Genomic DNA, 72,089 nt, shown 5'->3' on the forward strand with positions numbered 1-72,089 from the left:
TTGTATGTATATTAAAATATAGGAATCTGGACTATTTAAAGCTACATTTATCAGTATTTGTGATGTTCCTTTGTCTCTTGGTCTCCTATATTGAAGCTTAGCTACTTACCGTGAGAGGAAGGCCCAGATAAATGCAAGTTTTTATATCTATAAAACTGCTGCTGCCATAAAGTACTCACACGTGATAGCCTACCTCAATATACTGTCATGTAAAGTAACTAAGTCTTAATAGAGGATGTGACACGTAGTACATTTGGTAATAGAAGTAAACTGGAAGTTTTTCAAAATGATAAACTTTGTATGAATGACAAATGTTTCATACTTGAGTTCCATGTTCCTAAGCATAAAAAACGTTCTCAAATGTTTGTTTTTTTTTCACCTGGTTATGTTGTACAGCTTTTTCATAGCAAATAATTAAAGGTTTAGTATAGGTTGGGATACAACAGGGAAAATAAGCTATTTTAAATGACAAAATAAAGCTAAATAAGTTATTTGTAATTAATTTAATATATACCAATAAAATAGGTAATTGGGAACAAAAAGAAAACATTTTGCAGTACACTGTCCCTTAAACATTTATGGTTTTAAAAATAAACATGTATGTCCCTTGAAAATTACGTAGTTGTAAAATATTTTAATATAAAACATTCTTTATGGTATGAACTATGTGGTTATTATTGATGACAACTTCATAAAATGCAACTAACGCCCACATTTATGAACATACAGACAGAACATGTTCACAAGCAGCGAATCTATTTAGCTATGCAACAATCCCACCTGGCTTCTTGTTCTCGCATATGAGTATGGATGGCGATCATCACAGAAGGATCAGTCCTCTGAGATGACAGATAAGTTAAAGGGCCATAAACCCCCAAAAAAATATTTCACTATTCAAATAGAGAATACAATTTTAAACAACATTCCAATTTACTTCTATTATCTAATTTGGTGCAATCTTTAGATATCCTGTGTTAAAGAAATAGCAATGTACATTGGTGAGCCAATCACATGAGGCATCTATGTGCAGCCACCAATCAGAATCAACTGAGCCTATCTAGATATGCTTTTCAGGAAAGAATATCAAGAGAATAAAGCAAATGAGATAATAGAAGTAATTAGAAAGTTGTTTAAAATGGTATTCTCAATCCGATTCACGAAAGAAAAAAATTGGGTTTAATGTCCCTTTAAAGGGACACTAAACCTGAAAAAAAGTTTGGTTTAATCGCTCTATCCATATATAATAATTATATTTGTAATTAGCATTGCGTGTCAGATTCTTACTGTTATATAGATATGCTGCTCCAAAAATTTATTGATTTCCAAACCCACTGTTCTCAGATTATTTTTCATGCACGAATCGTTTATGATAACCTGAGTTATCAAAATGTCTGATTTTGTGCGTAATGCGCATGCGCAATCTTATAAACTCGTCATCCAATATGTCACGCTCCATTGAAACAGCAGACCGTCTGAATCGATATGTGCAGACAGATGTTAAAGTGGAATAGGCCAGGTAAGAACATTGAACTGCACTGCGATAATGACCCTTACAATAACGAGCATTAAATGAACTAAACTCAAAGCTAAAATCTGTGCATGTGTGAATACCGTATCTTGCGCATGCGGCGGGTGACAAAACAGGATAATAATTATATGCACGAAAACGTAGTATGATTGGATATTCTTTTTGGTATTGAAGGCACTATAAACAGGGGGTTTGGCTTCGGTGACATCATTCTCTAGATCAAAAATATAATTTTATTATGTTTCTAACGCTCGTTTTCATGTCAAAGTAGGTAAGTTTTGATATATAAGGGTTGGTGATACGATTGTGATGATATTCTTAAACTTAAAAATGCTAAGTTTTGGAATCCTTTAAGATAAGTGGTCTTATGACTATTAACGTGTGGTTGCAGGGTCACATGAGCGAGTCAGCACAGCAAGAGCTACAAAGCTGCATCCATGACTTCGTACATGGAGTCACTTAAAAATGAAAATGTCATTGGCTGCTTTGTGTAATACATCTGTTCTGCACATTGTCCAGTCTTTCTATCACAGACTGATTTTTTTTGTTTACTTTTTGAAGCAGTGTGTGCTTTGTGATAAAAAGAACATTTATTCACTGCAGAGAAAAAACCTTGCTCAGCAAGTAAAAAAAAAACAAGTTGTGCCTGTAATAAGACACCTTTATTAGACACATTACTGATTGTGTGGTAATTTAAAGGATCAGTCTACTTGAAAATTGTTATTGTTTAAAAAGATAAATAATCCTTTCTTACCCATTTCCAAGTTTTGCATAACCAACCCTGTTATATTAAAGGGACAGTCTAGTCCAAAACAAACCTTCATGATTCAGATACAGAATGTCATTTTAAACAATTTTCCAAATTACTTTATCATCAATTTTGCTTTGTTCTCTTGGTATTCTTAGTTGAAAGCTAAACCTAGGAGGTTCATATGCAAATTTCTAAACACTTGAAGGCCGCCTCTTCTCTCAGGGCATTTTTACAGTTTTTCACCACTAGAGGGTGTTAGTTCATGTGTGTCATATAGATAAACACTGTGCTCACGCACGTGGAGTTCCAGTGAGCCAGCACTGATTGACTAAAATGCAAGTCTGTCAAAAGAACTGAAATAAGGGGGCAGTTTGCAGAGGCTTAGATACAACGGTAATCACAGAGGTAAAAAGTGTATTTATATAACTGTGTTGGTTATGCAGAGCTAGGGAATGGGTAATAAAAGGGATTATCTATCTTTTAAACAATAACATTTCTGGTGTAGACTGTCCTTTTAATATACTTTTTACCTCTGTTATTACCTGTATCTAAGCCCCTGCAGACTGCCCTTACCTCTGTGCTGTTTACAAACGCATTTTAGCCAATCAGTGCTGGTTCTTGTATAACCATTTCATTCTCAACAGGGGTGAGCACAATGTTATCTATATGGCACACATGAACTAGTGCTGTCTGGCTTTTGTGCAAGATTTCAAAAGCTAAAAAAAACACAGAGACAATGGTGGCCTGCAGGGGTGTAGAAACAGCCAAATGTAGACATCATAAAGTATATTGATATACCAATGTTGGTTATACAAAGCTGGGGAATGGGTAGCAAAGGCATTATCTACCTTTTTTATACAATAAAAAAAAAAAAGTAGACTGCCCCTTTAAACAAACACATTACTGAGATCTGTAAAAATAAATCTTTATAATTAAAATATTATATACATTTATGAAATATATACAGTATCTCACACAAGTGAGTACACCCCTCACATTTTTGTTAATATTTTATTCTATCTTTTATGTGACAACACTGAAGAAATGACACTTTGCCACAATGTAAAGTAGTGAGTGTACAGCCTATATACAGTGTAAATTTGTTGTCCCCTCAAAATAACTCAAACACAGCCATTAATGTATAAACCATTGGCAACAAAAGTGAGTACACCCCTAAGTGGAAATGTCCAAATTGGGCCCAAAGTGTCAATATTTTTTGTGGCCACCATTATTTTCCAGCACTGCCTTAACCCTCTTGGGCATGGAGTTCACCAGAGCTTCACAGGTTGCCACTGGAGTCCTCTTTCACTCCTCCATGACGACATCACAAAGCTGGTGGATGTTAGAGACCTTGCACTCCCCCACCTTCCGTTGAGGATGCCCCACAGATGCTCAATAGGGTTTAGGTCTGAAAGCATGCTTGGCCAGTCCATCACCTTTACCCTCAGCTTCTTTAGCAAGGCAGAGGTCATCTTGGAGGTGTGTTTGGGGTCATTATCATGTTGGAATACTGCCCTGCGGCCCAGTCTCCGAAGGTAGGGTATCATGCTCTGCTTCAGTATATCACAGTACATGTTGGCATTCATGGTTCCCTCAATGAACTGTAGCTCCCCAGTGCCAGCAGCACTCATGCAGGCCCAGACCATGACACTCCCACCACCATGCTTGACTGCAGGCAAGACACACTTGTCTTTGTAATCCTCACCTTGTTGCCACCACACACCTTGACACCATCTCAACCAAATACGTTTATATTGGTCTCATCGGACCACAGGATGTGGTTCCAGTAATCCATGTCCTTAGTCTGCTTGTCTTCAGCAAACTGTGGGCTTTCTTGTGCATCATCTTTAGAAGAGGCTTCCTTCTGGGATGACAGTCATGCAGACCAATTTGATGCAGTGTGCGGCTTATGGTCTGATCACTGACAGGCTGACCTCCTCCCCCCTTCAACCCCTGCAGCAATGCTGGCAGCACTCATACGTCTATTTCCCAAAGACAACCTCTGGATATGACGCTTAGCACGTGCACTCAACTTCTTTGGTCGACCATGATGAGGCGTGTTCTGAGTGGAACCTGTCGTGTGCAACTGCTGTATGGTCTTGCCCACCGTGCTGCAGATCAGTTTCAGGGTCTTGTAAATCTTTAAAGCTAGGTCATCTTTATGTAGAGCAACAATTCTTTTTTTCAAATCCTCAGAGAGTGCTTTGCCATGAGGTGCCATGAACTTCCAGTGACCAGTATATGAGTGTGAGAGCGATAACACCAAATTTAACACACCTGAGACCTTGTAACACTAATGATGCGTCACATGACACCGTGGAGGGAAAATGGCTAATTGGGCCCAATTTGGACATTTCCACTTAGGGGTGTTACTCAGTTTTGCTGCCAACGGTTTAGACATTAATGATTGTGTGTTGAGTCATTTGAGGGGACAGCAAATTTACACTGTTATACAGGCTGTACACTCACTACTTAACATTGTAGCAAAGTGTAATTTCTTCATTGTTGTCACATGAAAAGATATAAAATATTTACAAAAATGTGAGGGGGTGTACTCACTTTTGTGAGATACTATATATATATATAATATATATATATATTATATATATATATATATATAATCTTTTTTTTGCTTGGTTCTTGATTTCTTTTTTTTGTCCTTTCTTTTCCTTTCTGAGCTGTATAATCCACAGGCCATTACTGGTCTTAAATATGACTTTTCCTTTTTTTTTTTTTTATAAATGTTATTATACACACTAAGCTTTATAGTTTAATGATCATCAAGAGAATAAGTGTAAAACATACAAATATATTCACTTTATTGTCCTGCTAATGGGGAAATGTGTGAGTGTGTAAATGTTTCCCTTGTGATTCACATTTGTGTTGAAACCTGTGGGGAAAACAACACCCTTTTCTCAAAAGAGTAATGGTAATTAAATATGTATATTACATATACAGCATATATTCACTCATGTGTATTGTTTACTAGTAGACATAACTTTGTTATATATTTATTTTCCTAGTAGAAAACATAATTTATGCTTACCTGATAAATTTATTTCTCTTGTAGTGTATCCAGTCCACGGATCATCCATTACTTATGGAATATATTCTCCTTCCCAACAGGAAGCTGCAAGAGTCCACCCACAGCAAAGCTGCTATATAGCTCCTCCCCTAACTGCCATATTCAGTCATTCGACCGAAAACATGCAGAGAAAGGAAAAACCATAGGGTGCAGTGGTGACTGTAGTTCAAATGAAAAAATTACCTGCCTTAAAGTGACAGGGCGGGCCGTGGACTGGATACACTTAACAAGAGAAAACATAATTTATGCTTACCTGATAAATTTATTTCTCTTGTAGTGTATCCAGTCCACGGCCCGCCCTGTCACTTTAAGGCAGGTAATTTTTTCATTTGAACTACAGTCACCACTGCACCCTATGGTTTTTCCTTTCTCTGCATGTTTTCGGTCGAATGACTGAATATGGCAGTTAGGGGAGGAGCTATATAGCAGCTTTGCTGTGGGTGGACTCTTGCAGCTTCCTGTTGGGAAGGAGAATATATTCCATAAGAAATGGATGATCCGTGGACTGGATACACTACAAGAGAAATACATTTATCAGGTAAGCATAAATTATGTTTTCTACTAGGAAAATAAATATATAACAAAGTTATGTCTACTAGTAAACAATACACATGAGTGAATATATGCTGTATATGTAATATACATATTTAATTACCATTACTCTTTTGAGAAAAGGGTGTTGTTTTCCCCACAGGTTTCAACACAAATGTGAATCACAAGGGAAACATTTACACACTCACACATTTCCCCATTAGCAGGACAATAAAGTGAATATATTTGTATGTTTTACACTTATTCTCTTGATGATCATTAAACTATAAAGCTTAGTGTGTATAATAACATTTATAAAAAATAAAAAAAGGAAAAGTCATATTTAAGACCAGTAATGGCCTGTGGATTATACAGCTCAGAAAGGAAAAGAAAGGACAAAAAAAAGAAATCAAGAACCAAGCAAAAAAAAGATTATATATATATATATATATATATATATATATATATATATATATATATATATATATATATAGTATCTCACAAAAGTGAGTACACCCCTCACATTTTTGTAAATATTTTATATCTTTTCATGTGACAACAATGAAGAAATTACACTTTGCTACAATGTTAAGTAGTGAGTGTACAGCCTGTATAACAGTGTAAATTTGCTGTCCCCTCAAAATGACTCAACACACAATCATTAATGTCTAAACCGTTGGCAGCAAAACTGAGTACACCCCTAAGTGGAAATGTCCAAATTGGGCCCAATTAGCCATTTTCCCTCCACGGTGTCATGTGACGCATCATTAGTGTTACAAGGTCTCAGGTGTGTTAAATTTGGTGTTATCGCTCTCACACTCATATACTGGTCACTGGAAGTTCATGGCACCTCATGGCAAAGCACTCTCTGAGGATTTGAAAAAAAGAATTGTTGCTCTACATAAAGATGACCTAGGCTTTAAAGATTTACAAGACCCTGAAACTGATCTGCAGCACGGTGGGCAAGACCATACAGCAGTTGCACACGACAGGTTCCACTCAGAACACGCCTCATCATGGTCGACCAAAGAAGTTGAGTGCACGTGCTAAGCGTCATATCCAGAGGTTGTCTTTGGGAAATAGACGTATGAGTGCTGCCAGCATTGCTGCAGGGGTTGAAGGGGGGAGGAGGTCAGCCTGTCAGTGATCAGACCATAAGCCGCACACTGCATCAAATTGGTCTGCATGACTGTCATCCCAGAAGGAAGCCTCTTCTAAAGATGATGCACAAGAAAGCCCACAGTTTGCTGAAGACAAGCAGACTAAGGACATGGATTACTGGAACCACATCCTGTGGTCCGATGAGACCAATATAAACGTATTTGGTTGAGATGGTGTCAAGCGTGTGTGGTGGCAACAAGGTGAGGATTACAAAGACAAGTGTGTCTTGCCTGCAGTCAAGCATGGTGGTGGGAGTGTCATGGTCTGGGCCTGCATGAGTGCTGCTGGCACTGGGGAGCTACAGTTCATTGAGGGAACCATGAATGCCAACATGTACTGTGATATACTGAAGCAGAGCATGATACCCTACCTTCGGAGACTGGGCCGCAGGGCAGTATTCCAACATGATAATGACCCCAAACACACCTCCAAGATGACCTCTGCCTTGCTAAAGAAGCTGAGGGTAAAGGTGATGGACTGGCCAAGCATGCTTTCAGACCTAAACCCTATTGAGCATCTGTGGGGCATCCTCAAACGGAAGGTGGGGGAGTGCAAGGTCTCTAACATCCACCAGCTTTGTGATGTCGTCATGGAGGAGTGAAAGAGGACTCCAGTGGCAACCTGTGAAGCTCTGGTGAACTCCATGCCCAAGAGGGTTAAGGCAGTGCTGGAAAATAATGGTGGCCACAAAAAATATTGACACTTTGGGCCCAATTTGGACATTTCCACTTAGGGGTGTACTCACTTTTGTTGCCAATGGTTTATACATTAATGGCTGTGTGTTGAGTTATTTTGAGGGGACAACAAATTTACACTGTTATATAGGCTGTACACTCACTACTTTACATTGTGGCAAAGTGTCATTTCTTCAGTGTTGTCACATAAAAAGATAGAATAAAATATTAACAAAAATGTGAGGGGTGTACTCACTTGTGTGAGATACTGTATATATTTCATAAATGTATATAATATTTTAATTATAAAGATTTATTTTTACAGATCTCAGTAATGTGTTTGTTAAAGGGGCAGTCTACTTTTTTTTTTTTATTGTATAAAAAAGGTAGATAATGCCTTTGCTACCCATTCCCCAGCTTTGTATAACCAACATTGGTATATCAATATACTTTATGATGTCTACATTTGGCTGTTTCTACACCCCTGCAGGCCACCATTGTCTCTGTGTTTTTTTTAGCTTTTGAAATCTTGCACAAAAGCCAGACAGCACTAGTTCATGTGTGCCATATAGATAACATTGTGCTCACTCCTGTTGAGAATGATAATGGTTATACAAGAACCAGCACTGATTGGCTAAAATGCGTTTGTAAACAGCACAGAGGTAAGGGCAGTCTGCAGGGGCTTAGATACAGGTAATAACAGAGGTAAAAAGTATATTAAAAGGACAGTCTACACCAGAAATGTTATTGTTTAAAAGATAGATAATCCCTTTATTACCCATTCCCTAGCTCTGCATAACCAACACAGTTATATAAATACACTTTTTACCTCTGTGATTACCTTGTATCTAAGCCTCTGCAAACTGCCCCCTTATTTCAGTTCTTTTGACAGACTTGCATTTTAGTCAATCAGTGCTGGCTCACTGGAACTCCACGTGCGTGAGCACAGTGTTATCTATATGACACACATGAACTAACACCCTCTAGTGGTGAAAAACTGTAAAAATGCCCTGAGAGAAGAGGCGGCCTTCAAGTGTTTAGAAATTTGCATATGAACCTCCTAGGTTTAGCTTTCAACTAAGAATACCAAGAGAACAAAGCAAAATTGATGATAAAAGTAATTTGGAAAATTGTTTAAAATGACATTCTGTATCTGAATCATGAAGGTTTGTTTTGGACTAGACTGTCCCTTTAATATAACAGGGTTGGTTATGCAAAACTTGGAAATGGGTAAGAAAGGGATTATTTATCTTTTTAAACAATAACAATTTTCAAGTAGACTGATCCTTTAAATTACCACACAATCAGTAATGTGTCTAATAAAGGTGTCTTATTACAGGCACAACTTGTTTTTTTTTTACTTGCTGAGCAAGGTTTTTTTTCTCTGCAGTGAATAAATGTTCTTTTTATCACAAAGCACACACTGCTTCAAAAAGTAAACAAAAACAAATCAGTCTGTGATAGAAAGACTGGACAATGTGCAGAACAGATGTATTACACAAAAGCAGCCAATGACATTTTCATTTTAAGTGACTCCATGTACGAAGTCATGGATGCAGCTTTGTAGCTCTTGCTGTGCTGACTCGCTCATGTGACCCTGCAACCACACGTTAATAGTCATAAGACCACTTATTCTTAAAGGATTCCAAAACTTAGCATTTTTAAGTTTAAGAATATCATCACAATCGTATCACCAACCCTTATATATCAAAACTTACCTACTTTGACATGAAAACGAGCGTTAGAAACATAATAAAATTATATTTTTGATCTAGAGAATGATGTCACCGAAGCCAAACCCCCTGTTTATAGTGCCTTCAATACCAAAAAGAATATCCAATCATACTACGTTTTCGTGCATATAATTATTATCCTGTTTTGTCACCCGCCGCATGCGCAATACGATACGGTTATTCACACATGCACAGATTTTAGCTTTGAGTTTAGTTCATTTAATGCTCGTTATTGTAAGGGTCATTATCGCAGTGCAGTTCAATGTTCTTACCTGGCCTATTCCACTTTAACATCTGTCTGCACATATCGATTCAGACGGTCTGCTGTTTCAATGGAGCGTGACATATTGGATGACGAGTTTATAAGATTGCGCATGCGCATTACGCACAAAATCAGACATTTTGATAACTCAGGTTATCATAAACGATTCGTGCATGAAAAATAATCTGAGAACAGTGGGTTTGGAAATCAATAAATTTTTGGAGCAGCATATCTATATAACAGTAAGAATCTGACACGCAATGCTAATTACAAATATAATTATTATATATGGATAGAGCGATTAAACCAAACTTTTTTTCAAGGTTTAGTGTCCCTTTAAAGGGACATTAAACCCAATTTTTTTCTTTCGTGAATCGGATTGAGAATACCATTTTAAACAACTTTCTAATTACTTCTATTATCTCATTTGCTTTATTCTCTTGATATTCTTTCCTGAAAAGCATATCTAGATAGGCTCAGTTGCTTCTGATTGGTGGCTGCACATAGATGCCTCATGTGATTGGCTCACCAATGTGCATTGCTATTTCTTTAACAACAGGATATCTAAAGATTGCACCAAATTAGATAATAGAAGTAAATTGGAATGTTGTTTAAAATTGTATTCTCTATTTGAATAGTGAAATATTTTTTGGGGGTTTATGGCCCTTTAACTTATCTGTCATCTCAGAGGACTGATCCTTCTGTGATGATCGCCATCCATACTCATATGCGAGAACAAGAAGCCAGGTGGGATTGTTGCATAGCTAAATAGATTCGCTGCTTGTGAACATGTTCTGTCTGTATGTTCATAAATGTGGGCGTTAGTTGCATTTTATGAAGTTGTCATCAATAATAACCACATAGTTCATACCATAAAGAATGTTTTATATTAAAATATTTTACAACTACGTAATTTTCAAGGGACATACATGTTTATTTTTAAAACCATAAATGTTTAAAGGGACAGTGTACAGCAAAATGTTTTCTTTTTGTTCCCAATTACCTATTTTACCTATTGGTATATATTAAATTAATTACAAATAACTTATTTAGCTTTATTTTGTCATTTAAAATAGCTTATTTTCCCTGTTGTATCCCAACCTATACTAAACCTTTTAATTATTTGCTATGAAAAAGCTGTACAAACATAACCAGGTGAAAAAAAAGCAAACATTCTGAGAACGTTTTTTATGCTTAGGAACATGGAACTCAAGTATGAAACATTTGTCATTCATACAAAGTTTATCATTTTGAAAAACTTCCAGTTTACTTCTATTACCAAATGTACTACGTGTCACATCCTCTATTAAGACTTAGTTACTTTACATGACAGTATATTGAGGTAGGCTCCTATCACGTGTGAGTACTTTATGGCAGCAGCAGTTTTATAGATATAAAAACTTGCATTTATCTGGGCCTTCCTCTCACGGTAAGTAGCTAAGCTTCAATATAGGAGACCAAGAGACAAAGGAACATCACAAAATACTGATAAATGTAGCTTTAAATAGTCCAGATTCCTATATTTTAATATACATACAATACTCCTTGTGTGTACACTAAACACAGCACTGACTATATACAGAATACTACTTCTTGCTACCTGTCCCTTTAAATGTTATTGAACCTCAAGTTAGGACTTTGCCCTATGTGCAGAAAGACAAGGAAGAAAGCTCCCCTCCCCTGCTGCACTGTACAAGTGAAAACAACAACAGTAAAACAAAGTTTTGCTATGAGTGAGTGGAGATTTGAGCAGCCTGCACACACCCACATGCCGTCCCCTCTCTGGCTGGCAGTTCCGGGCTGGGGTGTGTCCTATATTTATAAGGGTTGCCAGTGCAGGGTGAGCTGACCTGGCCATCCTGCAACCACACTCACAGCTTCCCGTTTCTCATTACTGTACCTACACACAGATACGGATCATGTCGGACAGGGCCCCATTTGAAACCAATGTCATCACCCTGACCCGCTTCGTGATGGAAGAGGGCAGGAAAGCTAAAGGTACCGGTGAGATGACCCAACTCCTCAACTCCCTGTGTACCGCTGTGAAAGCCATCTCTTCTGCCGTGCGCAAGGCTGGACTTGCCAACCTGTGAGTACCTACAGCACTCACCTACCCTCAGGTGGCACATCCCTTCTGGGAACATACTTGCAGTGCCACTTATACTTGCAAACACAGATACACACGAGATGCCATTCAACACAACACCCAATACCAAATTATGCCACGCTCTTTTATAAAATGAAACAATGGTCCGAGCTATGGCAGTGCCACACAGGTGTTAAATCAATGATAATATGAGGTTCCAGTGAGCATGCACTGATAACATAACATGAGGCTACGCTAGCTAATGTCAAAGCAACCCATGGCTATTTTATTGCCTGCTCAATGTTACATTGTTTGGAACATAATGGTGGCATTTATGCAGTGTATTTAGGTGAAGGGTTATTTGCAGTGCTGGATTACACGTGCACTGTATGGTATTCTATGGTAATGATATACTAAGCTGTATGCATGAAGTATAGTTTGCTTTCCAAGAAGATGTTAATTGTATTTGGAATTAATTGACCACTTAATTATATCTGCCTACTAAATATATTCTATTTACTACTATACTTATATTTTCCTCTTGCTGATCCCTGTATAGTACCATATAACAGGGGTTACTGGCAGTACCAATTGTATGCTGTATGTCTTACAATCATTATCAGAAATGACACATAAAGTAACCAAATTCATAAGATTATAACCAAAGGGTCATGATGTACAGTGGGTATTTTAAAATGTGTTTTAATTTTTTTTTTTAACTAATGCCCCTTAATTATTAAAGGGATGGTAAATCCTAGTGTTTGTGAAACGCTAGGATTTACCATTGGAACACAAAAAGGGGACTTTCAGTCATGAAGTATAAAATACTTCATGCTGAAAGTTTCTTTGTTTGCATCGTTCGCCGCACTGAGCTGCTAAGGCAACCCACGGCAGAACGCTATTTGGTTGAGAAGGGATGTTTCCACTTCTTAGCCAATAGCCGTGCGGGAAATCCGGCGCGAGTCGGCGCCAAGCCAGATTTCCCACACGACTATTGGCTAAGAGGTGGAAATGTCACATTTCAGCTAAATAGCTGTCTGCCATGGGCTACCTTAGCTGCTCAGTTCGGCGAACGCTGCAAATAAATGAAGGAGCTTTCAGCATGAAGTATTTTATACTTCATGACTGAAAGTACCCCTTGTTTGTTCCAATGGTAATCCTAGTGTTTCAGAAACGCTAGGATTTACCATCACTTTAATACTACTTTTACTTGTTTGTGTAGGTGTTTCCCTTTCCATCAATAAAGTTGTTTGGACTGTCCTTATCCGCAGTAAAATTAAACTTTCACAATTCAGACAAATCATGCAATTTTAAACAACTTTCCAATTTGCTTCTATTATCTAATTTGCTTTCTTCTCGATATCCTTTGTTAAAAAGCATAAATGTAGGCTCAGCAGGAGCAGTGATGCACTACTGTGAGCTAGCTGCTGATTGGTGGCAGCCCATATAGGGCACCTGCTATTTGGTCACCTGATTTGTTCAGATAACCCTCCAGCAGTGCATTGTACGGATACCAAGTGAATGAAGCACGCTTGATAATAAGAGCAAAATGGAAAGGTGTTTAAAATTGTATGCTCTTTATCAGGGTTCTTCAAACTACAGGTAGGGATGAGAGTGTGTGTGGTGTGTGTTTGTTGTTGTGTGTGTGTGTGTGGTATATGTGTGTAGTATGTGTGTGTGGTGTGTGTTTGTTGTTGTGTGTGTATATGTGTGTAGTATAAGTGTGTGTGTATATGTGTAGTATAAGTGTGTATGTGTGTTATATATGTGTGTAGTATGAGTGTGTGTATGTGTGTAGTATTAGTGTGCGTGTGTTGTATGAGAGTGTGTGTGTGGTATGTGTGTGTAGTATGAGTGTGTGTGTATGTGTGTAGTATAAGTGTGTGTGTGTGTGTTGTATGAGAGTGTGTGTGTTTTGTTGTGTGTGTTGTATGAGAGTGTGCGTGTTGTACAAGAGTGGGTGTATGTGTGTGTTGTATGAGAGTGTGCGTGTTGTACAAGAGTGGGTGTATATGCTTGTATGAGAGTGTGCGTGTTGTACAAGAGTGGGTGTATATGCTTGTATGAGAGTGTGTGTTGTACAAGAGTGGGTGTATGTGTGTGTTGTATGAGAGTGTGTGTGTTGTATGACAGTTTGTGTATGTGCGTGTTGTATGAGAGAGTGTGGTGTGTGTGTTGTATGACAGTATTTGTATGTGCGTGTTGTATGAGAGAGTGTGTGGTGTGTGTGTTTTATGACAGTTTGTGTATGTGCGTGTTGTATGAGAGAGTGTGTGGTGTGTGTGTGTTGTATGACAGTTTGTGTATGTGCGTGTTGTATGAGAGAGTGTGTGGTGTGTGTGTTGTATGACAGTTTGTGTATGTGCGTGTTGTATGAGAGAGTGTGTGGTGTGTATTGTATCACAGTATGTGCGTGTTGTATGAGAGAGTGTGTGGTGTGTGTGTTATATGAGAATGTGTTAGACTACTATCAGGAATAAAGTTTGCATACATTTTAGTCACTTTGCCAAAAATTGCAGCTATTTTGTATATTACTTCAGAAATTTTCAGACCAAGCATAAAAATAGTGTCACAAAGGTATGTGGTATCACGGCACTGGGTCTTGGTAAAAAAAAAAAAGTTTAAGGACAGTCAAGTCCAAAAAAATATTCATGATTCATATAGGGCATGTAATTTTAAACAACTTTACAATTTACTTTTATCACCAATGTTGCATTGTTCTCTTGGTATTCTTAGTTGAAAGCTAAACCTAGGTGGTTTATATGCTAATTTTTTAGACCTTGAAGGCCGCCTCTAATCTGAAAGCATTTTGACAGTTTCACCACTAGAGGGCATTAGTTCATGTGTTTCCTATAGACGTCACAACATATTTGGACGTTCTGCGCATGCGTTTGCATTATTACCTTTAACTTGCTACCCGGGCTCGCTCCAGTTTAGCGCATGCGCAATTACGATAGAGACCACAAAATATTGAATTTCACTCACGCAGGCGCAAATAGAAGATAAACCGAGGTGTGCGCATGCACACTTTGTCCGGCAAGCAAGGACGCGCTTTTGAAGTACGTATAGAGCGGGTGGGACCGCTCTGTACGTAATAGACTGTAAAATCCGGAAATTCATGGAGGGAGGAGCGAAGACCAGCAAAGTAGGTAAAAAACATTAGTTATAAATACAATAATACATATTAAAATAATTTAAAAAAAATAGCGATCACACTATATAGCATGTCAGTAATATAGTAAAGGTGAGAAAACCGGCAAACTTTACCTTCACTTTAAAACTGGGGAATAGGTAATAAAGGGATTATTTATCTTTTTAAGCAACAAAAATTCTAGTGTTGACTGTCCCTTTAAAGAACCCTGCACTATATGAATTGTGAAAGAAAAATTTGAGGTTTCATGTTCCTTTAATATTGTTAGATTAGTTTTAATTTAATTGCAGCTCAATCCATTGAACTCTTTTTAGTACATTGACTAGATTGAGTTGCAAGCACATACATGAGCAGGATTTGTAGATAATGACATCTAGGGTTCGTTCCTTGTTCTTTTCTTGTTAGATGATTCTGTTTGCCATTGGAGGCTTCCCCCATGATGTCACTCATGAAGCAAAGTCTAGGCCACTTAGTTTATAGGTCAAAAGGGGCTGTTTATCCCCAGGCTAAAAGGTTTCTGTGGATGTGCATGTCTCAGTAATGGTGCCCTTCAGATAAACACACACAAACACAATTTAAGTTTTAGTGTAAGTTATTTAAGCCTTTTATTGCTAAGCCATTTCTCATAGCTGTGCTAAAGCCATTTTTAATCATCTGCACTCATTGCATTTAAACATCAGTTTAAGTGTTTTCTCTATCTAAAGATAGTCACACAAATCACAGCTTGTTTTTTTTCATCCAATTAAGGGCTTAATTGATCAAGCTACAGAGACAACTCTACACCCCTTGGGGTGCATGCGCACTCATGTGAGCCTACTGACTACGACTTCCTAACTTGGAGATAAATCATCCCAAACCCTTCTCTCATGCGAGTGCTTGCTCAAGAGTAGAGGGCTGAGCTGCACAGTGCATGTCTACTACCCACTCACTGTTACTATGGATGGACATGTTCCCTAGCTGGGTACATTGTCTGCCCGTCAAATTATTAATTGAGCCCTAAGACACTTTTTGAAAATAACTTCTGCTTGCAGAAATACCCAGCAATTGCAATTTCATTATAAACAAACACTTCATGGTTTTATATTTAGCATCAGTTCATCTTCTCAAAATAATCATCAAATGCATAATACAAATACCCAGCAAAAGCATTTTGTCTGAATTTCAAATGAGTACTAGATTTTTTTTTTCTGACAAATTTGAAAGTTCTGACAAATTTAAAAGTTAGTTCCATTTTCCGTCCCACTGCATCATGTGACAGCCATCAGCCAATCACAAAATGCACATATGTATATATACAGTGCATTTGCTCAATAGGTGCTGGTGCCTTAGAAAGTGTGCATATAAAAAGACTGCACAATTTGATAATGGAAGTTAATTGGAAAGTAATTTAAAATAGAATAATCTATCTGAATCATGAAAGTTTAACTTTGACTTTAGTGTCGCTTTAATGACAAACTAAATAATGCCTGTATAATTCAAAGCTGTGCTATTCTCTAAAATGTTATAAGCGATTACATATTGGGTTTAAATGTCCCTTTAGCAGAAGTCATTGCGCATGCTGGCAGCTGGAATTGAACTTGTATAGTAGATCTTAAAGTGTGCAGCGTCTAAAAGCAGTTATGCAAAAGTTTAGATGTTACTTGGAAAAGCTGTGTGCACAACTCATTAGTAGCTATCACAGCTGCCAGAAACCTCTGAATGGTTTGTACAGCGCTGTGAAGGAACTTGCCTCAGTGCAGGATCCTGTTCAGACACAAAACAGGAAGGGGTGCTGTTTGTTATATTCACACAAACTCTTGGAGGTGGGGCACTGAGAATTGTTAAATTATCTCTGATGATTACAATGACACCAACCAGCATATCTAACCTGGCTTGTCAGCAGTTTCCAGTTCTCTCAAAAGGGAAATTCTTCAGTATCTTTTATACAATTATGTAAACTCCAAAAATATTTATGAAAAACTTGTAACTCCAGAGGTTAGAATTATTTTGAGATGCTGTGCAAATAAAAAAATAACATATTCAAGTATAGAGACCAGAAGAAAATTATTGTTTTCTCACTTCCCATGAACTGATAAAACATTCTCTATTTCTCACCCTTTTTTTATTCCCCAAGATTGGAAAAAAATATATTTTTTCCATCTACTTCTCACCTTTGACCCCCATCTGTTCAGCATAACTGTATGCACAGATGAGACTTTTTACTGAGCTGTATTCAAACCACATGATCAGACATAACATGCAGAGGCGTGGAAAGGGGTGTTGTCACTCTCTAACCAATCATAGGCTATCTGTTTTATTTCATGGAATTTGTGGAACACAGGCTACATTACAAGACTAAATAATTAAAGTGATGGTAAATCCTAGCGATGTAAAACAACATGATTTACCAGTACTACAAATAAAGGGGACTTTCAGTCATGAAGTATAAAATAATTCATGTTGTTCCTTTATTTGCCTGCAGCTTATATCGGAAGTTTTGTGCATTTTACAAGTTGAAAGTAAACCCGTTTACTTAAGTGCAATTGAGTTTTAAAGCGCGTCAGGATTACGTGACTTCAGAGCTCTGGTTCACTGTTACGCGAGTCAAAAAAGTTGCACATGGAAAATACATTTTAAAAATACAGTTGCACTTCTAATAAAAATTTTTAAAAAAAAAAAAACATATTGCATCAAAAAGTTATAAAAGTGCCAAAGATTTTAGTAATTTTACATAAAGATACATACATACATACACATGTCTAAATATGTGTGTGTATATATATATATATATATATATATATATATATATATGTATATATGTGTGTGTACATATGCATTTATATGTGTGTATATATATATATATATATGTATACATTTTTAGACACACACATATATATATATATATATATATATATATATATATATATATATATATAGTGTGTGCGCACATTTGTGCCCTTTGCAGTCAAGTAGCTGAAAACATGTAAAATCATATTTATGCTATATTAATTTTTAAGAAAGTGTTTAACTATGTATTTACTGTAAATATTTTACATTCCAATGTTCTTCAAATAGTGGAATATGTTCTAAGTATTTTTAAATAGATACACACACATATATTTTACCAAAATAACATCAGATATATAGTACAGTGCAAAAGTCTTATATATATATATATATATATATATATATATATATATATATATATATATATATATTGTGTGTAATATATAGATAGATATATATATTACCAAAATAACATCAGATATACAGTACTGTGCAAAAGTCTTAGGCCACCATTAGATTTGTTGTTTTAGCAAAGTTTTAATGAATATCCATATTTATTTTTCGGTCTCTTTATTAAGATACAAACAGAAAATACAGGAAATATGTACACAAAATATACCCCCCCTCCAATTTTTAGAACAAAATGGCTTCTTCAAGCAAAAGTCAGTATTTAGTTTGACCTCACATGGCACTAAGCACATCTTGAATTCCTTTGGGGTGAATGTCCTGAAGTAAACTTCAGGTATATTATACCAGGCTTCTTTCAGCACTTCCCAGAGTTCTTTAAATTGAGGTTGTCTTTTATTTCTTTCTCTGTCCAGATGATCCCATTCTGCCTCTATAATAGTTAGGTCTAGACTCTGTTTTATCAGCTGTTTTTCTCTCCAAATATTATTTCACTATTTCACTTCTCACATATTGTCGACTATTGGACCCAAAAAATTAAAACTTGGATTCGTCACTTTATAATAATGTTTTCCACTGATCTTCACTCCAATCTTTGTGAGCTTTAGCATATCTTAGCCTTTTCACCCTGTTTCCCTTCTGAAAAAGTGGTTTCTTGGCTGCTACCCTTCCACAAAGACCATTCCTGATCAAGCTTTTTCAGACTGTAGAAGGGTCAACTTGGCATCCTGATGAAGCTGCCAGGTCGTTGCTGGACTTCTTCCGGTCTTTTTAAAGAAGAAACACTGAGTCTTATCAGATTTTGAAAGTTTTCTTGGCCTTCCAGTCATTTTTTGTCCTTGACCTCTACTGATTCTGCAAATGTCTTATAACAGCTTGGATAACACATCATGAGTATTCAGTTGTTTGCTGATTTCCCTTTGAGAGTGACCTTGCTGATGCAAAAGTATGATTTTATGTCTGTCAAATTATGTGATCTTTAGCATTTCTTTCTTTCTTTCTTTTTTTTTAAATAGTTTTTATTGATGTTCAAAAAAAGTATACAGAGCAAATGAGAATAGGTTACATCTGGATTACTGATAGTCATAGTATACAATAAACCAAGCCACGCTGATACAACCGTAATATATATAAAAAAAAAAAACAGAGTTAAAGACAAACCAAGTAAAGATTTACCTGTAAAGGGGAACATTGCTCTGATTCAAGGTATTATTATTACCAGATGCACGCTGAAGATAGAACCTCACATTTTTCCCTTTTATAATATGAGTACCCCTCAGTAACTATTCAAGGCCTCTCTTGGGCCTAACTAATTGCTTAATTATTCTAGGGGGAGATGTAAGTGTAGTAAATATTATTATTTTTTACTTTCAAGTGAACTTGTGTTTAAACAAACATATTACGTCAAACGTATTTCAGCATCAGGAAAGAAGATATTTACCCCATTTGTAAGGTACAAAACAGTGTATCTAGGGGTAACTAGATATATAAAGCACATGTTTTGTATAGGTTACACAAGAGTCTTTTGTAAGATAAGTACCCCTCTGTAAATATTCAAGGCCTTGCTTAAATATTCCAGAGGGAGATGTAAATATAATAGTTTTATAGTTCAAAAAGAAACAAATATTCAACATTTTTGCTTTCAAATAAACTTGTGCTTAAATAAACAAGTAACCTCAAAAGTATTTAAACATCAGGAGAAGAAATATTTACTCCAGTCGAAAAATACAAAACTAAGAATAAGTTATCTCAGGGTATCGAGATATATAGAGGACCACGCACAAGTTTTACACTGGTTACACACAAAAAAGAATTACAATAGCGGTATTTGAGTGACAAACCGCAAAATTAGTCTTTGAACACAATTAAAGGGACACAAACCGAAAGATTTTCTTTCATGATTCAGGTAGAGAATACAATTTTAAACAACATTCCAATTTACTACTATTATCTAATTTTCTTCAGTCTTTAGATATCCTTTATTGAAGAAATATTGATGCACATGGGTGAGCCAATCACACGAGGCATCTATGTGGAGCCAGTAATCAGTAACTACTGAGCCTATCTAGATATGTTATTCAGCAAAGGATACCAAGAGAATGAAGCAAATTAGATAATAGAAGTAAATTAGAATATTGTTTAAAATTGCATGCTCATTCTAAATCATGAAAGAAACAACTTGGGTTTAATGTCCCTTTAAGGAATGTCAGAGTACTTTGGTAAATGGGGGGTGGATGTATAGGAATCCAGCTAGCAAATATAGGTGTGAAGATCGGCACTATGTAACTTAAACTAAATTTCTAGAGCGGCATTCACACATATACTGATATAATAGGTATTATTGTAAAATTCATGAGGATGTGACTGGTGCAAGCAGAAACCCATAAGGAAAATGACCACTTAATATAAGGCCTAGAGTACCTCAAGATTATATGATAAAAATAGTTATTCCTCACATAGAAGGTGTTAGAGCTGATGGTCTAGTTATGTAGGGGAGACTATTTGAGTGGGCCTATCGTTAAAATAACAGGTAAAGTGTGCGGGACTAGCATGAGTGACATATAAACATGTCATTTACAAAAAAACTGCTTACAATATTAGGCTTATCAGAGTCATTAACCTTCATTTGAAGAAAAAAAATAGAACAATAGAGCTAGAGTTCACATAAAGTCCATAACTTTAGAGTTAACAGAGGCCTCTAGGGATGAATCATGATAAATATTTACCATATATGCCTACCCGACTTATGTGCTATTCAAAGGGCTGGACAAATTTACAATGAACAGTTTTTTCTTTTATAGTATTGCCAGGATCTTAGCACTGCATATTATCTAAATGTTTAGAACTCTAGAGTGCAACTGATAACCTGAGTGCAGTAGCTACAGTGAGTTTTAATTAAATTGTAAATAAATGTGCAAACTGTACACTACAATGTTAAGCAGGTAACAAGGTGGCAGTAATGAGCTTTCTGGAATATAAAATACACTAGGAAGAGACAATAAAATGTGTTATAAACAATGCTCCATAGATATATAGACCAGTCAATACCCATTTTATGCTGCAGCTACCGTCCCAAAGCACATTAACCCAAGTCACATTATGATCTCATTTGCTTAGACATCAGGGAGAGCTGTATGTTAAAAGGGCATTATTATGAAGAAGTGTGAATATGTAGCCATAAACATTTTGTTAGCTACCCTAGTCCAAGTGACAGGATGACCTGCCAACTCCTCATTAGTCGCTAAATAATGTTGTTACAAATCAGGGAACCTATAAACCTTGCTAAATGCTTCTAACGTTGCAATAAAAACTCTAACAGTCTAAGTAAAGCAGTCATTAAATGTAAAAGTCCCCTTTTATCTTATAGAACATATTGTTATATTTTCTGGTTGTTTTCTAATAAAGAGACTGAGAAATGATTATATATGGTCAATATACCATTGCTAAAACAACAAATTAACAGTGGCCTAAGACTTTTGCATAGTACTGTATATAGAAATATTTATTTAAGAATAAATAGAACATTCTGCTATGTGAAGAACATTGGAATGTAAAATCTTAATATTTCATTGGGTCAGCACATTTGAGTAAATGTGATTAGTTTTTTTCCACTTTTTAAATTTCAATTTAAGTCAATAGGGCAATGTGTTAACGCAGTCACGATATTGGAAGTTCGGCTTTTTGCTTGTGGGAAAACGTTTCACTTTCAGCTTGTAATATGCGTGCTACCCGATGCGTGCAAAAAAATGTACCACTAGCAAATTTAACGCACAATAAATAGCGCTCCACTCGTAATCTAGCCTTTAAAGGGACATAAACCACTATTAAGGCTAGATAAAATGATGTATTCAAAACAAATGTTAGCCTGAGAATAATATGCATATTAGTTGCTTCCTACAGTAAGGGACGCTGCCATGTTGTAAACTATATTTCCATTTTGAAACACTCATTTTCTCCTCTGCTGAAGCTAATTAGTGGCAGAGTAAGAGAACAATGTGTAAAATATAGCTATGTTAGGTTTGTGAAGTCTGAAGTATGCAATTCCAATTCATAAAGAAACTGGAATACAATTACAGGAAAAGGGGACAACGTGCACCGTCTGGTCATTCTGTACAAGCTCCATGTGTAATTGTTCTTCACACTGAGTTTTTTTTTCTCACATTATAGTTATGGAATTGATGGATCCACCAATGTGACAGGAGACCAAGTGAAAAAGTTAGATGTTCTCTCCAATGACCTTGTAATCAACACACTGAAGGCCTCATTCAGCACATGCCTCCTTGTGTCAGAGGAAGACAAACATGCTATTATTGTGGAGCCTGAAAAAAGGGTATGTTTATATTTGTATCACATTTCAGCCATATTTCATTTAAAGGGACACTCAAACCTCCCGGGCTCTGGTTTGCATAATTCACAGAGAGATAGAATCAAAAGCCTAGTGTTGTAGCGCACTGGTTCTGATTGGCTGTTCTTTCTGCGGTGTAATGCAGTGAGGGGTAATCAGCAACTTGTGGGGGGGGGGGGGGGGAGTAATAAGCAAACGTGAACGTGCAAATTCAGGCAGACAGAAAAGGCTTGTTTTTATTAAAGGGATACTAAACCCAATTTTTTTCTTTAATGAGGCAGATAGAGCATGTAATTTTAAGCAACTTTCTAATTTACTCCTACTATCAAATTTTCTTCGTTCTCTTGCTATCTTTATTTAAAAAGCAGGAATTTAAAGCTTAAGAGCCAGCCCATTTAGGTTCAGAACCATGGATAGCGCTTGCTTATTGGTGGCTACATTTAGTAAAACAATAAGCAAACATAACCTAGGTTCTCAACCAAGAATGGGTCGGCTCTTAAGCTTTACATTTCTCCTTTTAAATAAAGATAGCAAGAGAACAAATAAAAGTTGATAATAGGAGTAAATTAGAAAGTTTCTTAAAATTGCATGCTCTCTCACTGGTTTTCAAACCAAACCTGTCCTCATGCCCCCACAACAGTCCAGGTTTTCTGGATTACCATGGTTGAGAGCGGGTAAAATAATCCCCTTTATTAATCAGCTGATTATTTCACCTGTGCTCCAGTTCAGATACCCTCAAAATGTGTCCTGTTAGGGAGGTCTGAGGACAGGTTTAAAAATCAGTGCTCTATCTGAATCATTAAAGAAAACATTTGGGTTTAGTGTTCCTTTAAATTTTTAAACTAATTGTTACAAAATGTACGGTCCATTTAACAAAATAAATTGTGTGTGATACATAGTACTCCATGAGAAATACCAGTAAAGCAACGTGAGATGTACATTTTGTATGTCTGTTACTATGCATACGTTAAAAGGGACCAATTAGCAACAGCTATGCTGCAATTAATACTATACTGCTCTATATATTCTTCAGTATGCGCTATTACCAAAAAAATGTAGGCAACTAATATCATTCAAAAGGTTCCATATGTCCTCCGAGTCCTCAAAAGGACCATTCAGTACTAAGTTCTAACCTTTATAGTAGGCCACCAGCACATGCTTGCTTGCATATAAATTCTATGCAAGTTGAATAAGGAGAGGAAAGGGAATGTAGAGTAGTCGGGTATTTTTTGAGGGGTAATACAGACAACGTGTGTTGTCAGAAGGTAAAAATATAATGTAGAAGGGATAAAGGGCTCCAGGATAAGACTTCAAGGGTTGCTTGTGTCCTCCAGACCAACAGAAGACCTCCAAAGAGAGAAGTTGATTTCTTAAAACTGCATAACTTTGTTTGAAAGCCAAAGTGAGGCAAAAAAATAATATCATGTTTTTTTTGTTGTAGCTAGTTAAAAGTTTACTAGTTTGTTAGGTTAAAGTTATATAATCCTTGTTTTTCTACCAAGTAACAATATAAAAGCTGTCCTTGCATGACCTTAAAGGCACATAAAACTAGTTGAGATGGAGACAAAATATAATAATATGTACATTAATTACTTTACCTGCAAATTTATACAGCAGTGCCTCGCCATTAACCCTTTTAAGTTCCTGAATTGTACAGATCTAACTCCCCACACACAATTCCTTTTATGGCTGTAGCTATATCCATTGTTGTTTTGGTAAAATGCACAAATGAATAGGGATTATCTGCTGGAGCATGCCTAGAAGCTGTGAACTCAGGTGAAATACAATGCCTGTGTCTAAACACTGAGAAGAGGGGTGGAGCACAGTGTCTATTTTTTCAAATTATTTTAAAATACTTAATTAGCCCTTTTAGGATATGCACAGATCTCAACCTGTTTTATGGCACTTTAAGGCATATTGCATAAATGCTAGATATAATGTTATATTCAAAGAAAATATGCAAATTTATTATTTTAAAATGCTATTCATTGTTTAAATGTTGAACTGATAAGTGTAAAGGCTTAGTTTCCATAAAGCTAGACTCTCCACTTTATCTATTTTTTCTGCTAATGACAAATAGGGACATATATAAATTAGCCAATGAAGGAGAGTGTGCAAATGAGGATCTGTGGAATATAGGGTTTTTAAAGAAACTATCTACCAGCGTTTACACACAACATTGTTTGCACACTCTCTTTTATAGAAAGTCAGTGGATTTGAGAAAAGCAACTATTTTCAGAGTTAAAGGGACTCTGTGCTATAACATTTGTTTCCCGTTATGTGATCTAGATAACTTGTTATGCCCCTTTCAGAGAATTTAATGTATATGTTTATTTTTGTATTTGAAATAAATGGTTTTGCTCATTAAAATCATCACCTGTTCTATAGGACATGTCCATACCAATGCCTATTTCAAATAACAAATAAAGGTAAATTAACTGTTTACCAACAATTAAGTACAATGCACTTTAACCTTTTACCGCCGTTATGCCGTTGTATTCCGTCACAACGGCGCTGGGCTTTAAAGCCGTTATGACGGAATACAACGTCAAAGCCAATGGCTGTCCTGAAGCCTACTGCGCTTGCAGGATTTGATTATGGTCTGGAGGGCGTTCCTAGCGTCATAGGGACGCCCCCCCAGACCCGATCCCATCATTGATATCTCGCGATCGTTTGCACGATCGCGTGATTTCAATTTGTCTACTAACCCGGTCACGAAAGGGTTAAATTGCATGCAAATGGGACAAAATAAATAAAAGTATTAGCAAAGTGTTTTTCACTACCAGTACACAAACATTTTATATTAGTCTGAAACAGTTTATTGTCCCTTTAATACATATACGCTTTTGATATGTACAAATGTATTAGATCAGCACATTTGGGGGGAAAAAAAAAGTTTTATAAAAACAGCATAATACACAATAAATGCATGCTGTAAAAGTATACACCATTGCTCCAAAAACACAGCTGAAAATGTGTGCACTTAAAGGGATATGAAACCAAATATTTTTCTTTCATGATTCGGATAGAGCATGCAATTTCTCCAACATTGGTGTGTCCGGTCCACGGCTTCATCCTTACTTGTGGGATATTCTCTTCCCCTACAGGAAATGGCAAAGAGAGCACCCAGCAAGAGCTGTCCATATAGCTCCCCCTCTGGCTCCCCCCCCCCAGTCATTCTCTTTGCCGCTCTGAACAAGTAGCATCTCCACGGGGATGGTAAAGAGTATGTGGTGTTAGTTGTAGTTTTTTATTCTTCTATCAAGAGTTTGTTATTTTAAAATAGTGCCGGTTTGTACTATTTACTCTAAAACAGAAAAGGATGAAGAGTTCTGTTTAAAGAGGAGTATGATTTTAGCAGCAGTAACTAAAATCAATTGCTGTTCCCACGCAGGACTGTTGAGCCCAGAGAACTTCAGTTGGGAGGAACAGTTTGCAGACTTTTCTGCTCAAGGTATGATCAGTCATATTTCTAACAAGACATGTTAATGGTAGAAGACTGTCAGTTTTCCCTTAAGGGGTAAGTAAGCCATTTTTCTTAGACTCATAACAGATTAAGGCTTACAAATGGGCTATACACTGGTTGACACTATGGTGGGCTAAATCGATTGTTTTATTTTATATTCTAATGGCATTTAGAGTGTTTTGTGCACTTAAAAGCACTTTTGGGAACGTTTTTTATCGCCTGGCATTGAGTTAGACGGCATTCAGTCAGGAAGGCCCCTTCACTCTGGTATGCAGAGGAAGGAGGCCCCGTTTTCGCGCCTCAATTGCGCAGTTTACTTCCATGGCAGTGCATACAGCTTCATGTGAGGGGTCCTGTGGGTCTATACCTTCAGATGGCTTATGTTCTGTGTGTATGAAAGCCAAGGTGGTTCCCCCAATTAATGTTTGTGCAAATTGTGTCATAGCGTCCAAACAAAGTATGGACAGTACTGCCACATTGAATAAAATTGCCCAAGATGATTCTTCTAATGAAGGTAGTGGGGATAGTTCCTCATCCTCTCCTTCTGTGTCAACACCAGTTTTGCCCGCGCAGGCGATACCTAGTACATCTAGCGTGCCAATGCTTGTTACTATTTAACAGTTAACAGCAGTAATGGATAATTCTATAGCAAATCTGTTATCCAAACTGCCATCCTACCCTAGAAAGCGTGACAGCTCAGTTTTAAATACAGAAGATGTGCAGGTTGGCGCTGAGGACAATTTATCAGTTATACCCTCACATCAATCTGAATTGGCAGTGAGGGAGGGCCTGTCTGAGGGGGAAATTTCTGATTCAGGAAAAGTTTCTCAGCAGGCAGACACTGATGTCGTAACATTTAAATTTAAGTTAGAACATCTCCGCGCCCTGCTTAAGGAGGTCCTAACTACTCTTGATGACTGTGATTCTTTGGTTATTCCAGATAAATTGTGCAAGATGGACAAATTCTTAGAGGTCCCAGTGCACGCTGATGCCTTTCCGATACCCAAGCGGGTGGCGGTATAGTGACTAAGGAGTGGGAAAAGCCAGGTATACCTTTTGTTCCACCTCCTATATTCAAGAAAATGTTCCCCATTGTTGACCCCAGAAGGGACGCATGGCAAACGGTTCCTAAGGTTGAGGGGGCAGTGTCAACGTTAGCTAAGCGAACAACTATTCCTATTGAGGACAGTTGCGCTTTTAAAGATCCTATGGATAAAAAATTGGAAGGATTGCTAAAAAAGATATTTGTTCAGCAAGGTTTCCTGCTTCAACCAATCTCGTGCATTATTCCTGTCACCACGGCAGCGTATTTTTGGTTCGAGGAACTAGAAAATTCGCTCCAAAAAGAGACTCCATATGATGAAGTCATGGACAGAATTCACGCACTAAAGTTGGCTAATTCCTTTATTTTGGATGCCGCTTCCCAATTGGCTAAGTTAGTGGCGAAAAATTCAGGGTTTGCAATAGTGGCGCGCAGAGCGCTTTGGCTAAAATCCTGGTCGGCGGATGTGTCGTCCAAGAATAAATTGCTTAATATTCCTTTCAAAGGTAAGACCCTTTTCGGGCCGGAATTGAAAGAGATTATTTCAGACATTACTGGTGGAAAGGGACATGCCCTCCCACAGGATAGGCCTTTCAAGGCTAAGAACAAATCTAATTTTCGTTCCTTTTGCAATTTCAGGAACAGACCGAATCCTAACTCTGCGGCCTCCAGACAAGAAGGCAACTCTTCCCAGCCTAAGCCAGCATGGAAACCATTGCAAGGCTGGAACAAGGGTAAACAGGCCAAGAAGCCTGCTGCTGCTACCAAGACAGCATGAAGGGGTAGCCCCCGATCCGGGACCGGATCTAGTAGGGGGCAGACTTTCTCTCTTCGCTCAGGCTTGGGCAAGAGACGTTCAGGATCCCTGGGCACTAGAAATAGTCTGTCAGGGGTATCTTCTAGAGTTCAAGGAACTTCTTCCAAGGGGAAGGTTCCACATGTCTCGCTTATCTTCAGACCAGATAAAGAGACAGGCATTCTTACATTGCGTAGGAGACCTATTAAAAATGGGAGTGATAAACCCAGTTCCAACAGCGGAACAAGGTCTGGGTTTTTACTCAAACCTGTTTGTAGTTCCAAAAAAAGAGGGAACTTTCAATTCCAATTCTGGATCTAAAAATTCTAAACAAATTCCTCAGAGTTCCATCATTCAATGACTACCGTGGACTTAAAGGATGCGTATCTGCATATTCCTATCAACAAAGATCATCATCAGTTCCTGAAGTTCGCCTTCATGGACAAACATTACCAGTTCGTGGCTCTTCCGTTCGGTTTGGCCACTTCTCCCAGAATCTTCACAAAGGTGCTAGGATCCCTTCTAGCGGTTCTACGACCGAGGGGCATTGCTGTAGCACCTTACCTAGACGACATTCTAATCCAAGCGTCGTCTCTTTCCAAAGCAAAGGCTCATACAGACATTGTTCTAGCCTTTCTCAGATCTCACGGGTGGAAGGTGAACGTAGAAAAGAGTTCCCTGTCTGCGTCAACAAGAGTTCCCTTTTTGGGAACAATAATAGATTCTTTAGAAATGAAGATCTTCCTGACAGAGTTCAGAAAGTCAAAGCTTCTAAACGCTTGTCAAGTTCTTCACTCTATTCTGCAGCCTTCCATAACTCAGTGCATGGAAGTAGTAGGATTGATGGTTGCAGCAATGGACATAGTTCCTTTTGCTCAAATTCATCTAAGACCATTACAACTGTGCATGCTCAATCAGTGGAATGGGGACTATGCAGACTTGTCTCCCCAGATTCAAGTAGACCAGGTAACCAGGGATTCTCTCCGCTGGTGGTTGTCTCACGATCACCTGTCTCAGGGAATGAGTTTCCGCAGACCAGAATGGGTCATTGTCACGACCGACGCCAGTCTCTTAGGCTGGGGTGCGGTCTGGGACTCTATGAAAGCTCAAGGTCTATGGTCTCGAGAAGAGTCTCTTCTTCCGATAAACATTTTAGAACTGAGAGCGATATTCAATGCGCTCCTGGCGTGGCCTCACCTAGCAAAGGCCAAATTCATAAGGTTCCAGTCGGACAACATGACGACTGTAGCGTACATCAATCATCAGGGGGGAACAAAGAGTTCCTTAGCGATGAGAGAGGTATCCAAGATCATCAAATGGGCAGAGGATCACTCCTGCCACCTATCTGCAATTCACATCCCAGGAGTGGACAACTGGGAGGCGGATTATTTGAGTCGTCAGACTTTTCATCCGGGGGAGTGGGAACTCCACCTGGAGGTTTTTGCCCAGTTAACTCAACTATGGGGCATTCCAGATATGGATCTGATGGCGTCTCGCCAGAACGCAAAGGTTCTTCGATACGGGTCCAGATCCAGGGATCCCAAGGCGACACTGGTGGATGCATTAGTGGCGCCTTGGTCGTTCAACCTAGCTTATGTATTTCCACCGTTCCCTCTCCTTCCCAGGCTTGTAGCCAGGATTAAACAGGAGCAGGCCTCGGTGATTCTAATAGCCCCTGCGTGGCCACGCAGGATTTGGTATGCAGACCTGGTGAATATGTCATCGGCTCCACCATGGAAGCTACCTTTGAGGCAGGATCTTCTAGTACAAGGTCCGTTCGAACATCCAAATCTAGTCTCTCTCCAACTGACTGCTTGGAAATTGAACGCTTGATTCTATCTAAGCGTGGGTTTTCAGATACAGTCATAGATACTCTGGTTCAAGCCAGAAAACCTGTATCTAGGAAGATTTACCATAAGATATGGCAAAAATATATCCGTTGGTGTGAATCCAAGGGATTCCCTTGGAGTAAAATTAAAATTCCTAGGATACTTTCCTTTCTCCAAGAAGGTCTGGATAAAGGTTTGTCAGCTAGTTCCTTAAAAGGACAGATATCTGCTCTGTCTGTTTTGTTACACAAACGTCTGGCAGCAGTGCCAGATGTACAGGCGTTTGTACAGGCGTTTGTACAGGCGTTAGTTAGAATCAAGCCTGTTTACAGACCCATGACTCCTCCTTGGAGTCTAAATTTAGTTCTTTCAGTTCTTCAGGGGGTTCCGTTTTAACCCATGCATTCCATAGATATTAAGTTACTATCTTGGAAAGTTCTGTTTTTGGTTGCTATTTCTTCTGCTAGAAGAGTTTCTGAATTATCTGCTTTGCAGTGTACTTCTCCCTATCTGGTATCCCATACAGATAAGGTAGTTTTACGTACCAAGCCTGGTTTTCTTCCAAAGGTCGTTTCCAACAGGAATATTAACCAGGAAATTGTTGTTCCTTCTCTGTGTCCGAATCCAGTTTCAAAGAAGGAACGCTTGTTACACAATCTAGATGTGGTCCGTGCTTTAAAGTTCTATTTAGAAGCAACAAAGGATTTCAGACAGACATCATCCTTGTTTGTTGTGTATTCTGGTAAGAGGAGAGGGCAGAAAGCTACTGCTACCTCTCTTTCTTTTTGGCTGAAAAGCATCATCCGATTGGCTTATGAGACTGCCGGACGGCAGCCTCCTGAACGTATTACAGCTCATTCTACTAGAGCTGTGGCTTCCACATGGGCTTTCAAGAACGAGGCTTCTGTTGATCATATCTGTAAGGCAGCGACTTGGTCTTCTCTGCATACTTTTGCCAAATTTTACAAATTCGATACTTATGCTTCTTCGGAGACTATTTTTGGGAGAAAGGTTTTGCAAGCCGTGGTGCCTTCCGTTTAGGTAACCTGGTTTGCTCCCTCCCTTCATCCGTGTCCTAAAGCTTTGGTATTGGTTCCCACAAGTAAGGATGAAGCCGTGGACCGGACACACCAATGTTGGAGAAAACAGAATTTATGTTTACCTGATAAATTTCTTTCTCCAATGGTGTGTCCGGTCCACGGCCCGCCCTGGTTTTTAATCAGGTTTGAAAAATTTCTTTCTTTATACACTACAGTCACCACGGCACCCTATGGTTTCTCCTTTTTCTCCTAACCGTCGGTCAAATGACTGGGGGGCGGAGCCAGAGGGGGAGCTATATGGACAGCTCTTGCTGGGTGCTCTCTTTGCCATTTCCTGTAGGGGAAGAGAATATCCCACAAGTAAGGATGAAGCCGTGGACCGGACACACCGCTGGAGAAAGAAATTTATCAGGTAAACATAAATTCTGTTTTTAAGCAACTTTCTAATTTGCTCCTATTATCAATTTTTCTTCGTTCTCCTGCTTATCTTCATTTGAATAAGCAGAAATATAAGCATAGGAGCCCATTTTTTTTGGTTCAGCACCTGTGTAGCGCTGATTGGTGGCTACATTTTGGTTTAACTGTGAAAGTAATTTCATTAAACATTTTGTTATAATTTTGTTAGCTTGTATCTCTCTTTTAAAGAAAGAAAAAATAAATAAACATGCTGGAAGCAATTAACTTGTAAAAAATGATGCATTTTCTTCAGTTTGTGTATTTATTTCTTGTATTGTGTCATGGTCAATGTATAAAAGAAATATAATTTATGATTAGCAAATCATATTTTTATGTTTTAACAGTGCTACAAAATAATAAAATAAATAAAAATAAAACCAAACAAAAAACCCTCTTCCAATGAAGTTCAGGAAGTTTCTTCAGCTGAAGAAATCTTCATATAGTGATGAAACTGTGCTTAAGCAAGGCACGGCTTGTGGAGAGATTGCATGTTGTTGTGCACAGTTTTGCCAATAAAGAATGTATTTTCCTTGTTGTGTGGTTTCCTGTAATGACTGCTTGTCAAAGGAACTTAAAACAAAATTACATTTTCTTGCTTAAGATAGATTATGTAATTTTAAGTGTCTTACTTATATTATTAAACTAATTTGTTCTCTTAGTAGCCTTTCTTCAAAAGTATACCTGGGTAGGCTCAAGTGAAGCAATGTACTACTGGGAGCTAGCTGGCAATTAGTGGCTACACACATGTCTTTTGCCATTGGCTCACCAGATGTGTTCGGCTAAATCCCAGTAATGCATCACCGCTCTGGAGCTTACTTTCACTGTAAGTTTAACCCCTATTCAAGGGTTAAACACATAGTTATGTGCAAGCAATAGTACAGTAATGAAATGCGTTAGAGATTGTTATGCCATTTATCATCTGTATGTAGTAGACTCCAGCAAAGCTGTAATGTTACAGAAGGGGAAACCTCACAAGAGGTAATCTCATTTGCTAGTAATCCGCTGAAGCCACCAGTTAAAGACAGTCACTAGAATATGATCTTTATCGTGTTTTAGTCTCTGTACCAAATGTATGAAAGTAGCGTTGACTGTTTAATAGTAATATACACATTGTAACTCTGTAATTCTTCATGTGTAGGGAAAATACATTGTCTGCTTTGACCCGCTGGATGGCTCCTCAAACATTGACTGCCTGGCGTCCATTGGAACCATTTTTGCAATCTACAAAAAGGTAACTATAATTATTTGTTACTTCCCACAAACAGACATTGTGGACTCCCATATCCAATGCAAATGACACAGATTATCAAATCTATTCTGATATTTGTTGTTGTAGCAGAAGAAGTGCAATATAGATTCTCCTCAGCATGTCTCTTGTAATACGCTCTGTCCTTTTCACTCTTTCCTATTCTGTTTATATTCTCTTCTCCTATAAACCAGCAGCAACTTTTTTGTTCAGTTTTTCATCTTTTACCCCTAAAAGACAGAACATATAATTTTATACACCGTTTCCATTTTATTTCTATTATCAAATGTGCTGTATTATATTGGTATCATTTGTTTATGGAGCAGAAATGCACTACTGGAGCTATCTGAATACATCTGGTTGAGCCAATGACAAGAGGCCTATATGTGTAGCCACCAGCTAGCTCCCAGTAGTTCATTGCTGCTCCTCAGCCCGGAGACAGAACTTTTTTTCACTTTCTGAGATGAGATTTTTTTGTGAAAAATTTTCTGCAGGTAATTTTTAAATTAAATAAAATGTATAAATTTGTCAGTTACACTAAAGCACCAGATTAATTGCAATGTGTTGGTTATCTGGAGAATAAATCAATATTTTAAATTTTATAATCTAGTGCAGTAGTTGAAAATTGCATTGCATATTAGCTACAGACAAAAAAAGTAATTGTAAAATGTCTCTTGAATTAATTTGTTTCCTTTTCTCTTAGTCTAGCATAGAAACGTAGTAATAAAAAAGGTGCATTTCTCATACGAATAGCTTACATTTAGAGAAAAACAGCTTTGCAGACTGTGAAAAGCTAGGGAACGAGCTTGCAAAAATCTCAGAGCCAGACAACAATCAACTACTGCATATTTGATTGTTGTCTTCAAACAGCACTTTGCTCTGGATGCACTGTGGTAAGGAAAACTTATACAATGCAGCCTGAGAACAGCTCTGTTTAAAAAGAACAGCTCTGTGTAAAAAGAACAGCTCTGTGTAAAAAGAACAGCCTAATGTGGAGCAGCACTGAAAAGTTAAAGTGCTAACAGTTCCTGTTCTTTCTGCAAACATGCTGCATTTTCTGCGATTACATCTCAGACCACTCTATGTTCTGCCTTGGGGTCAGCATACATAGGTATGCATTTCAGTGAAGGACATAAAGATAACAAAGACATTTAAAACACAAGCAAATGTAAACCTAAGTGCTCATGTGACAATGTAAAACTTTCTTTTCCAGACTTCTGAAAACGAGCCCTGTGAAAAAGATGCCTTACAACCTGGCCGTAACATTATAGCAGCAGGCTATGCGCTGTACGGTAGCGCCACAATGATGGTTCTCGCCACTGAGTGCGGAGTCAACGGTTTCATGCTTGATCCAGTAAGTGCTGTTTTTATTGCATTATTCAGCTGTCATTTCAACATGAACGTAATATGTGATCTTTAAAAGGGAAATGAAACCCACATTTTTTCTTTCATGATTCAGATAGAGAATACAATTTTATTATCAAATGTGCTTTGTTCCCTTGTTATTCTTTGTTGAAGAGATATCTAGATAGGTAGCGTGCACGTCTGAATCACTACATGATAGGAAACAGCGCTGCCATCTAGTGTTCTTGCTAATGTATAACATTGTTGTAAAACTGCTGCCATATAGTGCCACAGACATGTGCACACTCCTGGGCTTGCATCCCTGACTTTTAACAAAGGATACCAATAAAACAAAGAGAATTTGATAATAGAAGTAAATTGAAATGTTCTTTAAAATTTGGGGTTTTATGTCCCTTTAAGAAATATATATATATGTGTGTTCTCTAAGGAAAGAAAACAAAAACCTAACATATAAAATACATGGACAGACTCGAGCCTTGTTGCTGAATTCATAATGTAAAGTACTAACTCCTTTTTACATGGTACAGTATATGTAGTCACTTGTTACAACAGGCTATAACTAGTACCAAAGTCTGGTATCACAGGACCCATTATAATGTGCTTAGGACAGTGTTTTTCAACCAGTGTGCCGTGAGAGATCCTCGGGTGTGCCGCGGCAGACTGACAATATGTCATGTATAGTTTGTAGGAGGCATAGCATGACAGCACAGTACAGTGTGTGTATATATATATATATATATATATATATATATATACTGTATATATATCCTGTATTAGGCTACAATATGTGATTTTGTAAAATTTTGGGATGGTGGTGTGCCACAGGATTTTTTTATGTAAAAAAGTGTGCCACGGCAAAAAAAGGTTGCAAATGACTGGCTTAGGATACACAGCGTAATCATATTATTGTGCCTAATATAGCTCGTCGTGCTAATGCACCTGTATTTAATACTCTTAGTTAAGTACCTGCTGCAAATAATAATATTTTTTTTTTTTAAAAAGCGCTTTTGTATGGAAAATGCAAGATGGTTAACTTGACAAAGGTATGACAGTTTACTTATTTGTTTTGTCTACTGAATTAAAAGGATAGGAAAGTCAAAATTAAAGGGACAGTCTAGGCCAAAATAAACTTTCATTATTCAGATAGGGCATGTAATTTTAAACATTTTTCCAATTTACTTTTATCACCAATTTTGCTTTGTTCTCTTGGTATTCTTCGTTGAAAGCTTAACCTAGGAGGATCATATGCTAATTTCTTAGACCTTGAAGCCCACCTCTTTCAGAATGCATTTTAACAGTTTTTCACCACTAGAGGGTGTTAGTTCACATATTTCATATAGATAACACTGTGCTCGTGCACGTGAAGTAATCTGGGAGCAGGCACTGATTGGCTAGACTGCAAGTCTGTCAAAACAACTGAAAAAAGGGGCAGTTTGCAGAGGCTTAGATGCAAGATAATCACAGAGGTTAAAAGTATATTATTGTAACTGTGTTGGCTATGCAAAACTGGGAAATGGGTAATAAAGGGATTATCTATCTTTTAAAACAATAAAAATTCTGGTGTAGACTGTCCCTTTAAACTTGCATGATTCAGATAGAGCAGGTCATTTTGAGACACTTCTAAATTCACTTCTATTTTCAAATGTGCTTCATTCTCTTAGTATCCCTTCTTAAAAAACAAATGAATACGCACATTTCATACACTAGCGGGAGCTGCTGCTAATTGGTGCCTGCACACTTTTGTCTCTTGTGATTGGCTAAATAGATATTTTCAGCTTCCTGTTAGTAGTGCAGTGCTGTCCCTTCAGCAATGGATAACAAGAGAATGAAGAAAATTTGATAATAGAATTAAATTGGAAAGTTGTTTAAAATTGTATTTTCTATCTGAATCATAAAAAGTAAATTTCTGGGTTTACTATCCCTTTAATGAGTCAATGTGTTTGCCTTTTTTATTTTATTTTTGTTTCCAGGCAATTGGAGAATTCATATTGGTTGATAACGATATGAAAATCAAAAAGAAGGGCAATATTTACAGTCTGAATGAGGGCTATGCGAAATACTTTGATGCTGCAGTAACCGAGTACTTACAAAAAAAGAAATTCCCAGAAGTAAGTGTGAAAAATTCCAATGTGTTACAGGATATTTAATGTACAGATCATGTTTAGATTCATATAGTGCTTTCAATTTAAATAACTCCATCCCAAGCATGAGAAATAAAATGGATGATGGCATCAGACAACCAAATATTAATTTACAATAGTTTCATTTGAAAGTGTAACTACTTTGTGGTTCAATTATAGAAGTCAATAATAGGAGTTTATTATAGAATGATTAACTGACAGCTTTAGGTTGAGGTTGACAGTGTTATTGGAAAGTGTGTTTACCCTTTTAATGCAGTGCAGTAGTAGTTTAGTAGTTGTTGAGGATTCATCTTAAAGGGCCATTAAACACTAAATACATTTTTATAAGCATAGCCATGGGCGCCGCCATGTTGAAATCTTTCTTACACTATATTCCACTGCTGACTTGTTTGCACATGTGCAGCAACTCTCCTTTAGGTACCTGCAATGTAACCTAGGTTCCAAAATGGCAGCACTCACGATTACACGGAGGTGCATGAAATGTATTTAGTGTTTAGGGCCCCTTTTAATCTAGCTTTGTGCAAGCGAATGCATGAAACTCTGTATCTCTTTCCTACTGGCCTCAAAGCTGTCCGAAAAGAACTAGTTAAAGGGACAGTAAACAACTTGTAATTTATAAGACATTTCTGTTGTGTTGCTGTAGAATAACATATGAACCAAGTCATAATGTTTTTCAAACAAATTAACATACTTTATACTGCAATTATATTCAGTAACCAAACTCCATCTACCATTTACTTTATTTGGAGGAGCCAATCTGGGCTTTAGTCTGCAGACAACAAGGCTAGCCACTATAGTGCACTGTTTTGCTGTTTTTTTTTATCAGTTATAGCCAGTTAGGTACAGATATGTAGCAAGGTTATACTCTTGACAAGTCAGCAGGTGCATTTCAAGGTCTGCAAGTTAGAAATTATTCTATTTTCAGAGCTAAAATACATGAAAGGGGAGCAAAATAAATAATTACACTATAATGCAAAGTTGTATCATGCATAACTAAACATTTTATTTAAAAATCTCAAGGTGTTTACTGTCCCTTTTAAAGGGACATTAAACTCAAAATGTCATTCCCCATAAAATGTTGAATTATGCATAGTCAAAACATTTGCAGTATACTTTAATTATTTATTTTCCAACTTCCTTGATTTTTTTAATGCTGATAATTGTGGATTCATTCTATTCACATATAAAAATATTCTATGCATATATAAAAAAAACATCTTTAATGTCCTGCTAACTGAGCAAAGAGGAATAGTATTTGAGATAATGAACATGTCCAGACACCATGACTGACTGCTTTAAATCTGTATAATATTTGCAGTTTCCCCAGTACTTGGTGTCCTTGCAAGTGACTCAACAGTAAGCAAGTAGTGATTGGAACCATGCGCATTGGTGACAAGAATTCAGGGGCAATTTCATCACTGCTGTACATACTAGTAACTGGCAGTTATTTCATGGTGAAACATAAGACAAAATAGATGCAAGTACTGGTTAGAGTACATTGAATGAGGTGTCTGCATTTTTATATTGTACTACAGATCAGACATTTTTATAAATATACAGTATCTCACAAAAGTGAGTACACCCCTCACATTTTTGTAAATATTTTATTATATCTTTTCATGTGACAACACTGAAGAAATTACACTTTGCTACAATGTAAAGTAGTGAGTGTACAGCCTGTATAACAGTGTAAATTTGCTGTCCCCTCAAAATAACTCAACACACAGCCATTATTGTCTAAACCGTTAGCAACAAAAGTGAGTACACCCCTAAGTGGAAATGTACAAATTGGGCCCAAAGTGTCAATATTTTGTGTGGCCACCATTATTTTCCAGCACTGCCTTAAACCTCTTGGGCATGGAGTTCACCAGAGCTTCACAAATTGCAACTGGAATCCTCTTCTACTCCTCCATGACGACATCACGGAGCTGGTGGATGTTAGAGACCTTGTGTTCCCCTACCTTCCGTTTGAAGATGCCCCACAGATGCTAAATAGGGTTTAGGTCTGGAGACATGCTTGGCCAGTCCATCACCTTTACTCTCAGCTTCTTTAGCAAGGCAGTGGTCATCTTGGAGGTGTGTTTGGGGTCGTTATCATGTTGGAATACTGCCCTGCGGCCCAGTCTTCATAGGGAGGGGATCATGCTCTGCTTCAGTATATCACAGTACATGTTGGCATTCATGGTTCCCTTAATAAACTGTAGCTCCCCAGTGCCGGCAGCACTCATGCAGACCCAGACCATGACACTGCCACCACCATGCTTGACTGTAGGCAAGATACACTTGTCTTTGTACTCCTCACCTGGTTGCCTGCAACACAGGCTTGACACCATCTGAACCAAATAAGTTTATCTTGGTCTCATCGGACCACAGGACATGGTTCCAGTAATCCATGTCCTTAGTCTGCTTGTCTTCAGCACACTGTTTGCAGGCTTTCTTGTGCATCATCTTTAGAAGAGGTTTCCTTCTGGGATGACAGCCATGCAGACCAATTTGATGCAGTGTGCGGCGTATGGTCTGAGCACTGACAGGCTGACCCCCCACCCCTTCAACCTCTGCAGCAATGCTGGCAGCACTCATAAGTCTATTTCCCAAAGACAACCTCTGGATATGATGCTGAGCATGTGCACTCAACTTCTTTGGTCAACCATGGCGAGGCCTGTTCTGAGTGGAACCTGTCCTGTGAAACCGCTGCATGCTCTTGCCCACCGTACTGCAGCTCCGTTTCAGGGTCTTGGCAATCTTCTTATAGCCTAGGCCATCTTTATGTAGAGCAACAATTCTTTTTTTCAGATCCTCAGAGAGTTCTTTGCCATGACGTGCCATGTTGAACTTCCAGTGACCAGTATGAGAGAGTGTGAGAGCGATAACAACAAATGTAACACACCTGCTCCCCATTCACACCTGAGACCTTGTAACACTAACTAGTCACATGACACCGAGGAGGGAAAATGGCTAATTGGGCCTAATTTGTACATTTCCACTTAGGGGTATACTCAATTTTGTTGACCACGGTTTAGACAATAATGGCTGTGTGTTGAGTTATTTTGAGTGCACAGCAGATTTACACTGTTATACAGGCTGTACACTCACTATTTTACATTGTAGCAAAGTGTCATTTCTTCAGTGCTGTCACATGAAAAGATATAATAAAATATTTTCAAAAATGTGAGGGGTGTACTCACTTTTGTGAGATACTGTGTGTGTATATATATATATATATATATATGTGTATGTATGTATATAAACACCAATGTACAAAAATTTCTTGCAGGTGTAAACACATGGAAGTGCTAGAATTACATGCTCTTATGAATTTGAGCATATCATTTTCCACTACAATTTCTCTTTAAGGAAGAACAGCTTCTGCGCTGGCAACTTGGATATTCAGTAACCAGAAATAACCTGTAATATTTTATGTGTCATATAGTTTAATTTCAAAATAGTTTTTCATGTGAGATGTAGCTGCAAATAACTAATTGAACTGATATGAACTGGTATTGCTTACAAAACTAAACAAACTATGTGCATGGATTGAAATGAAAAGGATCTTGTTCGCTTTTATAAGCATGACAAATGACTCTAATGGTTATTTATAATTGGTTTGCTTTGCTTGTATAGCACTGTGCAAAAGTTCTAGGCAGATGTGAAAAAAATGCTGTAAAGTAAGAATGCTTTAAAATATAGAAATGTTAATAATTTATTCTATAACAAAAAAAATAGAAACGTTAATAATTTATTCAGTTAACAAAGTGCGTGAAGTGAAAATGAGTAAAAAGAACAAAAATCAAATCAATATACGGTGTGAACACACTTTGCTTTCAAAACAGCATCAATTTTTGTAGGTACACTTGTGCAAAGTCAGGGATTTTGTAGGCATATAGTCCAGTGAATGATTAAACAATTATACCAAACAGGTGCTAATGAGCATCGATTTGTAGAGTGAAACAGTTGTTAACTGAAACAGAAATAGCTGTGTTGGAGGAATAAAACTAGGTAAGGAACAGCCAAACTCTGCTAACAAGGTCAGGTTGCTGAAGACAGTTTAAGGTAAAAAGTCTTAGACCATGGCATGATCGAGCACAGCATCAAGACATATGGTAGTTATACTGCGTCAGTAAGGTCTCTCTCAGGCAGAAATTTCAAGGCAGACCGGGGTTTCCAGATGTGCTGTGCAAGCTCTTCTGAAGAAGCACAAAGAAACGGGCAAAGTTGAGGACCGTAAATGCAGTGATCGGCCACAGAAATTTAGTGCAGCAGATGAAAGACACATCATGCTTGCTTCCCTTTGCAATTAAAAGATTCCAGCAGTGCCATCAGCTCAAACTTGGCAGAAACCAGTGAAACCCTAGTTCACCCATCTACTATCTGGAGAAGTCTAAAGTGATCTTCATGTAAGAATTGCAGCCAAAAAGCCATACCTCTGATATGGGGAAAAAAGGACAAGCGACTCAACTATACACAAAAACACAGGAATTGAGATGCAGAAAATTACAGCAGGTGCTCTGGACTAATGGGTCAAACTTTGAAAGGCAGTTTGTTCTCTGAAGGACTGGAGAGTGGTACAAGAATGGAAAAGTATCTGCAGGCAACAGTGAAGCATGGTGGAGGTTCCTTACAAATTTGGGGCTGCATTTCTGCAAATGGAGTTGGAGATTTGGTCAGAATTAATAGTCTCCTCAATGCTGATAATTATCCATTAGTCAATACCTTCAGGGAGACATCTGATTGGCCCTAAATTTTTCTGCAGAGTGACAAAGACCCAAACATATAGCCGAAGTCATAAAGAACTATCTAAAGCATGTGAAAAACAAGGAGTCCTGGAAGTGATGATATGGCCCCCACAGAGCCCTGTTATCAAGATCATTGCGTCTGTCTGGGTTTACATGAAGAGACAGAAGCAGCTGAGACTGCCTAAATCCGCAGAAGAATTGTGATTCTCCAAGATGTTTGGAACAACCTATCTGCCGAGTTCCTTAAAAACAGTGTACAAGTGTACCATGAAGAATTGATGCTGTTTTGAAGACAAATGGTTATCACACCAAATATTGATTCGATTTAGATTTTTCGTTTGTTCACTCACTTTGTATTTTGTAATTGATTAAAAAAAAAAACTATTAACATTTCTATTTTTGAAAGCAGTCTTACTTTATAGCATTTTTTCACACTGTACTAAAACATTTGCACAGTACTGTATGTCTTCAATTTAAACTCCTTTTAGCACTATATAGAATATTAGGAACTGAATCTTGAATAGTTAAAGATCATTAGTGGCAAAGTGATTTGTGATTCCACATTTTAATATCTATTTTTTATTTCTAAAGGATGGAAGCTCACCCTATGGTGGAAGATATGTGGGCTCTATGGTAGCTGATGTACACAGGACGTTAGTGTATGGTGGAATCTTTTTGTACCCTGCTAATGTAAAGAGCCCAAAAGGAAAGGTCAGTGTCCATCTCTGTTAGTATTGTATGTGAATATAGTCATAGAGAAGAGGGGCAAGTAAACAATCAATATCTTAGAGGTTCAAGTAAATAACTTGCCTGGATAGACAGATGAATGTGGAAGTGCAGAACATACATGCACTGTGACATTTTGTCAGCTGTGAGCTGAAGAGAGCATAGAAAAAGACTTGGCTAATGTGAGGGTATCAGATGAATAAGTCAGCAGTATGGGTTTGTACTCAACTAGAATATAACAAACAAAGGTATCAGACAAGTACTGTGCACGTTGCAGCTTATTCTGTGAGGAATGAACACACAGATCTCCCTCCAATTTCTTCTCCTCTAGCAGTGCAATATTTACAATTATTGCCTCTCACTGTAAGATACTCACCACACATGCATATTTATCCCATTTTGTATGTGTGGCGCAGCAGAGCACTTTTATAGCAGCTAGACCTAAAGTGGTGTCCCTGTATATACAGCCGTCATTAGGAAACACCCTTTTGTACCTGTAGTAGAGAGTCAGAGGAAACTTTACGTACAGACGGGCCTGCATTAAACACAAAATAAATTACAAATTCCCTATTATGTGTTTTGTGTCAGCTGCTCACAACTAGTAGAAATAATCATAGGTGGGGCATTGACTTTAAATTTTAACAACATGCAAAATATTATAATGTGTAAAAATCATTCTCATTACAATAACATTATTTGTCCCTTTCTATTAGTTGAGACTGCTTTATGAATGCAATCCAATGGCGTATATCATTGAGAAGGCTGGAGGAATGGCCAGTAACGGACTAGAGCCAGTGTTAGATGTAGTACCAGAAAATATCCACCAGAGGATGCCAGTAGCACTTGGCTCTCCGGATGATGTACAGGAATATATTGATATCTTCAAAAAACATGCAGCGAAGTGAAAGACAGAAGAGCATTCCTGTAAAGAGGACCAACGATTACTAAGCAACTGTATTATACCGAAGACACCTGTGAACATGACTTTCTTACTTTTATATACAATGTCAGGCCTGGTCAAAAACATAAATAAAGTTTTATTTTAATCACTGCTTTGTATTATATCTTTTTAAACAATGTCACCTGATTTATGTCAATCCTTAGTGATAGTTTTCTCTTCAACTACACTAAGCTTAGAGATATTGCTAGGTAAAGAATGTCTTTTCTCAAAATATAAATAAAAAACTTTACATATTAAGCAAATTGCTTCAGCTATATGACACTGAGGACTGTTTTAGGAGACAAAAGTATGTTAACAAACATATTGAAATAAAAAAAGTGTATTGGTTGAACTCAACTGTGTTATATAAACTCTTATAGGCTTTCCTGTACTGCAGTGAATATATTCAGAACCGTAAACCCTGCACCTAAAAACAAGTGTCTTCCTTTATTAAAAAAATCACTTATTCTTCCATACTCTTGTATTGTTGCTATACAGAAATAATTTGGTAATTGATTGAAGTGCTGCATTAATATGGGAAGGAAGTCCATTTGCTCTCCTGCAGAGATATGTGTTGATTTACTGTACTGTATTACACCAATTAACTGATGTTTAAAATATTGACCAGCATATAAGTCTTAAAGGACCATTATTAAGTACAGGAGAATCGCATAATCATTGACAAATGAGTAGTAGATTTTGTAATTTCAGAGTTCGTTTCACTTTCCCTGTGCCATGTGACAGCTGCATAGATGTATATACTGTAAATTCATGCCCAGTAGGAGCAGGTGCCTCAAAAAGTATGCACATTTTGATAATGGAAGTGAATTGGAAAGTTGTTTAATATTGCGTGCTCTATCGGAATCATCAAAGCTTAATTTTGAGTTCAGTGTTCCTTTAACAAATTTGACTCATAAGATCCTAAATGTGGACAGCCTTGTACTATAATATTACTCTGTTTTTCCTGTTTCTGACAGTCAAATCAATATTAAAGGAACCACATTACCCTCTGCTTTTTATACAGGTTGGAGCACAAACAAGTTTTCTTTCATGTAATTAGCAAGAGTCCATGAGCTAGTGACGTATGGGATATACATTCCTACCAGGAGGGGCAAAGTTTCCCAAACCTTAAAATGCCTATAAATACACCCCTCACCACACCCACAATTCAGTTTTACAAACTTTGCCTCCGATGGAGGTGGTGAAGTAAGTTTGTGCTAGATTCTACGTTGATATGCGCTCCGCAGCAAGTTGGAGCCCGGTTTTCCTCTCAGCGTGCAGTGAATGTCAGAGGGATGTGAGGAGAGTATTGCCTATTTGAATGCAGTGATCTCCTTCTAAGGGGTCTATTTCATAGGTTCTCTGTTATCGGTCGTAGAGATTCATCTCTTACCTCCCTTTTCAGATCGACGATATACTCTTATATATACCATTACCTCTGCTGATTCTCGTTTCAGTACTGGTTTGGCTATCTGCTATATGTAGATGAGTGTCCTGGGGTAAGTAAGTCTTATTTTCTGTGACACTCCTAGCTATGGTTGGGCACTTTGTTTATAAAGTTCTAAATATATGTATTCAAACATTTATTTGCCTTGACTCAGAATGTTCAACTTTCCTTATTTTTCAGACAGTCAGTTTCATATTTGGGATAATGCATTTTAATTTAACATTTTTATTGCGTCATTCTTGGCGCGGACTTTTTTGGCGCAAAAATTCTATTTCCGTTTCCGGCATCATACGTGTCGCCGGAAGTTGCGTCATTCTTTGACGTTATTTTGCGCCAAAAATGTCGGCGTTCCGGATGTGGCGTCATTTTTGGCGCCAAAAAGCATTTAGGCGCCAAATAATGTGGGCGTCTTATTTGGCGCGAAAAAATATGGGCGTCACTTTTGTCTCCACATTATTTAAGTCTCATTTTTTATTGCTTCTGGTTGCTAGAAGCTTGTTCTTTGGCATTTTTTCCCATTCCTGAAACTGTCATTTAAGGAATTTGATCAATTTTGCTTTATATGTTGTTTTTTTCTTTTACATATTGCAAGATGTTCCACGTTGCAACTGAGTCAGAAGATACTTCAGGAAAATCACTGCACAATGCTGGAGCTACCAAGCTAAGTGTATCTGCTATAAACTTTTGGTATCTGTTTCTCCAGCTGTTATTTGTATTGCATGTCATGTCAAACTTATTAATGCAGATAAAATTTCCTTTAGTACTGTTACATTACCTGTTGCTGTTCCGTCAACATCTAATTTTCAGAGTGTTCCTGATAACATAAGAGATTTTATTTTTTAAATCCATTAAGAAGGCTATGTCTGTTATTTTTCCTTCTAGTATACATAAAAGTCTTTTAAAACTTCTCTTTTTTTCAGATGAATTTTTAAATGAACATCATCATTCTGATACTGATAATGGTTCTTCTGGTTCTGAGGTTTCTGTCTCAGAGGTTGATGCTGATAAATCTTTGTATTTGTTCAAGATGGAATTTATTCGTTCTTTACTTAAAGAAGTGTTATTTGCATTAGAAATAGAGGATTCTGGTCCTCTTGATACTAAATGTAAACGTTTAAATAAGGTTTTTAAATCTCCTGTAGTTATTCCAGAAGTGTTTTATCTCCCTGATGCTATTTCTGAAGTAATTTCCAGGGAATGGAATAATTTGGGTAATTTATTTACTCCTTCTAGACGTTTAAGCAAATTATATCCTGTGCCATCTGACAGATTAGAGTTTTTTGGGACAAAAATCCCTAAGGTTATGGGGCTGTCTCTACTCCTGCTAATGTACTACTATTCCTACGGCAGATAGTACTTCATTTAAGGATCCTTTAGATAGGAAAATTGATTCCTTTCTAAGAAAAGCTTACTTATGTTCAGGTAATCTTCTTAGACCTGCTATATTTTTAGCGGATGTTGCTGCAGCTTCAACTTTTTGGTTAGAAGCTTTAGCGCAACAAGTAACAGATCATAATTTTATAGCATTATTTTTATTCTATAACATGCTAATAATTTTATTGGTGATACCATCTTTTGATATCATTAGAGTTGATGTCAGGTATATGTCTCTAGCTATTTTAGCTAGAATAGCTTTATGGATTAAACTTGGAATGCTGACATGTCTTCTAAGTCAACTTTGCTTTCCCTTTCTTTCCAGGGTAAATAATCATTTTCGTTCCTTTCCTCACAAGGAACAAAAGCCTGATCCTTCATCCTCAGGAGCGGTATCAGTTTGGAAACTATTTCCAGTTTGGAATATATCCAAGCCTTATAGAAACCTATAGCCAGCTCCTAAGTACCTATGAAGGTGCGGCCCTTATTCCAGCTCAGCTGGTATGGGGCAGATTACGTTTTCTTCAAAGAAATTTGGATCAATTCCATTCTTAATCTCTGGTTTCAGAAACATTGTTTCAGAAAGGTACAGAATTGGCTTCAAGTTAAGGCCTCCTGCTAAGAGATTCTTTTCTTTCCCGTGTCCCAGTTAACACAGCAAAGGCTCAGCATTTCTGAAATGTGTTTCAGATCTAGAGTTGGCTGGAGTATTTATGCCAGTTCCAGTTCTGGAACAGGGGCTGGGGTCTTATTTTATCTCTTCATTGTACCAAAGAAGGTCAATTCCTTCAGACCAGTTCCGGATCTATCATTATTGAATCATTATGTTAGGATACCAACATTCAAGATGGTTACTGTAGGACTATCCTGCCTTTTGTTTAGCAAGGGCATTATATGTCTACAATAGATTTACAGGATGTGTATCTGCATATTCCGATTCATCCAGATCACTTTTAGTGTCTGAGATTCTCTTTTTAGACAAGCATTACCAGTTTTATGGCTCTACCGTTTGGCTTAGCCTCAGTTCCAAGAATTTTTTTCAAAGGTTCTCGGTGCCCTTCTTTCTGTAATCAGAGAATAGGGTTTTGGTATTTCCTTATTTGGACGATATCTTGGTATTTGCTCAGTCTTCTCATTTTCGAAGAATCTCATACGAATCGACTTGTGTTGTTTCTTCAAGTTCATGGTTGGAGGATCAATTTACCAATCAGTTCATTGATTCCTCAGACAAGGGTAACCTTTTTAGGTTTCTAGATAAATTCAGTGTCTATGACTCTGTCCTTGTCAGACAAGAGAAGTTTAACATTGATATCAGCTTGTCAAAACCTTCAGTCACAATCATTCCCTTTGGTAGCCTTATGCATGGAAATGTTGGGTCTTAGGACTGCCGCATCAGATGCGATCTCCTTTGCTCGTTTTCACATGCGACCTCTTCAGCTCTGTATGCTGAACCAATGGTGCAGGGATTACTCAAAGATATCTCAATTAATATCTTTAAACTGATATTACAACACTCTCTGACATGGTGGACAGATCACCATCGTTTAGTTCAGGGGGCTTCTTTGTTCTTCCGACCTGGACTATAATCTCAACAGATGCAAGTCTTACAGGTTGGGGAGCTGTGTGGGGGTATCTGACGGCACAAGGGGTTTGGGAATCTCAGGAGGTGAGATTTCCGATCAATATTTTGGAACTCCGTGCAATTTTCAGAGCTCTTCAGTCTTGGCCTCTTCTGAAGAGAGAGTTGTTCATTTGTTTTCAGATAGACAATGTCACAACTGTGGCATACATCAATCATCAAGGAGGGACTCACAGTCCTCTGGCTATGAAAGAAGTATCTCGAATTTTGGTTTGGGCAGAATCCAGCTCCTGTCTAATCTCTGCGGTTCATATCCCAGGTATGGACAATTGGAAAGCGGATTATCTCAGTCGTCAAACGTTGCATCCGGGCGAATGGTCTCTTCACCCAGAGGTATTTCTTCAGATTGTTCAAATGTAGGAACTTCCAGAAATAGATCTGATGGCTTCTCATCTAAACAAGAAACTTCCCAGGTATCTGTCCAGATCCCGGGATCCTCAGGCGGAGGCAGTGGATGCATTATCACTTCCTTGGAAGTATCATCCTCCCTATATCTTTCCGCCTCTAGTTCTTCTTCCAAGAGTAACCTCCAAGATTCTGAAGGAATGCTCGTTTGTTCTGCTGGTAGCTCCGGCATGGCCTTACAGGTTTTGGTATGCGGATCTTGTCCGGATGGCCTCTTGCCAACCGTGGACTCTTCCGTTAAGACCAGACCTTTTGTCTCAAGGTCCTTTTTTTCCATCAGGATCTGAAATCCTTAAATTTAAAGGTATGGCGATTGAACGCTTGATTCTTGGTCAAAGAGGTTTCTCTGACTCTGTGATTAATACTATGTTACAGGCTCGTACATCTGTATCCAGAGAGATATATTATAGAGTCTGGAAGACTTATATTTCTTGGTGTCTTTCTCATCATTTTTCTTGGCATTCTTTTAGAATACCGAGAATATTACAGTATTCTTCAGGATGGTTTAGATAAGGGTTTGTCCGCAAGTTCCTTGAAAGGTCAAATCTCTGCTCTTTCTGTTCTTTTTCACAGAAAGATTGCTATTCTTCCTGATATTCATTGTTTTGTACAAGCTTTGGTTCGTATAAAGCCTGTCATTAAGTCAATTTCTCCTCCTTGGAGTTTGAATTTGGTTCTGGGGGCTCTTCAAGCTCCTCCATTTGAACCTATGCATTCATTGGATATTAAATTACTTTCTTGGAAAGTTTTTTGTTCCTTTTGGCCATCTCTTCTGCCAGAAGAGTTTCTGAATTATCTGCTCTTTCTTGTGAGTCTCCTTTTCTGATTTTTCATCAGGATAAGGCGGTGTTGCGAACTTCTTTTGAATTTTTACCTAAAGTTGTGAATTCCAACAACATTAGTAGAGAAATTGTGGTTCCTTCATTATGTCCTAATCCTAAGAATTCTAAGGAGAAATCGTTGCATTCTTTGGATGTTGTTAGAGCTTTGAAATATTATGTTGAAGCTACGAAATCTTTTCGTAAGACTTCTAGTCTATTTGTTATTTTTTCCGGTTCTAGAAAAGGCCAGAAAGCTTCTGCCATTTCTTTGGCATCTTGGTTGAAATCTTTAATTCATCTTGCCTATGTTGAGTCGGGTAAAACTCCGCCTCAGAGAATTACAGCTCATTCTACTAGGTCAGTTTCTACTTCCTGGGCGTTTAGGAATGAAGCTTCGGTTGACCAGATCTGCAAAGCAGCGACTTGGTCCTCTTTGCATACTTTTACTAAATTCTACCATTTTGATGTATTTTCTTCTTCTGAAGCAGTTTTTGGTAGAAAAGTACTTCAGGCAGCGGTTTCAGTTTGAATCTTCTGCTTATGTTTTTCATTAAACTTTATTTTGGGTGTGGATTATTTTCAGCAGGAATTGGCTGTCTTTATTTTATCCCTCCCTCTCTAGTGACTCTTGTGTGGAAAGATCCACTTCTTGGGTAGTCATTATCCCATACGTCACTAGCTCATGGACTCTTGCTAATTACATGAAAGAAAACATAATTTATGTAAGAACTTACCTGATAAATTCATTTCTTTCATATTAGCAAGAGTCCATGAGGCCCGCCCTTTTTTTGTGGTGGTTATGATTTTGTATAAAGCACAATTATTCCAATTCCTTATTTTATATGCTTTCGCACTTTTTTCTTATCACCCCACTTCTTGGCTATTCGTTAAACTGAATTGTGGGTGTGGTGAGGGGTGTATTTATAGGCATTTTAAGGTTTGGGAAACTTTGCCCCTCCTGGTAGGAATGTATATCCCATACGTCACTAGCTCATGGACTCTTGCTAATATGAAAGAAATGAATTTATCAGGTAAGTTCTTACATAAATTATGTTATTTGTATAAACACCTGTTGCTTCCCCAACTGAATGCCAAGTTCTAATTACTTGTAGGTTAGTCATTGCTTAAAGGGACAGTAAATACAATTACAATATGTCTTACTATAGAATAACAAATCAGTCTAGTCTAAACATTTTTTAAACAAATTAACATATTTTTTTGCTGCAATTGTTTTTCAAAAGCCAAATTCCACCCACAATTTGCCTTATTTGAAGGAGTAAATTCGGGTTGAGTCTACAGACAAGGCTAGTCATGGCCATAATGTTATTATGATAGCAGCTTATATTGAAAAAAAATAGTTTTCTTAATAATGTGGTGCCAGTCTTTCAGTTTAAACTGAGAACCTAGTTTTCTCTCCCCACTATCTGTGCACCCATATAAGGTTTGAGGATATTTTAGATTAGAGGCTAAGAATACAATTTTTAAAATTTGTAAGAAACTTGAGTAAATAGTTTTTGTTCATGTGTAGTGATGAAAGAAATCGGTTGCAAGTAGGATAACCAGTCACAAAAAGGAAGTAAAGATCTTCCTGTTCACTCCTTGCTGTTACGTCCTCATAGTGCAGTAGAGTTGCATAATTAACAAATGCATTATAAAAACACAATGCAATAACACATAGATCATGATGGCTGCATGGAGAGAAATCACACAAAATCTGTTGGCCTTTTTTTTTTTTAGACCTTGTACTGTAATTAAGTTGTTGTTTACCCTTTACATCCAGTACCCTGCATAGGGACACACACAGCAATCAAACTAAAATATGCGTTTATAAAATTATTTGGGATCTTGCAGTACTGCTGAAACTTCTAAGATCATCTCACCTAAGTGAAAAGCTTTAGATCATCATCAGGCTCTTAGGGGCTGATCTAGGAAAGTGCGGACAGCAATCATGTCCGCCGCACAGCGATAAATGCCGACAGCATACGCTGTCGCATTTATCATTGCACAATCAGTTCTGGTGAACTGTTTGTGCAATGCCGCCCCCTGCAGATTGGCCGCTAGCAGGGGGTGTCAAGCAACCTTATCTTATGCGATTGGGCGAAATGCTGTCTGCCGCCTTAGAGTTGACGGACAAGTTAAGGAGCAGCGGTCTTAAGACCGCTGCTTCTTAACTCCTGTTTCCAGCGAGCCTGAAGGCTCGCGCGGAAACAGCTGCATCAAGCTCCATTCCAAGCTTGATGAATCAGCCCCTATGTCTGAATTTCAAATGAGTAGTAGATTTTTTTTTTCTGATAAATTTCAAAATTAACGGTTGTTTATTGCCCCTGTACTTTACTATTGTTCATTGCCCCCTGTATCATGTGACAGCCATCAGCCAATCACAAATGCATATATGTATATACAGTCAACTCTTGCAAATGCTCAGTTGGAGCTGTTTACTGAGAAAGTGTGCATATAAAAAGACTGTGTACATTTTGATAGTAGAATTATGTTTTTTTAATTGCATTTTAATAAAGCATTTAGTTATTGTATTTCATAGTTCCATGTATAAGATTTCTACCAGCAAAAATAACTATTAACTAATCGGGTAATATTTTTGCAACACTCTCCAGCAAACAAAAATAATATTCCATAAGGAAAAAAGAAAATCTTGTTTACATAACTTTTTTATTAACTAATAACTAAGTTTAAACACAAATGTCTTTATTCTAGGCAGTGATAAGAGCAATGAAGTATATCTGCTCCTTGATGTTTACATTTCTTCCAGCCTTGTGGCTCTGTTTTCATCCACCGACAAATATCATGTTCCTTTAACTAATAAAGAAAAACAAGATGAATATGGGATTCCCTCTAGGCCGAAGCTATGGTTGCTTTCTCCACCTTTCCCATACTTAGATTATTTCTTATAATCCGAATGCATAAGAAGTCGGCCGCTCATCGCATTTCACTCTTTATTCACATTTATTCTTGTGAAAGATAAACAATTTTGCACAGATCTAAGTGAGTTTCAATTTTTCAATGATCCAAATGCACAGGCCTATTGATTTCAGTTTGTAGAAACATTTGATGGAAAGGAAATTCGTTTTCCCTTTTCTGTATGATAGATTGTATTATTGTTAAATCATTTTTAATTAGTATTATACCACAATGAAATTGCATAATTACCATTTTATATCAATCTAATTTTGAATCTTTTCCCAGTTCTTTCTCCAGTAATACTCATTAACGAAGAAAAAAAAAGCTTCTGACCTGAAGGAATTGAAAAAAACCTGCTTATTAGAACATTTATATGTTGCTTTTTTAAGGAAGAGCAAAACAACCTTGTGATTTCACTATAAAAATTGTTTTTTTTTTATGGCAATCCCTTTCTACTATTCCAGAAAAATGACAAAGGCCTTTTTTTTATATTTTCAAGTCTGATATCCTGGCCATTCTGCTTTAAATACACTAGAATGTAAGCAACAGGAGGGATATAGAAGTGTGTTAGCAGAAGGTTAGGCAAGGGGGAGAGAATACTGTCTCCATCTTGCCTGTGCTTTAGTAACCTAACCCACCTCTGGTTGTCAAGATTGTATCTTTCTGTTGTATGATGTGATTTGTCAAAGAGCTTAACTAATTACTGATTGATTTCAAGTAATCCTATAAAATCTCAACCCTGAAGCCAATCTTCTTTATTTCTTCTGTTGTGTTCATAATCCTCTCTGTGGCTTTTGTTACAATTTAGAGTAAATTATATTTTAGGGCAAATTTGCAGTGTCAATTTTAAAATGCAATAACTGATCTCATGGATTAAATACATTGTGGTCAGATGTAGGTTCTTGGACAGGGGTAAGCACAGATGGGTGTGTTCTGGCTTCATATTTGGTTGTTAAAGGGACAGTCTTCTCCAAAACATGTATAGTTTAAAACGATAGATAATCCATTTATTATCCATTCCCTAGTTTTGCACAGCCAATTTATGTTCATATACTTTTTTACCTCTGTGTTTATCTTGCATCTGAGCCTCTTCTGACAGCCTTCTTATCACATAGCTATTTATTATCTATTGACTTGCATTTTAGCCAATTAGTGCTGTGTCATCCATAACTCCACGGGAGAGAGCACAATGTTATTTATATGGCCCACATGGATTAGCAGTCTCTTGTTGTGAAAACCTAATAAAAAAACAATAAGAGGCTGTCTGTAGTGGCTTAGAAACAGGCAGAAATGTAGAGGTTTAAATGTAATAAAGTATATTAATATGGGGGGACGGAGCTAACTGGTGAACGGAGCGGTCGCATTATTCCAGAGATCCTCATAAAAGTTTTAAAAACAAGCTAAAAAACCTGATTAACTTGGTTCAAAAAGCTGAATCTTTACGGAGATAGGTCAGGAGACCTAGAGGATACCGCAGAAAGCATTGATAACTCCGTAGGATACTTTGCGAAGTTTGACTCCTACACACTTCCAGAGAGGCGGTAGGAAAGACCGCGGCTGCGGCCTAGCGCGGGAGATATACATACCGACCCGCTGAAGATCTGAATAGCCACCTACCCTCGGTTGGTCAGACAAGCTGATTTGGAAAACCCTCTGGAAGTGGAGACCTGCAATTATTAGAGACAGAAAAGGGGAGCAATACCACAGAGGCGGCAATTTGGCGCAAATCGCCCTTTTAAAGGTACGACATAGACTTACAGTAGTGGGTTATTATAGGCTTGGCTGAGCACAGACCACATCTAAGTAATAACATTGGGCCATTGTGGAGCATCAATATAAAAGCCTAGTGATTATTAATAACCCCACATGTTAGACACTTACTAATTGAAGGCATATAACGATAAACTGCCTTTCAGCCCATACTTATTTTTATATGCATTGCCCTCAAGGCTTCACTATACAATTGTGCAAATAGTTTCTTTCAGCCGCAATATAAATAACTACGCCATCAGTGTGATGACACACGCTACCAAGAAGCTTATAACCTAGTGGCCAAGCAAAATATGCTGTGTTGATACAGTAAACAAACGCAGTTCCCTTTTTTATTCAGCCCATACAAGAGACAACAACTACTCCTCCTGAGCCTAAAGAGGCAGCTTGTTTGGCTGCGATTTGGGAACCATCTTAGGAGCCTTACTTAAAGGGCCACAGTCTCAAGACAGGGAACTGCCTATTATTTCCAGGTGGAACTTGAAAGTTCTTCTAAATAATGAGTGCCCTCCATGGCTTTCATGATGGGTGAACAATGAACAGGAGGTCGTGGGAGGCGGCGGGCTGACAAGTGTTTTCCGGCAGCTAAAGAGAGACAGTGCTGCAATGCTGAATAAGATTATATAACTAGATATACAACCTCTATATTCTTGCCCCTGAGCTCTATATATGTTTACAATTGCTTCTTGTCTCATTATACGCATACAATCTATAACCCTAGAACCTACAGTTCAAAGATGAAGAACAAAACACAAACAGTCAAGGAATGCCATTCCAAATCTCAACTTAATGGGACAGTATACACTCATTTTCATATAACTGCATGTAATAGACACTACTATAAAGAATAAGATGCACAGATACTAATATAAAAATCCAGTATAAAATGGTTTAAAAACGTACTTAGAAGCTTTCAGATTAACTCTGTTGAAAAGGCAGTTGGAAAGCCCACTGCAAGTGGGAAATAAGACACTCCCCCCCTCCCCCTTCTTTTGCATATGAAAAGACCCTTTACACAAACAGGAGCAAGCGGGAGAAGGTAGCTGACGGTATTCAAATTAAACTTTGGGGCTTGGTTAGGAGTTTGAAAATCAGAGCAATGTTATTTAAAAATAAGCAAAATTGGGGGAACTTCCGGGCGGCGGCCATCTATGGACGCAAAACTGCTAGCTGCTCACACCTTCCTGCTGAGATTACAGAATATAGCAAGATATAGCTATTATTTGGGCTTCAAATTGTCAGAATCAAGACTATAAAAAGTTCGTCTTTCATTTGATGCCTCCTTCCTTAGGATCGTGCAGCACTTTCGGTTACCGGAGCTATTTCGAGGCTGAGGCCTTTTCAGAACCCCCCCAGTGACTCCCATATGGGTAACCACTGTCGCGCAGACCCCATTGTGGGCTGTTCACCAAATACGTTTTTTACCTAACGCTTCTAACATGGAACCATATACCAAGGAGGGCTTTCTTGCGGAGCTGCGATACCTACTAGCTGACCACCTCGTGGCATTTGAGGAATCACTGTCAGCAGCACTGGGTACTAATGGCGGCTGCTCCGCTCAGAAACCTACCCTGCCTAAGCTTGACTCTCTGGAGCATATTAGAGAGACTGATAAGGAGCCCCAGTGTTCACTTCCCATACCTTACGACTCTCAGATCAAGCCGGAATCAACTGATGTGGGCTTTGCAGCGTGGAAGGAGGAAATTGCAGCTGGGTCAGAATTTCTGAGTATACACGTAGGCACTGGAGATACAGGCAGACAGGTCTCAGTGCTGCTCCGGGAGCTATGTGGCCTTACACCTACAGGGACCACGGGTGTAAACTCTGCTCTAGTCACAGAAGCTTTCCCATTGCAAATATTACATCCCGTGTCCACTATCCCGCCACTATTTACTTTTAGTATTAGTACTAAATATAATTTTCTAGCCCATATGTAACCGCCATAGTTTGGTATCCCAATGTTTCCACATAACATAAGCCCTATAGAGCCATACTGTGTACGTAACTTATTAAAAGCAAGCTAATTCCACTTCCTCCCCTTCCCATGTTGTTTTAGCTCCATCAGCATCAGATTAAATAATAATGCCCTATGTATGTTAGATACCAACAGAAGTGTTAACACTTCCATTGTATGGCGGCCAATTTTGCATTTTTATATTAATATAGTTGCCCACCTATTTCCTAACCCAAGAAGCTTGTAAAGAGTCCAAAGAGATGCCTTATAGACCTAATACTTGATGTGTTTCCCCTCTTGCTCCATTGTACATAATATACGTTGATGTTATTGGTTTAGGCGAGGCCATTGCTTCCCATATGGGGATTTATTTTTCTGCAGTTAAGACACTCGCTTATATGGGTTAACTATTTGTTTAAAATAAAAAATGAGGTTTATCATTGGAGGCCCAAAAGTGGTCTCCAGTGTTGGTAACACCCTCCTATAGCTGGCTTGTTTATTTGTGAGGTCCAAAAGTGGCCTCATATATTATTTGGGAGGTACATAGAACATTAGGCAACCATGTGACTATATAATACCTTGAAAAATGTGAGGTTTAGTAAACAATATATGTGACTACTGTACTATAAGATGCATTGTATAATCTTTATCAATGTCACTGTTGACTATTATAATTGTAACCTTTTTTCTTTTTACCTCAATAAAAATTTATTTAAAAAAAAATAAATAAGCAAAATTATAAAATTTTTTAAAAAAAAACAACTTTATGGGCTTTATAAATAGATCATGTACAAAACATTTATGCAAAGAAAAAATTAGTGTATAATGGCCCTTTAAGCAAAAACATCTAGATAAAGACTCGCCGACCTCGAGAAGCAGTATGGATACTAGCATTTCAGACACAAACGCATCACCTGTTGCAGACATTCAAAATAAAGAACTTGTATCCCAAATTAAATCTTTATTCCATGAGGAACTGAAGTCTGCGCTGTATGACTTAAGACAAGATATCAAAGATATTGGCACTCGCACAGCTGAACTCGAAGAAAGGACAGATGATATAGCCGAAGAAAGTCCTCGCATACAGAAAGCTCGCATACAGAAAGCTATGTCAGAACATGAAGAATATATCCATAAACTTGAGGAAAAAATTGAAGATCTCGAAAATAGATCTCGCAGATCTAACCTCTGAATTAGAAATTTACCAGAATACTACAAAAATCTGCAACAGGCTATGTTTACACTTTTTCACCAGCTTGTTCCTGATATAGAACCTGACAAGTTAAAAATGGATAGAGTTCACAGAGCCTTAGCCAAACCCCAACAATCTTCTACAAGAGACATTGTCCTCAAACTTCACTATTTTCATATTAAAGAACTCATCATTAAAGCAGCTAGACAACAGCAAAATATTGACTTTGAGGGTCACTCGATACAAATTTTTGCAGACATTGCCCCATCTACGCTAAGAAAGCGTAGAGAACTCAAGCCCATAACAACGGCCCTCACAAAAGCCCAAATAAAATATAGGTGGAATTTCCACTTCAAACTGGTCTTCACACATCTTTGGAGGAAGGACTATCCATACTACAGCGTCTTCAAATTCATTTTGAGCCTCCTAATACTCCACCCACCACAAATCCGCAGAGAAAATCTATCCAAAGAGAGTGGACACCTGTGGGGACCACCAAAAAACAGAAAAAGTTGAGGACTAACTCAAGTATCCATATGGAATCTGGTTCTCCTAGAGAAGAGGAGGTCTTACCAACTTGACAAGCAAAGTTGATCTGATGATTATCTGTTTCAACCCGCTTTGATATTAACAAATCGTTATTTGCATATACCTAATTACAATAGTTAGAGACTGTTTCCTTAAGTTACTGGACACAGGTTAAATGTTATAATTTAAGATGTACCACTTGGCTATTTAACTGAATTTGCTAGTTAGGCTGTATTTCTTGCCTCACTCAGAGACTGCTACTAACAGATTAAGAATGCCTACTTATGATACTGGACTCCTGTTTACTGTTATATTTAATTGTGTGTCATTTGTTTATTCATATTCATATTATTCATGTTGTATGTTCTGCCCTGCTATGGGGCTGTTATTCTCCTCCCCCTCCCCCCCTTCTTCTCTTCTTCCCAGACTCTAGATAACAACATAGCTCATCCACGCAATGTAAGTGTCAAAACCCTGTTTCTCCCCTCACCTTTCCCACCCCCCCCCTCCCTGGTTCGCTGCTGGTCGGCTATTTAGCGATTATATACAAAATTAATATACTGCTGTAAGTTTTTTGCTGGGGCCTGCTGCCCCTCATGTTCTCTTCTCTCCTTGATTGGAGAAACTAATATAAACAAGAAAGTTATGGTGTTCATTATTGTTTTTATTTATTTAACTCAGGTATGTTCTCACACAAAAGAGAGCATTCACAGTGTAACATGTGTTGTTTTACATTCTATAGATGCTGCATTCACTATTTCCAGTTTACAGAGATTCATGTTTTACGATTGCTGTAATTTTGCCATTGTGTCTCCTCGATGCAAGGTAGGTCCCGGTTCTCCCATGCAGGGTTATGTGTCACACATCATTATGCTTTAGGTTTTTATTCAGGATTACATCAAAGGTACCGAAAGCTTTACATTTGTACTTTATACTTAGGGCTCACGTGATAATCACCCTACCACTCTTCTAATATGTCTATAAAAATAATCTCACACAATGTCAGAGGTCTCAACTCGGATATCAAAAGGAAAAAGGCAATTACTACATATTCTTGTTAATTAGGGGTTTAATACAAAATACTCCGATTTTTCTCGTTAACATTTATGCTCCCAATGAACATCAAGCACTTTTTTTAACCAAATTAAGTAAATTACTGACACAAAACGATATAAAACCATTATAGGGGGCAACTTTAATCTTTCCTTTGACCAGAAACTCAATAGAACAATGAGGGTAACACAGCTAAGACCCCTAGCTCCCCCTAGAACGTCTTAAAAGTCTTCACGCTGGATCATAACCTGATCGATTGTTGGAGATCCAAAAATGGAAATGACAGGGATTATACATACTTCTCCCCAATGCACCACACACAATAGAGGTTGGATTATATTTTCATGAGTCAAATATTGTTGCCCCTCTTAACCACAGCAAAAATACTAAATTGCCCATGGTAGGACCACTCTTTTGTAGAGGTCACGATGTCTGGAGTATTAAATCCAAATAGAACTAAATCCTGGTCCCTTAATGCTAATCTGCTACAAGATACAATAGTACTGCAAAACCTCCAACAACAAATATCTGAATTTATTAGTTTTAACAATGGTAGCACTTCCAACCACATTCACGTTTGGGGAGCACTAAAGGCTTATGTTAGAGATATTCTGATTGCAGAGTCTGGTAAATGCACCAAACAATACAAAGCTAATTTATTGCAATTACAATTAGAAGCAAATGAGTTATGCGCTCGGGTCAACCCATACACTAGTAAGAAAAATAGGAAAAAATTAAGGTACGTAAATGACGAGTTAGATAAATTACTCAATAAAGAGGCAGCTAGGTCCATTAAATTAGTAGACACACACTACTATATTTATGGGAACAAACCCGACAAAATGTTGGCCAACAAACTTAAGGAAATCACTAGACATACCACTGTCCCACAACTTCAATTACCAGGCAATAGAAATACCAATGACCCTCTCCACATAGCCAATATATTCGCCGATTTTTATCACAATCTCTATAACCTTCCCTCACATAAGAAAGAATCAAATAGATCTGCAGACTTAGACAACTTCTTAGGACCCAGTATACTTCCCAAAATCTCAGATGAGGAGCGTAATAACCTGAATGCCCCTATATCTCAGATGGAAATTAAATTAGCTATAAAAACCATAAAAAGCTCTAAAACACCAGGCCCAGATGGATATTCAGGTATTTTTTATAAATCCCTGCAGGATGTTATAGTGTCCCAACTTTCACTAGCATTTAATGCAATAATGCAGGGTAAGGAAATTCCTAAAGAAATGCTTATGGACAGAATAGCAGTAATACCAAAACCAGCATTGCCAGAACTATAGGCCCATCTCATTGATAAATCAAGACGTAAAAATCTTCACAAAAATTTTGGCTAATCTACTTAACCCCATTCTCAAAACATTAATCCACCCCGACCAAGTGGGGTTTATAAGAAACAGAGAGGCCCCGAGATAATACTCGCAAGATAATTGATTTGATTAATGTAGCCACGATTGAAAAAACGCCTTCTCTGTTCCTTTCTTTGGATGCAGAGAAGGCATTCGACAGAATTAATTGGGAGTATATGTTTGCGGTTCTGGAAAAGACAGGTATAACTGGGGCTTTTCAAGATGCTCTCACCATCCTATACTCACACCCCTCGGCATTCGTCAAACTCTCAGGTTATAAATCCAAACCAATACAGATCAGAAATGGAACAAGTCAGGGCTGCCCTTTGTCCCCACTATTATTCGCATTATGTATTGAACCACTAGCTATTCAAATTAGATGCAACCCTGACATATCTGGTCTTAAAGTAGGAACCAATGAATATAAATTTTCGCTATTTGCGGATGATATAATATCATTAACTAAACCACTAACTTCCCTTCCACCATTATATTCAACTCTTAAACATTATGGTATTCTGTCTGGTTATAAAATAAACGAGGATAAGTGTGAAGCGCTTAGCATCAACTTACCCCAACACACTAAAAAACTCCTAGAACTCAATTTTTCTTTCAAATGGGCCTGAAAAAATTTTAAATACTTGGGAATATACCTTCCTGCCAATATTTACTCCTTACATCATATAGGAAAGAGAGCTAGAATTAATAAGACAATTATGAGCACTCATAGGAATGATGGGGGAGTGGGTCTCCCACATCTAGTCTCTTATTATTATTCGGCAAGAATGGCCCAGACATTACACTGGTTTAATAATGCACATCAGCCTTTATGGACACAAATTGAATCAGCAGCTGCTGACACAGAACAGAGCTCCAGATTATTGTGGACCTCTAAAAAATATGGACTGCCTTCAATATATAAGCATGTAGCGATATCATACACTATCTTTATATGGAATAAATTGACTGCTAAATTCTCCTTAATCCAAGCTAACACTAAACTAACACCTCTGATATTACCACAAACCTCAACAGATTCCCTGACACAGCAGAAATGGGCTAACAAGGGACTTTATAGAATTGCTGATGTGTTTGTGGGTGATAGTTTCATCTCATATGAGCAATATAAAGCTATAGATCCTGATGATAGAAACATATGGTATCATTACTTACAACTGAAATCTAGTTCAAGAAGTGACGGGAACAGTTAGGTTATCGACACCAACTATATTTGAATCCCTGTGCTTAGCTGAAGACTTGACACATGTTACAATTTCTAAATTATACCCTACGTTTAACAATAGCTTCAGAGAGGTTAAATCGCCAACTATCTTGAAATGGGAACAGGACTTGGGGAAGACCTGGCCTTTAAAGACATGGAGCTCTTGCTTAGCCAATGGAATGTCATTTTCACATAATGCTTTACTTAAAGAAAACTATCTGAAGGTAGCGTTTAGATGGTACTTGCACCCAACTAGGTTCGGGAACTTTGAGGACCTATCCCGAAAACTTTGCTTTAGGGGATGTGGCAAAAGAGGGACATATATGCATATGTGGCGGCATTGCGACTGAGTAAGAGAGATATGGGAGAAGACATAGGATCTTCTCAGCTCTATTTTCCAAAAGGAAATCATATTATCTCCTGAACATGCATTAATACACTTCCCTTTACCACATATACCAAAACGACATCAAAAGCTAGTTATGACAATATGTACAGTGGTAAGAATTAGCGTAGCACAGTTTTGGAAATCTGCACCCCCTAGTTTTGGGTACATTGAAAAAATTATAGTATACCATTATGAAATGGCAAGCATGGCAGCAGAAACTCTAAATACCAAAGAAAATTTTGTTATACAATGGGAACCCTTCATTATGTACCATGAAGCTAGGGAACGGAGTAATAATGTATCTTTACAGTAAATAAGTATTTTAAGTTCAAAAACACGACAGAGAGCCAGGGCCTATCACTATCATTTCACTTAACCTACCTTTTATACCTGTCTAATATTATGCTGAGAGGTAACTTTGGTTTACAGAGATTAGACTAAATTGGAAATGTGATAATTACACTGATATATTGATTGTATATGCCTGAGTATATTATTGTTACTAAAAACTTAATAAAAACTATTTCAAAATAAAGTATATTAATATAACAATGTTGGTTGTGCAAAGCTGTAGAATGGGTAACAAAGGCGTTATCTATCTTTTTAAACAATAAAAATTTTAGTGTAGACTTTCCCTTTAAGATGGTTGAACATACGTCGCAGACCATCATTTTGCTATTGGATGCTCTACCATTATGAGCTGGTTTGTGTACTTTTTCGCTCTCAGAATTTGCATGCCGTTTCAATGCTTAACACAGCTTTGACTACGGTGCATGCCGAAACTCATCAGATGACTCTTCCGACTCCAGCTATGTACCACTTTTATGCCTCTGTAAATATATTTTTTAATGTGAATAGGGATTGGACTGAGCGCTACAGTAATTGCCTAAAGCTTACAATCAAAATAGCCTCCTAGTAGGCTAACCTGATAGAGATACTTAAAAAACGGAGAGAGTAAGTGCTAAATCAGCTAAATAGGCTAGGCTAAAAAATTAGTACAGTTTAATGCATAACATTTATACAACAACAATAATAAAATCAGTAAAATTAGAAGCATGGATCCATGTATAGCTAAAAGAAGTCTACAGTAGTGGCCTAGTGTTAGAAGGCATGTACAGAGTACAAGAGCATCGTGGGAATTACAATATAAACCTCTAAATGCATAAACATGTAAATATAAAATATGTGCAAAAGCTTAAAACAAATTAGTGTCCAAGTAATATGAGTGTCCAAATAATAGGTTCCAGATAAAAAACAAACCCAGTCAGTGCTGAAAAAGTTCACGTGTATCCATCGGTGTATCCTCAAAATGGTGTGCAATGGTGTGAGGTGAAGTACAAAACAATTCAGAAAAAATCCAAAAATTTGGTTACAATGCAAAAATAATGCAAAAATAATAGCAGTGATGTATCATCCAGGCTTCCTTGTGAATAACCACATATACAAAAAGCAACACAAAATTAAACGTGGATATATATAAAAAATGTGTGAATGGCCAAAATTGACCATTCACAAATTTTTTATATATATCCACGTTTAATTTTGTGTTGCTTTTTGTATATGTGGTTATTCACAAGGAAGCCTGGATGATACATCACTGCTATTATTTTTGCATTGTAACCAAATTTTTGGATTTTTTCTGAATTGTTTTGTACTTCACCTCACACCATTGCACACCATTTTGAGGATACACCGATGGATACACGTGAACTTTTTCAGCACTGACTGGGTTTGTTTTTTATCTGGAACCTATTATTTGGACACTCATATTACTTGGACACTAATTTGTTTTAAGCTTTTGCACATATTTTATATTTACATGTTTATGCATTTAGAGGTTTATATTGTAATTCCCACGATGCTCTTGTACTCTGTACATGCCTTCTAACACTAGGCCACTACTGTAGACTTCTTTTAGCTATACATGGATCCATGCTTCTAATTTTACTGATTTTATTAGTGTTGTTATATAAATGTTATGCATTAAACTGTACTAATTTTTTAGCCTAGCCTATTTAGCTGATTTAGCGCTTACTCTCTCCGTTTTTTAAATATATTTTTTAACTTTAGCTGAATGCTATGGAGAATAAAGTTACATTTTATTTCAAGACCGGTCCTCCCCGCAATCATTATTTGCTATAGCGGAGGGGTAGGAGTGAGCACGGACTGTACTGTTTCCTATGACACTATAGGGGACCTTCCCAAGCTATATAGTTGCCACAGCTGACATGATGACCATTTGATCTTCATGATTTTCTATATGGCAACTTTGTATTGCCCAATGAGATTCTAAAGGTTGTCTCTTTTTAGCCAGCACTCCATCTAGGTGTTTTTAATTTCATGATTAGTGATGTAGGATTTGTTTGTCTATAAATATCAAGTAGGTATTTAAGTTTGTACAAGCCTGAGGAAACAGCTTGTGGAGCTGAGAAACGCATCGCTTGTTATTATGTACTTTTAAACTGGTTTTAATAAATACATTTTAACTTTATCTACTTGCTATATGTATCTTTTATCCCCATGTGAAGTCTAAAAACCAATTTGAGGCCTTTCAATACCATTGTCAGTCATTTGCGGGGAACCAGTCTGCTTTATGACTGTGAGAATCCAGCCTGCTTTATTTGCACCCTAACCCGTGGTGCAATTCAATCGTGAGTGCATCTATTGCTATCTGTACTATTTGTCCGGATAAGACTGTACTTGGTCTTGTGGCGCCCCTTTTATTGTTTTCTGCTTTCAGATTGAATACTATGGGAAAAGAGCCATATCCCCTCACAGTGAGCTGCCTGGGCCTGGAATCAATGCATGTCCCATAAGAACTTCTGGACATTTCTCACTGTTCATGAACTTTTCATATGATTTTATATATTATAATGTTTTGGGTAATATCTTATTGCCATTTATTATAACGTTTGGGAAATATCCCATTGCTACTGATTTTAGCAATTGTGTAGGTCACTTCCAGTCCGTTTGCTCTGGTTTTATTTAAGGGCACCCCCTACAAATATATTTTTTTACTCTTTAATATTGTTTAATTACTTTTAATTACTTCTCAATCCATTTAACTCTTTTTAGTACATTAAAGAGACATTATACACCAATTTTCATATAACTGCATGTAAAAGACTCTACTATAAAGAAGAAAATGCACAGATACTGATATAAAAATCCAGTATAAAACCTTTTAAAAACTTACTCAGAAGCTCCCAGTTTAGCGGTGTTGATGAGGTAGTCTGGGACACCCACTGAAAGGGGCTGGGTAAACAAAAGAAGCAAACACTCCCCCCTGTTACATAAACAGAAACCAGCAGTAGTCTGTAAACGCACATATACATCTGACACTGTGGGGTTTGGTGAGGAGTCTGAAAATCAGCACAATGCTCTTAAAAAATAAGCAAAACTATATATTGTTACAAAACCACTCCCAGATGGGCTATATAAATGGATCATCTACAAAACACTTATGCAAAAAAAATTTTTAGTGTACAATGCCCCTTTAACTAGAATGAGTCTTAAGCACATACATGAAATGGATTTGTAGATAAACATTATTATTATTATCGGTTATTTGTAGAGCACCAACAGATTCTGCAGCAACAAAACAATTATAGGGATCAAATGGGTAGAGGGCCCTGCCAAGAGTTGCACTGTTGTAGTCAGCTCTTGAGAAGGTGATCAACAAACAGCTGGACTCTTAGGCTTACATGCTAAGGGGGTTCAGGGGATAGCAATGGAGGAGAGGAACTGGTATAAAGAAAGGTTAGCGTACGATGTATGCATCCATAAACAGTAGAGTCTTTAGGGAGCACTTGAAGCTTTTAAAACTAGAAGAGAGTCTTGTGGAGCGAGGCAGAGAGTTCCACAAGATGGGAGCCAGTCTGGAGAAGTCCTGTAAATGGGAGTGTGATGAGGTGACAAGAGAGGAGGAGAGTAGGAGGTCGTGAGCAGAGCGAAGGGGATGGGAGGGAGAGTATCTGGAGACAAGGTCTGAGATATAGGAGGGAGCAGTGCAGTTGAGGGCTTTGTATGTCAGAATCAGAATTTTGTGTTTGATCCTAGAGGCAAGAGGAAGCCAGTGGAGAGTTTGGCAGAGAGGTGCAGCAGATGAAGAGCGACGTGTAAGGAAGATGAGTCTGTCACAGGCATTCATTGTGGATTGTAAAGGAGCTAGGCGGTAGGTGGGGAGACCAGAGAGAACAGAATTGCAATAATTGAGGCGGGAGAGAATGAGAGAGTGGATTAAAATCTTAGTTGTGTCTTGTGTAAGGAAGTGTCTAATTTTAGAGATGTTTTTAAGGTGGAAGCGGCAGGCTTTAGCCAATGACTGAATGTGAGGAGTGAAAGAAAGATCTGAGTCAAATGTGACCCCGAGACATCGGGCATGCGGGGTAGGGGTAATGATGGAGTTGTCGACAGTTATAGAGAGATTGGGGGTGGAGAGTTTAGAAGAAGGGGGGAAAATAAGGAGCTCAGTTTTGGAGAGATTTAGCTTGAGATAGTGAGAGGACATCCAGTTGGAGATGTGAGAAAGACAGTTAGTGACACGGGTTAGCAAGGAACTAGAAAGGTCTGGTGCAGAGAAGTAGATTTGGGTGTCATCGGCATACAAATGATATTGTAAACCGTGGGACTTTATTAGGGAACCTAGTGATGACGTGTAGATTGAGAAGAGAAGGGGACCGAGGACAGAGCCTTGCGGTACTCCGACAGAAAGTGGTGACAGGGCAGATGAAGCCCCAGAGAAGGCTACACTAAAGGTACGGTTTGACAGGTAGGAAGAGAGCCACGAGAGGGCTGTGTCACATATACCGAAGGATTGGAGGGTTTGGAGCAAGAAAGGGTGGTCAACAGTGTCAAAGGCTGCGGACAGATCAAGGAGGATAAGCAGAGAGAAGTGGCCTTTTGATTTTGCTGTTTTCCATGGTTCTTTCATCCACCATTGTTAGATAATTCTGCTGGCTATTGGATACTTCCCCCATGATGTCACTTGTGAAGCAAGGTCTAGGCCACTTAGTCATAGGTCAAAAGGGGCTGTTTATCCCCAGGCTAAAAGATTACTGTGGCTGTGCATGTCTCAGTAATTGTGCCCTTCAGATAAACACACACACTGCATTTGGAACTGCATGAAAATGTGTGTGTTTCATGTCCCTTTAACTGATTGACTAGTAGTAAGTAGTAGTGAGGTGATGCTCAGTGGCCAGGGGGCAAAGTGTTGCAAAGTGCAAGAATCCTCCTTCCTAATTTACGTTTTCATAGTTCAGACTGAGCATGCAATTTAAGAAACTTTTTATTCTGCTTCTTTTATGAAATTACACTTTTCTTTGGTATCCTTTATGGAATAGCATACATAGGTAGGCTCATGAGCAGTAATGCACTACTGATAGTAATCTTGTACTTGGTGGCTAAGCACATATGCCTCTTGTCATTGGCTCCTGTATTCAGTTAACTCCTAATAACTTATTGCTACCCTGGAGCTAACTTTAACTATACATTTAACTTCTGTGCATGCATTAAACACATAGTTATATTCAAGCAATAGTGTAATAATAAAATACTTTAACATGTTCTTTTTAACATTAATGTCCCTTAACCCCTTAATGACCAAGGATGTACCCTGTACGTCCTCAGGGTTTTGAAGCACTGGAAGCGATAATGATTGCTTCCAGCCGCTTTCATGTTATTGCAGTGATGCCTCAATATTGAGGCATCCTGCAATAACATTTTTTAGGCATCTGATGCAGAGAGAGCCACTCTGTGGGCCTCTCTGCATCGACCAGCGATGGTGCCGATCGTTGGTGTGTGGGAGCCATTGCGGGGAGGCGGGTGGGCGGCCCATAGATGATGGATATCTGGATTATGTCCCCTCTGTGATTCCTTGAGAGCGCAAGGAGACGGGGCGGGAGCGTGTGCGTGCGTGCACTCTACATTCAGCTAACACAGTCAAAGAAGGGAGGGGGGAAATATGTTGGGGAAGGGATCTGGGAGGGGGGAGTGTGGCCAGCTACACTGCAGAAATTGTGGGTTTTATTTTTTTTAGACAAAAAAGGGCAAATTTTGTAGTAAACTGGCTAAGATGGCGGCCAAGAGGTCGAAGGGGGAAGCTTAGAGAGCTGTTTGGGGGGATCAGGGAGGTTGGAGGGTAATGGGGGATCCTATAACTTGTTTTTTGGTGGTTGTAGATGTGTAACAGTTTTGGGGGTCAAAGTTAGAAAAAGTGTATTTTCAATTTGTTCATCATAGTTTATAATTTTTTAATATAGTAAATTATATGATATGGTGAAAATAATGTTACTTATCTTTAGAAAGTCCATTTAATGGCCAGAAAAATGGTATATAATATGTGTGGGTACAGTAAATGAGTAAGAGGAAAATTACAGCTAAACACAGACACAGAAGAAATGTAAAATTAGCCCTGGTCTAAGAAAATTGAAAAATGGTCTGGTCTGGTCACTAACGGCTAGATTTAGAGTTTTGTCGGTAACGACCCGCGTAGCTAACGCTGGCTTTTTCCCCCCCGCACCTTTTAAATACCGCTGGTATTTAGAGTTCACAGAAGGGCTCCGTTAGGCTCCAAAAAGGGAGCGTATAGCATATTTACCGCCATTGCAACTCTCAATACCAGCGGTGCTTACGGACGCGGCCAGCTTCAAAAACGTGCTCGTGCACGATTCCCCCATAGGAAACAATGGGGCAGTTTGGGCTGAAAAAAACCTAACACCTGCAAAAAAGCAGCGTTCAGCTCTTAACGCAGCCCCATTGTTTCCTATGGGGAAACAGTTCCTAAGTCTGCACCTAACACCCTAACATGAACCCCGAGTCTATACACCCCTAACCTTACACTTATTAACCCCTAATCTGCCGCCCCCGCTATCGCTGACCCCTGCATATTTTTTTTAACCCCTAATCTGCCGCTCCGTACACCGCCGCAACCTACATTATACCTATGTACCCCTAATCTGCTGCCCCTAACACCGCCGACCCCTATATTATATTTATTAACCCCTAATCTGCCCGCCACAACGTCGCCGCCAGCTACCTACAATAATTAACCCCTAATCTGCCGACCGGACCTCACCGCTACTATAATAAATGTATTAACCCCTAATCCGCCTCACTAACCCTATAATAAATAGTATTAACCCCTAATCTGCCCTCCCTAACATCGCTGACACCTAACTTCAAGTATTAACCCCTAATCTGCCGACCGGACCTCACCACTACTCTAATAAATGTATTAACCCCTAAAGCTAAGTCTAACCCTAACACTAACACCCCCCTAAGTTAAATATAATTTAAATCTAACTAAATAAATTAACTCTTATTAAATAAATTATTCCTATTTAAAGCTAAATACTTACCTGTAAAATAAACCCTAATATAGCTACAATATAAATTATAATTATATTGTAGCTATTTTAGGAATAATATTTATTTTACAGGCAACTTTGTAATTATTTTAACCAGGTACAATAGCTATTAAATAGTTAATAACTATTTAATAGCTACCTAGTTAAAATAATTACAAAATTACCTGTAAAATAAATCCTAACCTGTTACAATTAAACCTAACACTACACTATCAATAAATTAATTAAATAAAATACCTACAATTATCTACAATTAAATCTAACACTACACTATCAATAAATTAATTAAATAAAATACCTACAAATAAATACAAATAAATAAACTAACTAAAGTACAAAAAATAAAAAAAAGCTAATTACAAACATAATAAAAATATTACAACAATTTTAAGCTAATTACACCTACTCTAAGCCCCCTAATAAAATAACAAAGCCCCCCAAAATAAAAAAATGCCCTACCCTATTCTAAAATTAAAATAGAAAAGTTATTTTACCTTACCAGCCCTTAAAAGGGCCTTTTTTGCGGGGCATGCCCCAAAGAATTCAGCTCTTTTGCCTGTAAAAAAAAACATACAATACCCCCCCAACATTACAACCCACCACCCACATACCCCTAATCTAACCCAAACCCCCCTTAAATAAACCTAACACTAAGCCCCTGAAGATCTTCCTACCTTATCTTCACCACACCGGGTATCACTGATCCGTCCAGGCTCCGAAATCTTCATCCAAGCCCAGGCGGGGCTGGAGATCCATCATCCGGTTGAAGTCTTCTATCAAGCAGCAAGAAGAAGTCCAGAAGAGGCTCCAAAGTCTTCATCCTATCCGGGCAGAAGAGGAGATCCGGACCGGCAACCATCTTCATCCAAGCGGCATCTTCTATCTTCATCCGATGACGAGCGGCTCCATCTTGAAGACCTCCGGCGCGGATCCATCCTCTTCTTCCGATGTCCTAAGTCCGAATGAAGGTTCCTTTAAATGACGTCATCCAAGATGGCGTCCCTCGAATTCCGATTGGCTGATAGGATTCTATCAGCCAATCGGAATTAAGGTAGGAAAAATCTGATTGGCTGATGGAATCAGCCAATCAGATTCAAGTTCAATCCGATTGGCTGATCCAATCAGCCAATCAGATTGAGTTCGCATTCTATTGGCTGATCGGAACAGCCAATAGAATGCAAGCTCAATCTGATTGGCTGATTCAATCAGCCAATCAGATTTTCCCTACCTTAATTCCGATTGGCTGATAGAATCCTATCAGCCAATCGGAATTCGAGGGACGCCATCTTGGATGACGTTATTTAAAGGAACCTTCATTCGGACTTAGGACGTCGGAAGAAGAGGATGGATCCGCGCCGGAGGTCTTCAAGATGGAGCCGCTCGTCATCGGATGAAGATAGAAGATGCCGCTTGGATGAAGATGGTTTCCGGTCCGGATCTCCTCTTCTGCCCGGATAGGATGAAGACTTTGGAGCCTCTTCTGGACTTCTTCTTGCCGCTTGATAGAAGACTTCAGCCGGATGATGGATCTCCAGCCCCCGATTGGGCTTGGATGAAGATTTCGGAGCCTGGACGGATCAGTGATACCCGGTGTGGTAAAGATAAGGTAGGAAGATCTTCAGGGGCTTAGTGTTAGGTTTATTTAAGGGGGGTTTGGGTTAGATTAGGGGTATGTGGGTGGTGGGTTGTAATGTTGGGGGGGTATTGTGTTTATTTTTACAGGCAAAAGAGCTGAATTCTTTGTGGCATGCCCCGTAAAAGGCCCTTTTAAGGGCTGGTAAGGTAAAAGAGCTTTACAATTTTAATTTTAGAATAGGGTAGGGCATTTTTTTATTTTGGGGGGCTTTGTTATTTTATTAGGGGGCTTAGAGTAGGTGTAATTAGCTTAAAATTGTTGTAATATTTTTATTATGTTTGTAATTAATTTTTTTATTTTTTTTAACTTAGCTTTTTTATTTTTTGTACTTTAGTTACTTTATTTAATTGTATTTATTTGTAGGTATTTGTATGTAATTAATTTATTGATAGTGTAGTGTTAGGTTTTATTGTAACTTGAAGTTAGGTGTCGGCTTGGTTAGGGAGGGCAGATTAGGGGTTAATACTATTTATTATAGGGTTATTGAGGCGGGAGTGAGGCGGATTAGGGGTTAATAACTTTATTATAGTTGCGGTGAGGTCCGGTCGGCAGATTAGGGGTTAATAATTGTAGGTAAGGTAGCAGCGACGTTGGTGGCGGCAGATTAGGGGTTAATAAATATAATATAGGGGTCGGCGGTGTTAGGGGCAGCAGATTAGGGGTACATAGGGATAACGTAGGTTGCAGCGGTGTGCGGTCGGCAGATTAGGGTTAAAAAAAAATATTAGAGTGGCGGCGATGTGGGGGAACCTTGGTTTAGGGGTACATAGGTAGTTTATGGGTGTTAGTGTACTTTAGAGCACAGTAGTTAAGAGCTTTATGAACCGGCGTTAGCCCAGAAAGCTCTTAACTCCTGACTTTTTTCTGCGGCTGGAGTCTTGTCGTTAGAGGCTCTACCGCTCACTTCAGCCAAGACTCTAAATGCTGGCGTTAGAAAGATCCCATTGAAAAGATAGGATACGCAAATGGCGTAGGGGGATCTGCGGTATGGAAAAGTCACGGCTAACGCAGAACTCTAAATCTAGCCGTAAGGGTTTAAACAAACTTTATGCTATGAGAACCACAAGATGTCAGTATTCAGACTTCATTTAAGGACGAGCAGGTAACAAGAAGATTGCTGAGAATTCAATAATGGCTGAAATGTGTTTTAGAGTTGTAATACAGTGTAATCGACTCACATTACACTAAAAGCACAAAGTATTGCTTATGCGAGCGCGATATTTGCGCTCTACTCCGTAATACTAGCCCACACAAATGTGCGCCCACACAAAAGCGCAATGCAAAGTAGTGTCTATTACATGCAGTTATATGAAAATGAGTGTATACTGTCGCTTTAACTAGAGAGTGGATAATTAAGATGGAACCAACACAGAGCAAAAATGCCAAAATTGCTTGTGCGATTTTAAGGGCCATAATAGTTGAAAAATTACATTAATCCTTTAGAGCATGCAATTTTAGGACTATTGACCCTGCTCTACTGGGTGCTTATCCCACCGCAAAGTGATTAAACACACAGTAGAAGTGCTGCTCAGAACCTATTGTTCACTGCTAGTTGCAAGACTTTTGCTCAAGCGGTAATATATTACTTTTAACTAGTAATATGAGTGCAAAATTAAAAGCTTATCACACAATAACGCTAATATTTTTACATTCCACTTGTATTTAAGCTCAATATTGGTAACAATGTTATACGTTATAAATGCTGCTGCCCTCTAGTGCCCAAAAATGTATATTATTGCTAAAAAATGTTACAAACACTGCTGCCATATAGGGCTCAGTCCACGTGCCTGCTACTTAGCCTACATATGTAAGTTTTTCAACAGAAGACAATTTGATAACAGAAGAGAAGTGGAAAGTTGTCTAAAATTGCATGCTCTGGAGGTGTGCTGGTGGGAGGAGCACAGGTGCAAGGTCGATTAGCACTTGATCTCCAGATCCTGAGGAGAGCAGCTGGCAGAAATCTTTCGTGCTACACACCCCTGACCCGGGGAGGCTCTAGCAGCAACTTTTAACCGCTCCCAGCATACACACAGTGCCAAACTATCGCACAGAGCTGTATATTACAGCAAACATATGGACTGGAATAACTTTCATTTTTATACAAAACTGAGACAAGAAGTAGTATTGAAAGAAAAAAGCTACTAGACAGCAAGCTTAAACAGGGTCGGCTCCAGAACGAATTAAATGGGGGGGGGGGGGGCATTTTTTTTCACGAGGGGGCACGCATTTAAAAAAAAAGCATGTATGAGAGTCAAAATAAGAGCAGACCTACTGTGGCAGTCCAGGGGTTACATTTATCAGATCTCTGGCTGTGCAGGAGTTAGATTTGTTTGTATTTCTGGAAGTGCAGCGGTTACATGTGTCATATCTCAAGGAGTATAAGGGTTACATTTATAAGATGTCTGGCAGTGCCGCAGCAGTTACATTTACCAGATTTATGGCAGTGCAGGGGTTACATTTGTCATATCTCAGGAATGTCTCCCACATATGACACAGCCAGTGGACACATATACACACACACACACACACACATACACACGGTATATATGTATATACACACATATATATATATATATATATATATATATATATATACACACTCAAACAATATATATATATATATATATTTATATACACACAGTGTGTGTATTGTGTGTATGTATGTGTGTGTGTGTGTGTGTGTGTGTGTGTGTATATGTGTATATGTATATGTGTGTATGTGTGAATATATATATAATTAAAC

At 38.1% G+C, this 72,089-nt stretch overlaps 1 protein-coding gene across 1 annotated transcript; it reads left to right on the plus strand.

Annotated features, from left to right (window-relative positions):
- The first annotated feature begins 11,507 nt into the window (after positions 1-11,507).
- Positions 11,508-42,369, plus strand: LOC128643954 (fructose-1,6-bisphosphatase 1). The gene is made up of 7 exons (XM_053696721.1): positions 11,508-11,814; positions 22,301-22,463; positions 32,246-32,338; positions 33,567-33,707; positions 35,689-35,826; positions 41,184-41,303; positions 42,032-42,369. Exons 1-7 carry the CDS (start codon positions 11,645-11,647, stop codon positions 42,221-42,223), a joined length of 1,017 nt encoding a protein of 338 aa, XP_053552696.1. The 5' UTR covers positions 11,508-11,644; the 3' UTR covers positions 42,224-42,369.
- Positions 42,370-72,089: the final 29,720 nt, after the last annotated feature.

Source organism: Bombina bombina, unplaced genomic scaffold (genome assembly GCF_027579735.1).
Source record: "Bombina bombina isolate aBomBom1 unplaced genomic scaffold, aBomBom1.pri scaffold_1211, whole genome shotgun sequence".
In the NCBI taxonomy this organism is placed as follows: domain Eukaryota; kingdom Metazoa; phylum Chordata; class Amphibia; order Anura; family Bombinatoridae; genus Bombina; species Bombina bombina.

Excerpts from the sequence above, each read along its gene's own strand:
- LOC128643954 (XM_053696721.1), top strand. The coding sequence starts at position 11,645 with ATGTCGGACAGGGCCCCATTTGAAACCAATGTCATCACCCTGACCCGC. Across the intron at positions 22,464-32,245 it reads TTGTGGAGCCTGAAAAAAGG|GGAAAATACATTGTCTGCTT; the intron begins GTATGTTTATAT and ends CTTCATGTGTAG. Across the intron at positions 32,339-33,566 it reads TTTTTGCAATCTACAAAAAG|ACTTCTGAAAACGAGCCCTG; the intron begins GTAACTATAATT and ends TTTCTTTTCCAG.